The sequence below is a fragment of the Haemaphysalis longicornis genome, unplaced genomic scaffold (assembly GCF_048455015.1).
Source record: "Haemaphysalis longicornis isolate Haplotype H1 unplaced genomic scaffold, Haemaphysalis longicornis Haplotype H1 scaffold_5, whole genome shotgun sequence".
Lineage (NCBI taxonomy): Eukaryota > Metazoa > Arthropoda > Arachnida > Ixodida > Ixodidae > Haemaphysalis > Haemaphysalis longicornis.
In genome coordinates, this window is record NW_027526385.1 from 173,331,557 (window position 1) to 173,403,645 (window position 72,089).

Genomic DNA, 72,089 nt, shown 5'->3' on the forward strand with positions numbered 1-72,089 from the left:
TGCAGCCTTCTCAGAGTGTCACACTCACGCCGCTTTTTCACCAAAAGGCGAAGCACTGAAGTGAGATTCCAGAAGCTGTGGCGGCGCTCACAATGGCGGTGTATTCGTAGATAAATTAAGTACCAATACTTTCACAACTACTTCAATATAAGAAATTGCTAGGTGCTTCCGTTATTTTGAATAAACCACAAAGAAAAAATCCGTAAAACGTATTTAAAGTTCAACATTGTTATTGCGCCTCAGCAGTGGGTCCTCAGGAATTGGCGCCGTGGGTCCACAAGGAACAGCGCCCAATTCATAAGCAATACTTACTTCCGGCAAGCTTCTTTATCAAACCTTCTTTCGTACGCATATACCGCGCAACATTGTTTTAACTTGTTTAATAAAAAGTGTTTACAATTATTGGGTTATAAATTGGTCCTTTCAAGAAGTTGTTCACCTATGTTTTGACCCGCACTCTGCGGATATTCGACTTAGATTAGAAAATCAAATAGAAAACTATATATGCCTTCAACACAAGCAGCGGCGCGATGTCTGGCCAGCGCGACAGCTGCTGTCACCTAGATCTAAAATACGCAGATGCGACTGTAACTAAAATAAGCGGATTACCAAAAATCTTTTTCGTTGGATATTGCATCCAGGTGTGACATGTACCGACACCTCCAGAATCGAGAAATCTAGCTCTACTTCTTGTTCGGAACAGCTGTCATTCCTCCAGTTCGCCCAATTCAGCACTGGTAAGGATCCTGTCTTTTTTGGTGTTATTTTATTTCTCGGTATAGGTTCAGCCTACTCTCCATCTCTATGCGCATAGCTACTTTTTGCTGAGAAGCAAAAAACGTGTTACTTGTTTTGGGTGTGGTGTCTATGGCTCCGACGGAAAGCTATGACGTTCCGCAATTTCCTTTGCTGAGCTGTAAGTGTGATCCGCTTCAATATCGCTCCCGACATGCCTATTTTTAGTTGGAACGTAGTTTCCAGTGGAAATCTACAATTGCGCCTGGGGCGATTTCTGACAGCCCGGAATCCCCATGACTCAAATATCGTAAGAGCCGAGAAGATTTTCTGAAATAGGAGCACCGAAATTCTGACTTATAATCTTATACTGCTGTTTTCTTTCGCGTGTCCTACAAATTCGCAGTCAAAAGAAAGCAAATTATCACTGTTCAAACGTATCGTGTGCTTTTGGAAATTGTTTTGAGGGAAGAAAGTTAGGAAAAGTCCCAATAAAACGCTACTGATTACATCATTTCTGAATAACGTCTTGCAATTCACAAGCAGCGCTGTTTTTGTTACGCGCGTATGTTCATTTACGCAACACTATGCTTTGGAATTTTTACGTAAATTTTCAATTTCATGATTTATAGAAACCGTCACTCTGTTCTAATTTATTTTCAAACTGTGCAATCCTAGTGACATACGAAAATTGTACGAGCGTTACAGGAAACTTGCACAACTATTGCACAAGTCCAAAAAATGCAGGACACATTTCTTAATTAGGACCAACTTGTTTTTTTGTTGTTGTTGTTGTTGTTTTCTAGACATAGGTATGTTCAGAAACCAGTCGCACAAGTAATCATTTTTGAGCCGTCGCTGCAATGTTAAAAATTTTTAATTTCATTCGGAGCGTTTGAATTATTCGTAGACAATTCAGTGTCTCGCCTGTGCAGAAATTATATCTGGCGTGCAGAACCCAATATGTTCGTGAAGAACGTGGTGTGTCTCGTTCCATCGGTAAAAAAGTGCTGACTAGAACATATTTCGGCCTTCCCATATTTGACTTGCTGAGACCATTCCATGGTGATTCCTCAGTGCACGTCAGGTTTGAATTACGTAAGCAAGACAGCAGCCTAATATTACTTTTGGCGGAGTGAGACAACGGTGACAATGTTAAAATAGTTACCCCAAAGGAACTTTTGCACTTCAGTTCCGCTCATCCCCATCCAATTCATTTACTATAAAAGCAAAAGAAGGGTGCTACGGTGGCAGACCAGAAAAATATCACAACATTATATTTAAGCGTAACTGTGCAGGGATCCTTTCTGCCTCCCAATAAAGGCACAATTTTTTACGGTGGTGAGGCAGCTTCTACGTGTTGTAGGTTCGGCACGTACTGAGTCCAGTACAGTAAGCACGCAATGAACACATGCCATGTTTATATGGCTGCAACAGAAGCGCACTGGACCCATTTTTTGCGGTCGCCGGTAAGTTTGGGCGGTCGTTAAGTCGGTTTATTAGAGACTCAGTGGGTCATGCCACCGGCTCTCGGATTGGAGGGCTCAAACACACTGCCAGAACTATAGCCTGCCACAGTCGAACTCACAGATAAAACGACACGTTTACCTTTGTATTCTTAGGTGAAGTTGATAACTCTAGGTAAAAATCAGGGAGATGCCTGCCACCGTCCATCGCACCTTCAAGCAAGCGCCTAATGTTCAAGCATGTACACGTTAGGCTCTCATCGCCGACGGAAGCGCCACCGACCACGCTTTGGCCACCGACAGAACATTCTCGGCGGCGACGGCTTATGCAGTGAAAGCGCTTGGTCACTAGCTTGTTTCAAGGGGAGGGCTGAGTAGAGGGGGATAAGGACTCGTGCCATATGAAAATGACACAAGGTGTCTTAAAGCCGAGCTTTCGCAGCACAAACTTTGTTTACCGCTTTCAAGCGCCGGAGTATTTGTGACTACGATAGCACGTATATATCGTGTTCGAGGCGCAAAACTTTCTTTGGGACAACGGCCGTCCAGGCGCCAGTGAAATAAAGTTTATTGCTCATACTTTTCGAGTGAACTCTGGGCCACATTTTTGTCGTGGGCCAAAAAAGGTCTCTGGTCAACCACCTTCACAGAGTGAAATGGCTACTATATTTTATTTGTATCACCTCCCGCTGTATTTTTTCATGGGAACGTTTTATTGGCATAAATGTGAAATAAAAGTGCTTAACTAAAACGGTCGCGTCAACGTCGTGTATACGGCACGCGGTGCCTACTCACAGGGCCGGCAGGCTTGGATGCATTGGCTGGCCTGCGCGGTAGCTTGCTGAATGAGCTCCTGCCACAACCACGTATGCGAGGCCCCGAGGGGAATTCCAGCCGCGTGCGTGTCATGTGCCCCGTGCGTGCCCGTGACGAGGCCCAGTTGGCGCTAACCACGCGGAAAGCCACCGTATCTTGGTAAAAAGCGGTTGTAATAAGTGCAACCAATAGATACCGAGGATAACCTTGATAGGAGCTATAAGTAACACTCAGCCGCCACTACGGCCCTCGGCCATACAGAAAGAGCCCGAACCGGGGCCGAGAGCACACTGTAGGGTTTTGGACCACGAAACAGGACGCTGCCAAGAGTGTCGGAAAATGCGTCACATCAGTTTCTGCACGAGAGGGGCAAAGCGTTATTCACTGTTGCCTTGGTTTCAAGGCCGTAATGTATGTTTCTTTCCGTTTTTGCATGTACTATTTTTTGTCGTGGTGGTAGAAAGCGCACACCAACTACGGGAATGAGAGACTTCCGCTCTCCCATTATTTCCGGGGTCACGGAATAAACCAGTGATTTGCGGTTTCTGTGCGTGGGCGTTGTTTCGTCGGGCGTGGTACTGCGAGCGAACCTATGGTTCTTGAAGAGATTTTTCAATAGGCGCCCAGACATTCCATTTTCCTAAAGTTCGCAGGTACTTTAGGCGCTGCGCTTTTTACAGAGGTGCTTCCCCGAAGGACGCAGCAGTTTCTTTATACGCATATTCTTCATTGTCTTCAATGCGCCTTGAGAGAAATGACATATTGAGCCTGCCTTCACATTTGCAACTCTCTTCTTATTCTTTGTTGGGTGCATGCATGGTTGTGTGTTTTACAGTGGAACCGTATATGCCTAGGCGGTACGTCTTTCCGGGCCCAGGAGGAACCTTCTCTAGAGCCTTTGAACATGCAACAAAAAATAACTACGTTTGAGAGAAGTTAGTAGCGAGAGTAAACGGAATGTCTGTGTTTTTTCGCTCTCTGAGTAAAACTTGATGGCACTACACAGCGTCGGCGTGGAGTGCACACACGCCAAGTGTGAGGGAGCAAGGGGAGGGGGAACGTCGCGTCATAAGAACGGCGCCGCGAACAGCGCCAGAGTTCCACCACGTCAGCAATCACTGGTCAACAATCTCCACTGGTCATCAATCTCCACATAGCGTATTATTCAAAAATCTTTTTGTTATTCAAATCGTTTGGTTATGTCTGTTCCGCGGCCTTCATTGTATTTCTTTTATACTTCGGAACAGGAACGAGAAAGAGAATGCCCGAAAGTCAGTTGAAATGCTCCTGGAGTTACAAAAAAATAGGCGAAATATGGCCCTTGTCACAAAAACGGCACCTTTGAGTTAGACGAACGTACCACGGCAGGCTAATATGGTCTTCATCTACCAGTCAGTATTGCGTTTGTTCAACGCAAGGGAGAACGGCGATAGCGCATGGCATGTGTGCGTTTCCTAGTCACTACAGCCAGCCGTCATCTGAGCTTTCTATGGGGGTTATATCACAGCATAAACGTACCCAAACACGCAAAAACACCCGAACAGAAATAAATTTTCAGCCAAAACGAACTTACAGTGGTTAAAAACGACGGCTTTGAAAAATATTCAACAGAAATAGCCGAAACTGACCTAAAAGGGGCAAACCCACAAACGCGTACGAGAAGCAGTAGCTGAAACTAACGAAAATGCTACGAAAATAGCCGAAATCGAATTTATAATGGATAAAAATATCATAAATACATTATATGCGTGACAACAAATGTTAATATTGAAATGTGACAAACCGTTGAAAAAGAGGAGAAAAAAAGCTGTAACGGGATTTGAAACCGGGTTAGGATGTTTGCTTCGCAGGAGCGGAACTACTACACTACGAGAGCCAGCGGCTCTGAGCGGTTAAATTGAGGACAACAAGCACGTGGAATTAGCTTCGAACGTGCCCCTAGATGGTGTCATGCGTCTCTTGGCGGTGCCGACTAGGAAACGCCTATACGCCTCCCGGCGATTTCCTCACGACAACACGCATGAATTGCGTAAGCCTTGCCTTCAACAAAATCTGTCTACGACATTGTTTAGGTTCTTAGGCAGAAGTGTCTTAAGACATTGTAGAGTTCATTGTAGAGAGTTTCGTAGCTCGTTCGCGTGTGTGGTTTTCCTTACTCTGCTTTTTTTTTTGTTTTGAGGTTTGCTTTGTTATAAATGTCATTTGCAAAGCCTGCCCGTTTCCCGTTTCCTTCTTGTATGCCGGTAAGGACGCGTGACAATCAGATAGCAAAGCCGTAACGCATTGAACCGCGGCTTTGTAGACCCGGCTTCAACTCCCATCGGATCAGTCGTGTTTTGTTCATTCTTCACCAGAGGGACAATTTCCTTGAGCGACAGCAACCAGAACAACCGGAATCTCTTTTTCCGTCTTCGTTCCTGTTTTGACAGCCCTTTCAACCTCAATATTAAAAAGAACAACGACAACAACAACATACCCTTTTCGTGGAAGGAGCAGCTTAAAGGAGTACTGACACGAAATTTTTATGTTACGTTTTTTTCGCTGCTATGCGTGCCTACCAGCCCAATAATCATAGAATGACAGATTAGACGGTCGAGCGCAGCGTAAACATTCATTTACGGCGTCGTTTATTCGTGCCAGTTTCGGTTTCGACAAAAAAACGCCGAGCGGCCGCCATGACAGCATGTATGACATGGCGTCACCATTCTTGCCGTATCGCTGCCTCTCTGGAAGCGCGCGCGAGCGAGCGCACGCGCGCGCCCCATAGAGTTAATACTACTGACTCTAGAGCAAAAGCTGCCCGGCCAGCCCGTGCATTGAAACCGTGCTACACCCGGGCGCTGACATGATGCCACCCTCACAGCATTGCCCGCTGCCTTTTTGCCTACTAGAGTTGGCGGCAGTAGTCGGTATTCACCTAGTAACCAACGCATTCCATCATGGCAGCCACCACTGCTGTTAGTGCGCCGTGAAAACTTTGATGTGCAGCAACGTTGTGTGAAGTTTTTCCTGTGGTAGGTAGCGAACTTTTGTGCCATGCTGCCGCGTTAGATGCAGTTTTGCATTCTCCGCAACTGAGAAGGGTAGCGCGTAGATTAGCGGGTACTTCGTACGCTCGGAGAGGTAGCTTTTGCGGGTGCGTCAGGGGAGTTCGGTCGTCGCTTCGGAGTTGAGCGGACGTGTTTTTTCGTGCTCCTGTGCTTCGGAGGGGCTTCATTTCGGCGGCCCGTTGCAAGCGCTGGCCGTTGGACGTCGCCCGGCTTTCGCTCTGCTGGTATGGGCGGTCGAGTGCCAGCTCACTTCGCTCTTCGTCGCACCATGCTCGCCTCCGCGCTTCACTGTTCCCTTCGAAGTTTCTCCTCTCCCGGACGCAGCATTACGCCAGCCAACAGTGTTCGTGGTGTGTTGTGTGCGACGGAATCGACCACAGTGGAACTACTCTTCTCTACTCTTTCCTCACCTTTCTAATCTTTACTTTTCTTTCTCCTATCCTATTTCCCCAACTATTCCCGCTTCCGGACTGTGTTAAATGCAGGTGAGCTCCCATGAGAGCTTAATAATATCCCCAGTCCATTTATTTTCCTGCTTCCCTTAAAAAGAAATCACTTCCCCCTGATTGCTTTTTTCCCCTGATTTTTTTCCTGGTGGCTTCCCGTGTATTCGCGCATGCGCTGTTTCTGAATATATCATTTTGTGTGTGCTAAAGGAGTTCAGTTGATATGCAGCGCTAGTCCTGTGTAGTCTTTTCTTTGTTGTCCCGTCTGTACAGCGCTATTTTAACATGTTTCACACGCCTCCCCCCGCCTGTATGCGTCAGCTGATTGTTTTCGCAATCTATTGAGGTGCTCTTTACAACTGCTTGCTTTTCTAGCGAATGGAAGTTCAAACTGGACAACGCTTCCAAGAAATGCATGTAAATGGAAATCGTATTTGTGACTGCACTTTATGCTAAACAAACATGCTTTCTGTGCCTGTGCCTGTGCCTGTCTACGAGGCTCCTGCAGCACGTGTGTCAACTTTTTTCTCCAGTTGAAATGCTTTTAGGTAGTGGCCCTTGCATTAGCTAGATTCAATAACCGTGAAATACCCAAGCCTAATATTACTAAGTTATGTGCATCAAGAAACTCACTCAAGAGATTTTCTGTTTTTCTAGGTACGCTTAGAAGATTTGTCATTGATTGTATGCTTGGGGACGTCACACAAGGTACATGATTAATGTTGTCAGGTTACATTAGGTCGCAATAATTCTATTTAATAGCAGCTTAAACAAAATCTCGACAAAAGTAAACCAGAGACTAGAAGATATCATGTTGAACGCGCATTTCCATTCTGGGTTTGTGGAACTATAGCTTTCAGTACTTCCAACTACAAAGAAAGTAGTGCAAGTGTTCATTAGTCGCTGCAGGGCTCTTTACCTTTTAAAGATATCATGTTGAACGCGCATTTCCATTCTGGGTTTGTGGAACTATAGCTTTCAGTACTTCCAACTACAAAGAAAGTAGTGCAAGTGTTCATTAGTCGCTGCAGGGCTCTTTACCTTTTAAAAGTTCATGCCCCCTCTCCCAGAATAAAGAGAGATGAAAATTGTGTGAGGAACTAACTATTTCCAGCAAAGCTATGGCAGGTTTAAAGCCAATAAACAGACATGGTTAAAAGCCAAAAAACCTTTTTGAATAAAAAACAATTTCATGATAAAAAACCTAAGCACTGGAGAAGAGGAGAAGAACGAAATAAACAAATACAAGCAGAGGCAGCATAAAAGAGCAAAAAATGAACAAAGAAAATGCAATTCTACGAGGCAGTTGGTCACGAAAGCTTCCACGAAGCAGCAGACACTTCAGGAGAAATTTTAAAAAATTAGAAATTATGTACCCTATTTACATTATGTACACAGAAAATCAGACATATTTCAGTGGTTTTAGACAAGATGGAGCTGAAGTAGCCAAATCAATTCTTGCCTTGAAGAAGCAGATTGCAGTGATTAAGAGAGAAAAACAGTCACAGGTGCTGTAGGGGTGTTACCAGCATGCAGCATCCTTCGTTTGCCCATTTCGTCATTTTGCCTGCTTCTTTTATGCCTACCTTTTTTTCGCCCATATGGTGCTGTCTTTGTACTGGCCATTTCCACACCATGTTTTTTTTTCTCCCGAATTTTTTATCCTTTATTTTATGCCAGTCCTTTCCTTTCCTTTCAAGTTTCCTGTTCCCATTTCCACATGTAGCACAGCCAGCTGGACAGTTCTTCTTCTTTCCTTGGTTAACCTCCCTAGCTTTCTTCTACAGTTTCTTCCTTTCTTTGAAGTCGCACATTAGGTCATCTTAGCCTTGCTCTTACCATCACAAACTTTTCTAGAGGTCTGGTGGTATTACTGGTGGTGAAATAAAATTTGTTGGATAAGAATTGCTTGTACATATGACCCTCTTGATTTTTCTGTGTTTATTTTTGCTTCTGATACACGGACTGATGACATTGCGAGGGCCCATTATTTTTGATAAAAATAAGAATGCTGATGACCACAATCTGACCACAACTTTCATAATCAGCTACAGCATTACTGGAACCCACCTTCGGTAATGCAACTTCGTCATCATCCTTGTTGCTGTGAGCACGCTGGAATTTCTGTGAGCACGTGGAAATTCTACAAGGTCTGGTGTGGCACCTTTGTGGCCACCGGTTTGATGTTGGCATAAATGAGAAGGCTGTGCTACACATATCGAATTCCTTCGTTCTATCGCGTATCGCACTCCTTCCTTTTATCTAGAGTATACAGCTGAAGAACGTCTCCAGATGGCCCTGGGTGAACCGATACGTGCAGATTGCAAATAATAAAATTGAGAGTTCAATTTATTGTCGGCTTTCTTAATGACTGCCATATGCAATGCACATTAAGTGTCTGAATACTCTATATTAGCGATTGATAGTCTCATGCCAGGCAGTCTGATTCACCTGCTATAGTTATGTATGGCAGCTGTTTCAAAATTAACCACTATGATTGAACTAATGAGCGGCAATAACAATTTATAGGTGCACTCAAATTATTAATTTACTTTTCAAGGGAGACGTATATCCTTCGTCGACTTCGCCTTGCACAAAATACATGACGGTCCCATCGCGACCCAAGAAAGCGCATATGTGTGTTACCTCAACATGCTTCCTAGGCGGTTTCTGTTGACAGACAGATTTCCGGCCGAACCCGCAGGCATTTCAAGCAAAACTGCCTGCAGGCGGGGTGGTCCTGATAATTGGGCGTGAACAGAAGTGGCCGTTTCCGTTCATTGGCGAAGGCACCCAGGGAAGGACAGAATAATTTTTCTTAACGCCCCACCACACGGGTGCCCATGCATCTCACATGAACGAAGTTTACTCCTCCCCCACCTCTTCTGTGCAGGTATATACATGGACCATATGAGAGCAGAGGTGCAAGTATACGTAATTAAACAACGTCGCTGATCCGCCGAATTTAAGAAATGTGGCATGCAAAGCATCAAATATATTCTCGAAAATTTCAGATTGCGTGTTTCAGCAATCGAAGGAGCATGCACCAATCGCACACACCCATACAGGAGATTTCTGCACATACATTCGGGATTACCTTTCGGCTTCGCCTTGTCCTCCTCTAGAAAACCACCTTATCGTGCAAATAAAGTTACCATTATTATTATTAGTTGGCGGTTGTTTTATCTCTGACTCAAGTAACACGGTTCAGTGAATGTATAACAGCACCCGTAAACAAGAGCCTAGTTACACGCTAAGCAGTGTAAAATGGTTCGTGCATTTGTTTGTTTTTAATTTACGAATCATATACGATTAAAAGGAGCCGATCTGCCCAGACATGTTTCGCGTAACATGATATGACCGGCTGACGGCGAGTTCAAATCGGCAGCAGCCACTACGGACATGTAGAGAAGGTGTCCTTGAAGATAGGCGGCGGCGGCTTTATTCCGTATCGTCGGCAGTCTTCGCAAGCTTGTCTTCGCAAGCAACGAAGTGACACAGCAGACACTAAGGCGTGTTAGAGTGAACCTTTGTAAATTAGCCCCACACGACTGACGCTCCTCACAATATACCGAAACTGAATTTGGCGCCTCATCCCGACGTCTTCTTTTTTCTTATAATTTCATTCATTTTTGTTCGTCAAGCATGAATACTTCAAGAAAACTAATAAAAAGCATACAAACTCGTAAAGAAACTCAGTTATTGCCATAAAAGTTACCTAATTTTAGCTTAGGGCCCTAAATGTGTGCCTCATTTTTAAGAAAAATTGTTAGCCATATCTTCAACTACTGATCTGGCAACTACAGCGTGGCATCATGGCGGCATCCGTGTTTAGACACATTTCTGAGCCAGCTTTACCCGCCTGGCGCGCCCAGACCGGCCGAGGTCTTCGCCGTCCCCACAGGCCCGGGCAGCATGACGTCAGTCCCAAAACCATGACGTGTACACACGCCCGAGCAGCGCGCGCCAACCACAGCCAGCGCGTCGGCTTCGTCACGGGAGCCCCGACGTCGGCAGTTTGGGGCACGTAGCAGATGATGTCACGTCGGCCCGCTCTGGGCTTTCTCGTGCGGGCGAAGATTAAAATGGATTTTAAATATGTTTCGCTGAACGGTTGCTGTTGAAACTTGCTGGGAGATATCTCCTGATAAAAAGGAAGCGTTTTACATAGTTATCTCAGCTTTGAAATTTTGTGTCAGTACTCCTTTAAGGTTCTCTCCGTAGAACGCATAAAACGGCCGCCTACATTTATCTCATCCACCTGAACAGTTCGTTTTAAAGTGAAGCTTCAATGTATCCCACTGTTCCGTTCGTGAGCGCCAGACACGCACTGCACAAAAGCCAACTCGTTTATAATAATGAAACTTCAAAGCATTTGGAAAGTGTAATTTATGTCCCCTCAGCTTTACTTTAGGGCCTAAAGAAAAAAAACGCTTCCAATGTTCGGAATCGCACCTGGGACCATCGTGTTATGATGCTGATGTCTATCTGATTAAGCCATTCGGACCCTTCTTTTTGCCTGGATTTGATCTAATACAAGACATTACAACAAAGAAGCTTAAAACTGAAAACTGAACACGTAATAAAGGTGATTGATTGATTGATTGATTGATTGATTGATTGATTGAAGGGTTTAACGCACCGACGCAACGCAGGCCATGAGGCGCGCCGTAGTGGAGGGCTCCGGATTGACTTTGACCACCTGGGGAACTTTAACGTGCGCCTAAATCTCGTACAAACGGACGTTTCTGCTTTTCGCCTCCATCAGAAAAGCGGCCGCCGCGGCCTGGAATCGAACCCGCGACCTCGTGCTCAGCAGCGCAACGCCTTAACCATTGAGCCACCCCGGCAAGTGTAATAAAGGTGGGGCTATTAGCCGACACAAGACTTTTTTATGTATGAGCCACTTATTGTGGTCAGCTCCTTTGTTTGTGGCAGCTAATCGGGCAACGGAAATCAAAGCTTCCTTAGCCTCACCGATGGCGAGTGCCAAAACGAAAACACACTGCAGGAATGCCAACTCATTAATGATGATGAAAATTCCAAACGTTTGGAGAACGTAATTTGTGTTCACGAAGCTTCACTTTAGGGCCTCGAGAAAAATATGAAAGCCCCTTTTCAATTGAAAGATGGTTGAACGCGAAACTTTCTCCTACGGAAACTGGACCAAAGACAACAACCCCCAGGGATTCCAAGAAATGCTGAGCGAAACGATGCGATCGCTTGGTTTTATTGGGTGATTCGAGTCAGGTCACTCAGCATTCGTTGGGCTCGTTGCGGGGTCGGTGGCTGTTAAATTAGGTTTGCAAATATCCCGCATGCGTTTCCTACAGGGTGTCCCAGCTATCTTGCACCAAGATTTAAAAAAAGAGTAATGGCGTAACTCGAAGAAAACCTACTGCATAATGTTTGCTGTACTGTGGAGAAGCGCACAGTTTTTTTTTGTTGATGAGACCTAATTAAATAATTGTAATTAATTAACTCGAAAAGTACTGTCCTAATCACTAAAGTGTCAATGAGGCACTTGTAGGTACCCACGAGGGGAATCTGACTGCGGTATTTTCAGCGGCGAACGAATTGTGTACACAATTATTCTGACTGATAAAGAAAACCCGCGAAATATGAAAAATACCACGGGACGGCGCCTCCGCACGCATCGTAAAGCAACGCACTCAAACCGGCTGCCTATTGAGTAGCCAGAATGAAATAAACAAAAGAAAGAAAGAAGAAATCGCGACCGAGTCTGTGCCTTATCTGCACTCGCACCCCGCGAATCCTGCTGTTGCTGCGCCTTCCATGCCTGCCATTATCAAGGTGATGCGCTGCCTCTTTGGGCGGGTAACACGCGAAGCAGTTGCTTTCAATCAGCTTACTTGGGGACGCTGCTTTACAATGCGCGCGGAAGCACCGTCACGTGGTATTTTTCATATTTCGCGAATTTTCTTTATAAGGCAGAATAAATGAGTACGCAATTAGTTCGTCGTTGAAAAATGCTCCAGTTAAATGCCCCTCGTCGGTACCTACAAATGCCTACTGACACTTCAGTGATTAGGACAGTAATTCTAGAGTTAGATAATTCATTACAATGAATTAGTTCGGTATCATTAACAAAAAAACTACTGTCCGCTTCTTCACAGCACTGCAAACATGCACTAGGTTTTCTTCTAGTTACGCCATGGCTTTGTTCTTAAAATGTTTGTGCATGATACGTGGGACACCCTGTTTAAGAAGGGCGTGTAAAACGATACGGCTGCCAGAGGTAAGGCAAAATCATTTTGATGTTGACGCATCACTTTTTAGAAAGAAGCAAAAGCGTTTCCAGCCTTGCGAGTAATTTGTGGGGGCTTTAAACAAGCATGTTTGTTGCACTTGACCGAGCAATGTTTCATTGAAGTCTTTCATTAGGACCCAAAGAAGGACCGACAAGCACTTACTTTTAAATGCAGAGCATTTCAGTAACTCACAATGTCACCCGCGTTGACATCCGTAGTCGTAGTCCGCACCCCTCCCCCTACACTATATAAAAGAAATACTATCCGGCACCTGGTTTCGATCCCTCAACCCTGCGGGCGGAACGCAATTTACATGGTGCTCTACCCACTGCGCCACAAAGCCGACACAGAACGGGAGGCTACGAACGCGCCTTATATCCTTGACTGATTCAAACTACGTCAGGAAGCTGCTGATGCAACTCATTCACTACCACCAACTCCCCAAGCACTAAACGTTAACGCAATACACCCACCCCCTATACGACGCATTTACTGGAGTCCCCCTCGCGGGGAGATGGGCCCAATTTTCTGTCTGTCTGTCTGTCTGTCTGTCTGTCTGTCTGTCTGTCTGTCTGCGACTCGATTCGGCCACTCGTCCAAAGGGAAACAGATGCTGCGAAATAGTTTCATGTACTCGCAGCAAAATCTAAACGTCTAAGTCCGGGGTAAATGTTCATATTTCTCCACACTGTGGAACAAGAACAAGACATTACGCAAATATCAAGCAGAAAATCAATATGTCAGCGATATTTGCAATGCTACTTTACTTTAAAAATTACGAAGGCTTGGTTTTAGTGATAGCAAACGAAATACTGCATCAACTGCAGACAACCGCCGCCTGCTGTTGCCACCGCTCCTATTTAATGGGGTAAAATTTTAATCCGGGGTAATTATGGTACAGCTAGCTTAGCTGGCTTGGCACCGTGGAGCAGGACAAGAAGCTTTGTTGCGTCTCGCTCCCGCTCCTGCGGTGCAACGCTGTGAAGACCCTTCAGCAGAGTATACTTCCTGCCATCAGAGGCCAATAATGCGGCTTTTTTATCTGCGAACATGCACTAATAGCCGCCTAACTTATTATTCGCTGAACAAAGGCATCCATCCTACAGAGGTGCGGTGCAACACTCAATCACTCCCATGAATTATAATCCTGAAGTGAGAGTGATTGATTCTGGGAAAAAATTCGAGAGCACACGATCCGGGACTCGGGATGGGATAGGGGCGGCCGCAGCTGCACCCCAAAGGAGATGCCACCAAAAGGACTATCCCAAACGATGCACAGTAAACATGTCGCAGAAACGTCAAAGGAGGAGGCGGAAATGGCGCAAGCGCAATGACCCGCAGCACGTTCCCGTAGCGCTGTCACAAACCGCTTGTCTCGTTTTCGCATTGTCGGCTGTGGTGACTGCGATATCTTTACCGTGTAACGGCGGACCAACACACCTCTCTTTGCCCTATGGAATCCTGCGCATCTGACTCCACCTAGGAGCTTCAGCACAGCAGGCACGTAAAATTCTGTTTGGCAGTTCCCAGATGTCTCGATAAGGCGAGCACCGATGGGGTGAATAAAAAACAGCGAAGAGAAGGAAGACAACCATGAATTCAAGTGCGGAGCGATGTTCTGGCACAGCTCCGCGATCAACAACACCGTAGAGAGTTTGACCTGGTGCCAGAAGAAAAGGTGAACAGTGTCCATGACGGCTTTTCCTCGCGCTAGCTTACGAGCGTTACTTTTCGTCTATACACGTTCGACAAAGCTGTTGCGAATATCCCTGATTGTGTATAAATGAATGGTATTTTGATTGGTTGTTATGTCTCTTTCAGCTCAGTTATCTTGCGTGAAGATTGAGGGTGTTACCAGGTGCCCGTCCGACTCCCGATGGGGTGCTACGATGGGCAGCATGTTTAAAATACCATCCTACTGTCATTCCAAGGATTGGTCCCCATACACATCGCTGTAATTTTGTTCTATAGGAAATGCTGCCGGCCACACTAAGGAAATGCTTCATCAAAGGTGGCTCTCAAATTGGCGACTTACTCTGCCACAATGCATGACATTCAAAGTCATTTCATCGCACTTTTTGCAGCACCAAAAATCCCCGTGAATGCTTCGATGTGTCTAGGAATCTTAAGGCGAAACGTCTAGACATTCCCTTCACGAGCTGTTGAACTTTGAGTAAAACTTCGCGGCAGCGCCTGCGAATACTTGAGCGGCCCCTTGCAGCTCATTCCGCTTGGTGGCCATCGCGAGACGCGTCCTGGGGCCCAATTCTGTAAAGCGACGGGCGGTCGCTTTGAAACGACGGGGTAGCGTCATGCACATGCATGTGTTCTGGGGTTTGAGGCCGTCACTTTGACGGGCGAGAAGGCGGACGAAACGGCACTGTGGCGCAAAGCGACACGCAGTGCCCGCCGTCATTTTGCAGGACCCTTTGCGCCCTCCTGTCGGTGCGCCGCAGTGTCGTTTCGTATCCGCCTTCTCTTCCGTCAAAGCGACGGCCCCAAACCCCAGAACACAGGAATTTGCGTGGCGCTACCCCGTCGTTTGAAAGCGACCGCCCGTCGCTTGAGAGAATATGGCCCCTGTTCGCACCCTTCGGTACATCTTCACCCGTCAGTGCGAATTGTATTGAACGTACAGCATCCGCTTTCCCTCCTTTGCACTGCTGTTTCGTTTACCTTGTGCATAAATCCTGGCTTCTGCTCGCTCTCCTCGGCTCGGGCTACGTCAACAGCGGAGCTGTATAAACTTGAGTTCCATGCGTGCCTGGCGTTTCTCAAATCTCGGCGCAGCAGAGTAGATACGAAAAGAATGCTAGGCCAAGAAGTGCCAGGAAAAGTGGCGAGCAGGAAAGGAGCCTACGATCAGTTGTTGAGAGTGCGCGCATCAAAAAACAAAAGCGCTCCCCATGGTCGGAATCGAACCATGGTTCCTCAAGCTACGAAACCACCGTCTATCCGATTTTCAGTATCATCGCCTTCAGGAGGCTCACCATTTGCTTTGGGTTTGTAGCGGGAGCGTAAGCTTTGAACTCTGGCTGACGTGAAATGGACTTGGGCTTTGTACCTCGGCCGCTTGGAGTTTGGTATCTAGGAAGGGGGATTGGGGACTTTGATTTGGCTGAGTTTGCGTAAACTTTTAACCATCTTTCTCTTGAATTGAGAAAAGGGCAGGCCCAAAAGAAGCTAAACTAAAGCTTGTGAAGACAACCAGATTCGCTGTTTCTTCAGTCTTCACAGCTCAATTGCCCAGTTGCCCGTACTTTTCAATCATTTACTTTATGAGCCTCACAATGCGCATGCTTTAAACGCAGAAATTTGAGGCTTTCCCCTTAAAAAGCGGACACTTATTGCACAGCCTAGGTGCCGTTGCAAAGGAGCCTGAAATATGGTATCCCTAACCAACCACCGTAAAACATAGCAGAGCGTTTAGAACTGAAATAATCCCTTTGGAGTACAACAAGTTAGGTCGATGAAAATCACCATAACTGGGCGCTATGATATCACCTGACACTTTATATCCTCATCAGTAAATGGAGATATCGCTATTTGTTTGTGATGCTTTTTTTTACCTTAAAAGCGCTCTCGCAGTTCCGAAACCCACCACAGAGAAGGATATTGCGCAATCAGTGTTCCTAGCTTGTGAAGTCACATGGGGCCTACGCATCACTTCGTGCCCATTTGCAGTGCGTATTTAAGTTCTGCTCTTTCATTTGAGATCCCTGTATAGGCCGTGTGTAGCCAACAACAACGATTGGTTTTTTTTTTTTTTTTTTAAACTTAACCTGTTATCTGGCACGACCCTATCTTTGCAAAAATTATTAGGACCGTGGGACAATCTAAGAAGCCAGACAAAGGACCTTATTGCCCTCCGGGAGTTCTTTATAGTGACAAAGTAATGCGGGTGCTATAGTGTTGGTGTATGTGTAGTTACAATGCTGAACATAGCATACACCTCACTCAGCGCAGACATGTTCCAATAGCGATCTGTTCTAACAAAATTGATATTACCTAGTTTATTTCTAAAAAATCGCGACCCTTTCTCTAATTTGAAACTTTTAGTAGCTATATTCTGTTTTAATTGTAAATAACCTCTGCAATAAAGGTCTCTCCCTTAGTTGGGACGTCTTTAATTGTCCATCTGCCACAATGTATCGCTACTCTTTTTTGAAACAATATAAGCTGCAGCTGCGATCGTGCAAAGCCACTCAAATAGTCGCTTGATTCGGTCGGCAGAAGCAAATCGTACAAGATACGACGTATCGCTTCCGAAGTTGGGAACAGTGCGTGCTAAGCCGCCACTCCTGCCTATTATTTCTTTCTCTACATAATTTACTGAAATAAACTTCGCTTTTAAACTCGATTAGTTTTATTCCAAACAAAAATTATTTCGATTGCAGCGAAGTTGCATGTTATCTTCGCAGGCCCGCAAGTGTACGAACCTCGGAAGCGGCAGCCAGAGTAAACCACCCCTCCCTATGATAGCGATGCGCGCCCTCTTGAGACTTACACTTAGCGCCACGGCTGGTAATTGCGCTCAGGCCACTTGCTCTCCTGGGGCCGACGCCTTCGCGCTGTGTTAACGCGGCGCTACAGCAAACGTTCTGGCATGAGAAACGCCGCCCTCCCACGACCCACCTCAAAACTATCGAGAGCTAATTTGCCCTCTTGACCCAACTTACACTCTGCTACTGATGTAGGGCTTTTTAATTTAACTTTCTGAATCATACGGTAAAGCGAGAAAAAGTTCGAAGTAAACACTTTCTAGCAAAATGTACAAGACAAGAGTGTCTTGCCTTCTGGTTTTGAATATGGCAACTCTTTCTTTATACCGAAGCTTTATGTGGCTAGGCAGAAAAAGTTCGGCGGTCCACTGTACGCACAAAACTCATTCAGGGCAACTCCATACGCATGCGCGAAAAAACCGGGTTGCTGAGGAGTTAAAAGTAGGGGAACAGGAATGGGCTGGGCTTATAGAGGACGTTGCTAGTCTCGCATCTACGTATTCTGCTAAGTGGGAGCAGCGTACCGGAGAGAGCAAAAGAACACCGGCCACACGTTACAGCTTTTTTAGGTAACTAACTGTACCGATTGAGGGCATTTCTATAGTTACAGCAGATTTAGGGAAAAAACGTGGGTCCAAATACAAGTCGCTTATGACAATAAAACCCTTTACCTATTCTGCTCCTTTCGGATGTAGGTGCAATAACCTCACCCCGACCATGGTAAATCTCTCTAATTGGCGTAAGCACTGTGCACTGCCGCTGCGGAGTGAGAACGTAAGGGCCACAACTTCTACTCTTCCACAGCTAAAAAGGTGTGGGGTACAAAAACACACCTGTACCACAGTTGCTTACGAAACAAAAGATCGAGCATGTCAGAGTCAGATCGTCTGCAACCACACACAAACAGGGTGGCCTCACTTTACAAGTCCATGCTGGGAAGCGTTCATAATGTCTGTGCTGGTGGTTGCTACGTTATTTTCTAGAGTGCTTCTGCTGGTATATGCATATTCCAAGGGACAGACAACCGATTTTGTGGGGTATATGTTCTTTATCCCGAATGAAAGGGCACCGCATGAAACACCCTGAACCAAAATGGTTTTCCGGATGGCACCCTAGAACGTTTGAAAGCGAAATTTTTAGGTCTACCTGCCTTCATTTGCTGCCAAAACAAGAGGTCGAACCGAAACAGCGAGCCGCGCGGCAACATACGGGTCAGAGAGGTAAAGGTACTTAAAAACGCGTCCCAAACTAAAACAATAATAAAGTGCGGTGTTTCCTATCCTTCCCTGCGGTTTTGGAATCACGCGTTGAAACTGGAGGAGCGGTTTGTACACGCTCCGTAATGTCACGTTCAAACACTACGTGGCACCACCTTTAAGACTTCAGAAAGAAAGTGCCAAATTAAAATCATTTCCTCCAACTTGTTTAAAGCGACCCCGTAAGTTAAACTTCAAAGGTGGATCGGTCGCCGAAGCCGATGAGATGATCGCTGAAACGATGACTCGCTGGCTCGTTGGCCGACGGTACATAGCTGACGACGGTCTACTCCAAGTAAACTCAAAATGTACAATATGTACACGTTATTTACACTACGTATTTACAATTCATGGCTCGGACTCGCAAACAAGAGGTCGGGCAAGGTCCGCGTCGTGCGGGAGCTGGCCGTTCTCCACCTCTCCTCTCTCCTGTCCTCTCTCCTCCGTTCTCCTCCCTAAAATCTCAAACTCCTCGGTTTTACCACCAAAACCCCGCCCACAACGGGGACGTCACAAGTTGGGAGTGAGGATGGTTCATTGCCCACACTAGGCCACTGGTTGGCCACCGTGACAAACAAAGCTGGGTGGGTTCATAATAAGCACGTGACCTACTGTCTCAGTCTCATACAGGAACCCAAAGGTATTGCGCAAAACGCAAATATAACAGAAATGAAAACGGACCAACTAATACCCTATAGTCGGGGACAACTTTCTGTGCCAATGCAGTCAAGGCTACGGAGCCGGACCACGCCTTTTCACTGCGCACCTGGAAGTAGTTCAACAAAAATAATTGGCTGGCGGTAACCTCAGCAATTCAAGAATATTTAGTTCTTATGTTTTAGACTCGCAGTGATAATGCTACTAAATTGCTAGCCAGAGTATATGAAACAGTGAGCATTTTTTTACATTTTCGGATATTTTTGGTTGCGGCTGTCGCCGCTGGCTTCGCAATGGTCCCCTCCCGAAAAAAACAATACAAAACACGGCGTTCTTGTCGACTGCTTTCGGCAGCTCGCCACTTCATTCTCCGCATAGGGTTTGGAAAGCTTCGCTGTCTAAACAAACGAAGCGAGTGGTTTGCTAAGTGCACGCCCAAGTGAGACTGATGCAACCGGGACTCTCCGCTGTTTTCGCAATCCGTTCGGTCAGCCAGTTTCCCGGCGTAAGCGAGCGTGTGCGTAAGCATGTGTGCATGCTGCTCTTTCGGTATACCGCGACCGCGCTAGGTACGTACGCCGCACATGCCGGTCCTGCTGCCCAGTAGAAGAGTTTACAGATCGGTGCATTCAGTCAGAACTGCAGCGCTTACAAAATTCACTTCTTTTCTGAACGATACAGAGTCCACAGTCGGTCTGAGTTCTCCACTTCACGGACGCTCGGGCCGTGTCCAGTCAAAACGTTGGCCTATGTTTACAAACAAATGAAGCGTGTGGAAAGAGACGCATATATTCCTGCATGCTTGGTGTTCGTGGTTCAGCGCACTCAACTATGGAGCTTATGCGAAGAAATGAACTGTATCAAATGCGTATCGGTCACGCCGAAACTGAAACCGAAACTAGTTTATTGGGAACTACTTCGCGCAGTAACACAGAGCAGTTAGCTTCCCCCTCCGCCTCCCTCCGTAGCTTTCGCTCCATTGCCACAGAAAGTTGTCCCCGAGTATAGTTACACGGCGGAAGTAGCCGCAGGTACGTTTAACTGTGGTTACGAAACTTTAACCGCGGTTAGCCCAAACTGCGGTTTTGGCTGTTACACGCGAAATTCAAAGTGCGGTGACCACGGTCACTTGGTTGTGAGCGTCACAAAAAAAATTATGGCACTTTTAAACTGACGATAAAAAACGAAAATGAAGCAGTGTAGACAAAAACAAATATCGTTAAAGCAGTCGCTTCAGACCCCAACGCACCGCACTAGCGCGCGGCGAGGAGAGGGGCTTCCCCAACAGCTCGTAACCGGCTTGGTTTGCTCAGGTCTGCTCGGTATTGGGAACTTTACTCTTAGCATCGCGGTGGATATTTGACCGCCGATATCTCTACAACTGCGAAAAACAATCCATAACACAATTTTTCACCGCACTAACGTCCACTTTCTCGCATGGGAAGTTCTTTTCCGCGATCAGATTGATTTTCACGAGCGGCGATAAGCTGTTGCTGCCGTGATCTGGGCCGGTTTGAGCCGCTTGCAGTGCTTGCAGTGCCGTGTGGGCAGGCGCTCCAGCTTGTTTGCAGGCACGGCCGACATGCGCGCCGATCGTTTCAGAGTGCTGAATAGCTTCATAATTGCCTGTTTTATCTGATTTTTTTGGCGTACGACGCGCGGAATTTACAAATTTAGCACGGCTTTTGTCGTAATTGGTCGGGTGGATCAGGTAGCGAGCCGCTGCTGACGGGAAGTCGCGCTAATTGCGAGAGCGACGCAAAGAACGCAAGCGCCTCTTGGGGGCAGCTTTGGGTCGCCGGCTATTTGAGAACGTTCGTCTCCTCCGCGCGCCAGGTGATTTTTTTTTTGCCTCCGCTGATGCGCCGCCGCTTCCGTCCGAACGGTCTTGCGCGATTTTGAGCACTGCCGCTTTGGGAACTGCGGTTAGCGTGACCAAACTGAGGTGGACAAGCTCAGTTTGCCTTAACCATAGTTAGCGGGGTAACCACACATACGTCCGTCGTGTAGCGCAGCAAACTGCGGTTTTGTCTAACCACGGTTTGCTTAACCGTGGTGAAGTGTACCCGTGTAACTAGGCTATAACTGCAGACCTAACGCCGGGAATCGGCTCTCGGGTGGCACGTCTTAAAGTATTGTCATACCGTGCACGCCTTTGATTGTGCTTCGCGCCGCCACAATTCCTTTTCTTTGTAGACACGTGGAGCGCCTAACAAAGCCTGGTCGCCTAGCCAATGACGCATCCCAGACGCCGAGTCGCCAGGCTCAGACGCGTGACGAACTGAAATTTCGCCCAGTAACTTTGAGCCGTGCAACTGTCATAGACTGAACGTCTGGTGCCCTCTTCCTATCTTTAACCCCTTAACTGACCTCCAGCTCCCGTCCGGTTCGGGGATTCTCGTGGCGGTAATCGCGGTCGTTCAAATATCAACGGTCCCCTTCCGCCGGCTTCCCAAACGACCGCAAGGAAATTCCCCGAAAGCTTACATAGCATTCAGCTATTACGGAGTGACCGACGCGTTTGTATGCGTCGTTTCCCGGCCCGCTCGTCGGGTGTACACAAAAGCACGACGAATAACAAAGAAGCCTCCGCGGTTTCTCCTTACGCCCCTCGCGCCTAACTCCGCTCGGCCGTCGGGGAAACCAACACAATACAGGTAAACAAGCTAATCCCACCGGAAGATATCTGGTTGCCGGGCGGTTTTAATTATTAAGTGAGGGGCCCGAACTTAACACCGTATTTTCAAACATTAAAAAATAATCAGATAATGGGATAGTAGGAGATAATGGGATAAACATAACAAATACATCAGAATTTTCTTTAGAAATACCGCACGGTTTAAAACGACCGCTTTTATATCAGCTAGAGAATCAGCACGTCGCAAAAATCGGTTGTCCGTAGCTTTAAGGGGACCACAATAATGGCCAAAGTTTCTGAGTAATTATACACACGTCATAAATGCCCTAGTTTGGATCAACTTAGCTCATTTTAGTGAAGGCTAGAAAGATGCCCCGATTCCTTTTGAACATACATGAGCGATTTCTCACTCTGCCAATATAATAACCAAACACTCAATAATGTATATATTTAGGGGCAGAAGCACCCAATAGTTGCTTAATGTACAGCGCCAAAATTAGAACTTCGGACAAGCTAAAACGTTATTGCATGTCTGACAATAAGAAAGACGTGCCCAAAAAAATCACTGACCTCGCTCAGTAAACCGCAATGTTGCGGTGCCAGTGCTTCCGATCTTTATGATATTTTGCGCACCATTCAGGAGATTGTGTGTCAATGACAGAGTGAAAGCTACAAAGGCAAAAATATAAGCAAGAAAATACGTTTCGGCACAAATAAATTCATTTACAGCACGCTGAATACATGTGCATTTAGAGTGTCAGGAAGGAATAATTGTCTTCAGTGTTGCCTAAAGTTACGGACCTTGGCGAAGATTTAACATTCTGAGAATACTAAAACTTCTCAATGCAAAACTCAAGCTCACCCACGACACACGTTGCGCAAACACCATGAAATTTATTGCTTTGCATGAAATCTTGCGTTCCCGGATTCGGTCATTGTGTGAGCTTCGGGACGTCCGCTGAGTTTCGGTGTAAGCTGCGTTCGTGCACTTTACAAATGAAAGGAATGTAGAATTCAGGAAAAAAACTTTCCCCTGAGACTTTCATCAAGTACAACGCCGTGCGGCAAGCTTTTCTTTTCTTGTAATGATTGAATAGGTAATGGTTTTGGGTACGTCGCTTTCCTTATTTATGACGTCCACGACGTTGCGAATTGGAGCGTCGACTGGCTTCATTTTTGCTCATTTTCTTATATGTGACCTAATTGCAGGAGCGATGGGAATGTGTCACAGAGTGTACACAAAGATCAGGCAGTAAATTTTATTGGAGGTTTGCTTGATTGAGAGGGAAAATATAAATGTTAGTAGAATCACTATATGCAGGAATGTCTAGGAGACCGCAATGAAATGCAAAGCCTAACTTCTTCCTCGGTGCAGGGCTCTTGTTATTCAAATCCGTATACTCCGGTAACAGTAGCGGCTGAATCTACTGGGGACAATACTTTGAAGGCATGCATGTCGATAGTGTTTCTCGGACTTCAGTTCATTTCAACGTTTTATGTTGGAAAGGGTTTGAAAAAAAATAATGGACGTGGTCCGAATTCAGGTTATTTTCTCGAATATTTGGGTTAGTTTACTGTAGGTACTATCATCAAGTATACATTTTTTTCCTCGCATTTTCAAACAGATAAATCCGAGATTTTTTTTCAATTTCAATGCATTTCACCATAGAGGATACGGCCGGCCGCAGCATTAAAACTGAAAATTTAGACTTTTTAGAGGTCATGCATTTTAGATTGTTTTACCAAGCACCCCGTACAACAAATGTTTGCTCTGACACACAACTTTTAAATTTTCATGATGCAATTTTTCGCAGACAAAGTTTCATGATGGTTCTTTACACATTTCGTAGCCATACTCAACTAAAAGCCGCTTTTAACTAATTTTGTAAATTCGTTTAGTGAAATGTTTTGTGGCAGTACGGCCTCGTGGTTATAAGATCCCGCGAAAGTGGAACTTTGAGCTGGAATAATGAGTAGTTGCGAAGGAAAGTTTGACATCCATCTCAATGCACCCTAGCGGCTACAAAGGAAAGCTACAAACCTAGAAAATTAAAAACTTCGCAGAAACATACTCCACTTTGGGAATTTCTCTAAATCTGATGGATTAACACCTGCCCACCCCTTTCAGTTGTTGATCAATTCGCCTTCGCGCTACAAACGACTAGCCTCCTGGTTAGCTCAGTTGGTAAAGCGACTGCTCCGGTTAAGCAGTGGTCACGGGTTAAAATCTCTGGCCATGCTAAATTTTTCTTCAACTGCGAAGTTTCTCAGGGAGCTGTATAGCTTTCTTTTGTAGTCATACGGCTGCATTGAGGTGGATGTCAAACTTTCCCTCGCAGAAACGTACTCCACCTTTGGGTTTACCCTAATTCTGGTCTTTAATGAGTTGTTCCGGAAGGTAAATTTTCAAATTCAGTATTTATGGAATACTAGACACACTGCATGAAAGAATACAGATTATGCGGCAACCCTAATGTTTGAAGAGCTCTAGAGCGTGATAGGCATCGTACTTTTTCGCCGTTTCCAGTCGTAGTATCTTTATGCTTGAAAATCACTGTCCTATACATGCACTGCTCTCGGTCCTTCTTGGGGAATGATGGTCGAAAATCCACGCTGATATAGCACTCGACTTTCGACTTTTGGTTTTCTGTTCCTTTCGTCAAGTAGATTTCTTATAGACACAGTGAAACCGCAATAATGTGACTTTGAAGGGACCGCGAGAAAGCGTCGTATGACCGGGGTGTCGTACGATCGGGGTGCGTGTAAATGCCGGCCTAGTAGACGGTCTCACGCGAAAGGTGGTCTAAGAACTTATTTGAACTACTGTAGTTAGCGCGGTCTCTCCTGGTTTGCGAACCTTTAGCTGAAATCCCTAGTTGAAAAAAAAGCGATACCTATGTAGTGCCCCCTCCTCTCCATGGCGTCCGGCCAGTCCGCCAGCCAAGCGCCGCGCTGCGCGAAACCCGTGCCGTTCGGCGCTATTTATATCCCTCCAGCCCTGCGCTTTCCGCGTGCGAGATTAGATTGACGTGGTCGAGCAAATTGAGAAAGTGAAAGTGCGAGTGTGAAACTGCCAATGCTAAGCGAAACGATTGTACAAGGCGGAAATGAAAAAAACCCGCATTGCCGTACATGGTACAGACACCCTTTTCAACGTCCCGTGCTACGCCATTGGGTCAAAGTGTTCAATACATTGCTGTTTCCGTTTACCAGGAAACCCAGCAATGCAAAATAAATAATATTCAAACTTCGTGACCAAAACGTGTTGCAACTGAAATTATAGCGCGGTCTTGCTACAGTGACATGCTGCGGCGGCCGGGGGATGACCCAAAATGGCGGTGCTAACGTGTACGTGTCTCCCACCTTTCGGCTGGCGAGCGTGAATTGAGGCACTCTAGAAAGAAAGGGGCGAGTGACAACGCGGCTTTGAACAACACTGATAAGTGGAGAGAGCGAAAGACACTTATAAGTGCTATTGGGAGAGAAAGTAAGGAAGTCTTGAAAGGAAAAACTTCGATCGCCGTGCGGGCAAAGCGCCTCTTTTGTCATCGCCGTGGGGTTGCGCCGTATGTGTTCTCGCGTTCGTCGGCAGCTCGACAGGAGCTTCGAATTCACGGTCCGCCTGCCACCTGAACTTCGGCTTCTCGCGTTTGGCGCGTTAGCGTACTGCTACGCGTGGGGCCATCATCATCCTACCATCATCCTCCATAGGGAGAGCAGTAAAATACCTATAAGGAAGGGTGTCAGACAAGGAGACACAATCTCTCCAACGCTATTCACAGCATGTTTACAAGAAGTATTCAGAACGTTGGATTGGGAACAGGTGGGAGTAAGGGTTAATGGAGAATACCTCAGTAACCTCAGATTTGCTGATGACGTTGGCTTGCTAAGTAACTCGGGGCACGAATTGCAAAGCATGCTTTCCGCACTGGGCGAACAGAGTAGAACCGTGGGCCTGAAAATTAATATGCAGAAAACTAAAGTAGTGATCAATAACCTCGGGACAGCACAGCGGTTTGAGATAGGTGGCGAGGCAGTGGAAGTGGTAAGCGAATATATCTACTTAGGCCAAGTTGTGACCCCAGATCCCAACCATGAGGCAGAGATAATTAGAAGGATCAGAATGGGGTGGAGGGCATATGGAAGACATTCTCAGATAATGAATAGCAGCCTACCATTGTCGCTGAAGAATAAAGTGTATGACACCTGCATCTTACCGGTACTCACCTACGGGGCAGAAACTTGGAGGCTCACTAAGAGGGTTCAACTTAAATTGAGAACGACTCAGCGGGCAATGGAGCCGAAAATGATAGGTGTAACATTAAGGGACAAGAAAAGAGCGGAGTGGGTCAGGGAGCACACTGGTGTTAAAGACATATTAGTAGAAATTAAGAAGAAGAAATGGACGTGGGCAGGGCATGTAATGCGAAGGCAAGATAACCGCTGGTCATTAAGGGTAACAGAGCGGATCCTTAGAGATGGCAAGCGTTGCAGGGGGCGGCAGAAAGTTAGATGGGCAGATGAGATCAAGAAGTTTGCGGGGATAAATTGGTCACAGTTGGCACAGGACCTAGGCAATTGGAGAATAATGGGAGAGGCCTTTGCCCTGCAGTGGGCGTACATTGGCTGGTGATCATGATGATGATGATGATGACGCGTGGGGCCGTCGCAGGTTAACTTCGCTCACGACTACCCGCCTGCTTGCTTGCGTCGGTTCAGCAAGTGGTCTGGCCCGCCTGCGGACCACTGCACATCAAGCCATCTCAGATTGGAGTTAAGAATAAAGGTGAAGCAGTGAAGCGGTGTAAAATATGCGAAAAGCACCGGTTTACCCGTGCCAGGGTTGGTCGTATGAAGCGGACTGCGTGCACAGGAGCGTCATATCATCGTGGTTTTTAATGCATTGTTCCCATGAGGACTTTACCGTGACCGCGGTTATCTGTAGCAGGAAGCGGGTCGTCTAAGTCCGGGGGACGTACCAGCAAGGTTCCGCTGTAGTATGTCCCACAGCACGCACACACGCACAAGTTTACCAGGAAGTGCACATTAGTGTGCACAATGCAGGTCTCCGTTTCTACTTGCGGCCTTGCATGCGGAACGAAAAAAAAATCCTCGGAGCATTATATTCTACTTTTATTCGTTGAAAGCCATATTTTTATGGCTTACTCTGACGAATCTTGTCAAAGACATGTCTGAGTTAAATCCTGATTGCGTCTCTTGTTTTGCCATCGTTTATTCATGTTTCGACACGGGTTAATTCAACAGGCAGACTTTTGACTCCACGTGGCAGCTTCCCAGTTCCAGAGCCCTTCATGGCTGGGTTGCACATGTTCTACTTTCGCGCCGTCCCGTTCGTCTGTCACGCTATATCACGTCAGCGACACACGCAGTAGTCTAATCAGTGTTTCTACGCTCGCAACCTGCTGATAGAGCACCGTGGTAACGCATCCTGCCACTGCTGTCAACATCGTGGTTCCTGTTTCTATTCCCTTGCAAATTCAAATTTGCGTTTTTCCTCCATACAGCGGCGCCCGTTTCATGCACCGGACAAAAACAACCACAACCACGCCAGTTTACCAAACAGTGGGACACTTAACCCTATCATTGCTCTTATCTAACGATCAGTCACACTAACTTACGGCTGTGCTCACATCAGAGCCTCTGAAACGAAAGAAAGCAAGTAAAGGGGGGGGAAGGGGGGAGTTCTGCCTGCTGTAGAGCACTCGGGCAAAACATTCTGCTTTCCATTGGGGTGTCTTTGATAGCGAGGCTGTTTTTGGTTGAGGATATCATAGGAGGAAATGTGGTAACGCGGACACAGCGATGGGGAGAAGGCATATCCTAGCGAGCAGGTAGAGAATAAAACAATGCTTTACCCCACACGTTCATAAAAGGAAAGCTCTTCCCAACTGCTAAATCTGGTGACAAGGTTTATAGTTGTCAACATCGTTGAACAAAAAGAAAACTTCAGGCAAAATTGGAGGCAAGACGTCAATACCCAAGTGATATTTGCTAAGTTCTTGAAATTATAAAGTGCTCGGGACGCCACTTCGTTGCAGTGTTTCAACTTCAAATAAATAAAAGGTTCCACTAGATGGAGCGAGCTGTATAACACAGCAAAAATGAATTATTGCAAATAGGAACCGATCTGCTGGTTGTGAGATGATATATAAAGTTTAGCCTCGTGATTACGCTATTCCAGACAGGCTCGTTGGTAACGCTAGCGTTCCCGATGGTAAGTCAGTGACGCTGAGCTAATTTGTGCACAATAAGTTTTGAGCTGCTGATCTCAAGTACTGATATAGGCTCTCGATCCCGTTGGGAGTTGTCTGATGGAGACGAAAAATGAAAACAACCACTCGTTCACACTTTGGAGCATGTCAAAAAGTTCATGTGGCCAAAATTAATTAGCGGTTGTCCGTGACAACGCACCTCTCACCCCCCCCCCCTAACATGTTTGCCACGTAAAATATGAGGATATATTTGCGTCATCGCCAGTGCTCCACCTGCGGTTTCGCTGTGTGCGTCCGATATTTCACCGCCCGCTGTCCCCGTCTCCTTCATGTGCGGGCGTAGAGAATTGGCCAACGTTCCTGGTTGGAGGACATCAAAGCGGAAGACACTGAATTCTTAGCCAAGATATATCACGGCTGCACTCCCCCTTGAGTAAGACACAGTTTTAAGTGAAACAGGTTCTTCTGGAAACGTGATGCTCGGCGGAGCTGTTGCACGCATGCGATACAAGGCCAACTTATACAGATTTTCTACTTTTCTAGCGCAAAAAGAGACTGCAACTAAGCAAAAAAGCGACAAGACGTCAGCTAATTTTCTCAAACCGGTTATGTTAAATTCGTCCTGCTACACGTTGCCCGCATAGCGCATTGCACCGTAACTAATGAACGCTCTCTCACGCCGTTTTCTTGCAAATTCGTGTACACAATTAACATTTTGTTGTTTGTCAGGATTTTTATATTTAACGATTTCAAATCACCACGTCGACATTTCGCTCCTTTTGAAGGCGTGTGCTTTAGGAGGGTCTGTTGAGGCGGTTGCAAGACTCAGGCTAGGCGTAACACATCGTCATGCTTGTGTGGTGATAAAGTTACTGCAAGACACAAACATCTTACTGATTACAAAAAGGTTTCACAGAGCCAAACACGTCCCGCCAGTGTCAAAATTTCGTGGTTTACGTATGTGTACGCCTAAGATGATTCCAGCTATTTAACGAGTGGTCACCAGGCCTTGTGGAATAGGGTTGCTAGAGAGACGTCTTTCGCTTTCCGACACGGGCCGTTCGATCAGGCGACCTTGCAGAAACTTGCCCGTAGCTTTTCTACCAAAGGTTACGCCGGACCCGCGTCGTCACGAAGCATGTTCGGGTAGGATGTACCATACTGACATCGTGAAGAAAGCTTTTTTAATGTTGAGACGTAGCCAGGAACAGCTACTCCAGGCTAGTGAACACGACTGTTAAAATTGAAGCGTGGCACTACGACGGGGGGATTGAAAACGTAGCGGCTCGATAGCACGCTCACGTGCAGCCCCTCGTTTCGCAGTCGCTCCAATATAACATGTCTGTAGCTATATTCTTATTAAAAGCCGCGTGGAAGACTCGAAAATGTTTGCGGCAACCAAATGACGCCAATCTAAGAAACAGAAATCGGGTGTTATTCTTAGCTATTCATAGAGGACTTCGTATTCCGCGAATAATGTGCGCAATCCTGAGGCACAAAAGTGGGCCTTAAAAGATTGCAATAATTCTTTATAGGCAGACACAAATCCAACCAGCGGAGACCCGAACACGCGTGAGTGCGTGCCCCGAGGCGACCCCCGGCGTCGTGCAGTCTTGCGCATGGGCTTACATAACATAAGGAGTTCCCGCTTTCGTCGTCGTCATACGTGTAGCGTCCCTCGCACCACGCTCCGCCGCGCCGAAGACGATGAACAGGAATCTGTCAAGCCACCCCTTTACTATGCACACGTGGAGGTGGCCACCGGACCAGCTGACGAAGAAGTGGAAGTGTACCGAGGCGAAGACGCGCTGTAACAGGATTTACCCTACGTGGCTTAGCCATTGGAAGACGACGATGAAACATATGAGGACGCCTTCTAATGAATAAAACACTGTATATACTTAATGGACTTTGTTTTAGAGTGCCGTCCAAAACGGCTTTGAACTGCAGGGTTCCGGCTGCTCCCTCTCTCTTCTCAGTGTGGGAAGAAGCTAGGTCGGCTTCCACCTCCGCTGTTTATTCAGCCTTTCAGTACTCGTACAAGCTGCGCCAATTTTTTCACGCACTCGTTGCTGTCGTTTACACTGCTCACCCTAGTACATAATGAAAGGCCAGCATTTCCTTGTGATGACTTCCAAAAACATGAATGCACCTACGAGCCCTTGGAGTGAGAAAGCAGAGAGCCAGACGTAAGCAATTATGTGGATGTTCTGGTTATATTGGTCGTAAATTGCACACACTCAAGACTGATTTTAAGCTTGCAGAGGCCATGCCGACAAAATAAAAGTTTTTTTCATTCGAAGAATATGGAAGTGGTTAGTGACCCCAGCGCCCGCTCGGCTGCCAACGATGCTTTATTCAGTGGGCTATCAAACAATTTCAGCAAAAATTTGATATGTACTGTGGTACCGGGGTTCTTGCACCCGGCCGCGGTTCCCCAGAAGGACACTGAGCCCCCTCGATCACACCTTTACTTGGAGTCCCGCTACGCCAAGGTACACCGCTCAGCCGATCCGGCTGCACACACGTCGCCCAGCCGAGTCCGCCATATCCTATCCTATCTCATCTCGCACCACTTCTTCATACTCCGCCGGAACATGTCCATCGCGCGGGATTGTCCACCGCCGCTATTGCCGGATTACCACACTCTCCCCCCCTCCGAAGAAAAGGCCGACGCACTGTCCTCGAGCCAACCGACAGTTAAAGAGTAACTCGAAGCATCCGCATCGGAGCCCCAAGATGACGCCATAGTCCACGAAAGAGATGTCGACAGCAATCTTGGAACTCGGGACATCCTCCGGGACAGCAGCCACAGGATCAAATCAGCCCAGGAACAGCCATGGACGCCGCTGGATCGCTGGCGCCACGGGAGGAATCCCATGAACCGATGACGGTCTGTTCAACAGTACCAGAGGTAGCAGATAGGGCCTCCCGGCGAGAGGTACGCAGCGCCGGAGTGGAACCGAGAGCACCACCCAAACGTCCGGTTCAAGACCCACAGCACACACGCCAAGGTAGCACAGTGGAGAATAGAGAGCAGGCACGGCCCGGAGCAAGAGCCGTGGAGCCAAGAAGGTAGCCCCAAGGCCAGGGAGTCAGGAACTCAGGATGCCACCGGGTCATGCACCACGCACATGTGGATATGGCAGTGGGGAAAGTCCTCCACACGGGTCGGCGGTGAATGCGGGCGCAGCAGGAGCGAATGCCAAAATAAATTCTGGACGCGAAAGACGCAAAAATTAACGCCCGGAAAGAAACACAATTCTAGCAGGGGGAAAAATAAAAAATTAAAGAAGCGCATCACGTGGTACTGATCAATCATCAAATTCAGGACCAAGAATAGGTAATCCGAAACAAAAAAAATGCCTAAAAAGGATACTCTAGATACATCCCATAGAAAGTTAACATGACGGGTGCGCAGACGCCATTGAGAAACAAGAGGCGTTGCGGCCAAAAGCAGATCAGTCCACGTGGTACTGTTTAAGGTCTGTTATATTAACCGGGCCTGCAAGTTCACCTGTACTGCTGTGGCGTAAAAGATACGTTATGGAAGACAGCTTCTCGGTTACGGTAAAAGGGCCCTCCCATTTAGGGGCTAGCGACGCGGCAAACTTGCGTGAGGCATCGCTCAGTGGATGAGTGCGCCGGAGAACCATGTCGCCAACCGCAAACTGAACATCTCGACGACACCGGTTGTACTGCTCCGCCTGCTGGAGACGAGCAACGTCAAGCTGCTCCCGGGCAGCCTGTATCGCGTCGCGCAGGCGCTGGCGGACGGCCACAGCATGGGGCGACAGACCAGAACCCGCCTCCGTTTCTGGAAGTGTCCTGTCAAGAGGAAATGGCATTTCCCGACCGTAGTTCAAATAAGCCGGCGTAAGCCCGGTTGAGCGATTCACCGTGGTGCGAGTGGCAAATGCAATCTCAGGCAGCTTAGCATCCCAATCTTTGTGTTGCTTCGTATGAGCAATTAGCATCGTCTTGAGATTGCGATTCACACGCTCAGTTATGTTTGCCTGAGGGTGAGAGGTGGTCGTACGATTGTGTTTCACGCCTACAGCTCGGCAGTTGTCCTCAAACAATTTGCTCGTAAAATACGTAGCATTATCCGTTATGAGCTGTGCGGGGAACCCAAAGCGCGAAAACACTTCCATTAGGCACCTCCATACATTCGGTGTATTGACGGTACGTAGCGGGAACAGCTCTACCCACTTCGTGAAATGGTCCGTCACCACAAACAAATAACAATTCCCACGCGGGCTGCGGGGGTAAGGGCCCATGATATCGCAAGCAACGATTTGCCAGGGGCTCTTACTCTCAACAGACTGCATCAATCCGGGCGGGCAACCGACGCGGGGTTTCGCTGTCTGACACACGGGACAGCTCCTGGCGTACCGCAGCACATCCTGCCTCATTCCCGGCCACGTGACAGTCCGACATAACTTCTCATAAGTTTTGCTGCCAGAGCTGTGTCCAGCCAGAGCTGAATCATGAAAGTAACGGATGAAAGCCCTCCGAAGCTTACGCGGTACAACAGCGCGGAATGGGGAATTAGCTTCGTCATCGTCCTGCGGGATATACCGTAGCAGGAGACCGTCTTCCGCCAACACATATGTATCAAACTCACCGCTGTTGCTGGTGGGAGCTGCGCCCTGTGCCCCGACGTGCTCAATGATCTTACGGCAGAGTCCGTCGGCACGTTGCGCCGCGAGAAGATCTGCCCTGCTCACCAGCGTACCCCAGCGTGCGTCAGCATCCACTGCAGCCACCAGCGCCGGCGCTTCCGCGTCCGAAGATGGCGGCAGGGGCGCGCGCGATAGCGCGTAAGCGACTTGGTTCTGCGAACCCTTCCTGTGCTGGATAGTAAAATCGTAGCGCTGAAGCGCAAGCACCCAGCGCGCAAGACGACCAGCAGGGTTCTGCAAACGCTGCAACCACGTTAATGCCATGTGGTCTGTCTGAATGGTGAAAGAGGCACCGTCAAGATACATGTCAAATTTCTTTAGTGCAAACACAATTGCTAGACACTCACGTTCTGTGACCGTGTAATTGCGCTCAGCCGGAGTGAGCGTATGGCTAGCAAATGCGACCGGACGGAGAACGCCCTCAAACTCCTGCATCAGCACTGCGCCCAGTCCATAGTCGCCAGCATCGGTCTGCAAGACAAATTGTTTGTTAAGGTCCGGTATCCTTAACGCCGCTGTTGCCGCGATTGCGCGAGACAGTGCTTCAAAAGCTTGCTGTTCAGCCTCTTCCCATTGCCATTTCACGCCTTTGCGTAGTAGCTGGTTCAGCGGACGTGATAGCTCCGCACAATGAGGGATGAAGCTGCGGTAAAAGGCTATCATGCCCAAGAAGCGCTGCAAGCTCTTAACGTCACGCGGGCACGGATACTCTGTAATTGCTTTCAGTTTGGCATCGTTAGGACGAAGCTCTCCCTTGTCCACGACAAAGCCGAGCAAGTCAACTTTGCTTGTCGTGAGTTGGACCTTTTTAGGATTGATGGTGAGGCCGGCGCGTTTCATGCGGTCAAGCACATCTCTGAGATGCACGAGCTGCTCCTCAAAGGTGCGTGAAAAGACGACGACGTCATCCATATAGGCCATCGCGTACTTATAACGTACATCGTCAAGGACGATGTCCATTAATCTTTGAAACGAGCTCGGGGAGTTCTTCAGCCCAAACGGCATGCGCACAAACTCGAAAAGACCCCTGTAGCATGTGAAAGCTGTTTTGGGAATACCATCAGGGTGCATTTCAATTTGCAAAAAGCCGCGTGAGCAATCCAGAGTGGTAAACACGCGGGCACCACCAAGCGAGGAAATGATGGATTCTACGGCAGGAAAAGGATATGCGTCTCTTACAGTTACGTCGTTGAGACGACGGTAGTCCACGCAGAGACGCACACTGCCGTCCTTTTTTGGCGCCAACACGACTGGAGATGCATGGGCACTCTGCGACGGCCGCACAACCCCCGTGTTCAGCATCTCGTCAAGGGCGACACCAGTTTCGCCTTCTTCTGGATGCTGAGCGGCCGTGGATTGCAGCTCCAAGGAGGAGCGTCTCCCGTGTCAATGCGGTGTTGAAGGACTGTTGTCCGCCCAAGGGCCTCCGTGAACATTTCAGCAAAGGGCTCCAGCACATAGGCGAGCTGCTCCCTCTCATAGTCACTGCAAGGACACTCCTCAAGCAACTGCCTGATTCGCTCAGGCAACACGGATTTCGTTGCGACTGCGGCTGACCTTGGCACGGTACAGATATGCGTTGACGCCAGAAAAGGTATCAATTCTGCGTCATTGCCCAATCTGTAACCACCTCCCGCCAAGTCAAGCAGTAGGCCCTCGTGAATAATGAAATCCCGGCCCAAAATCATGGGTACTGCCAAGCCAGGGCAGTACGTAAGGCGCTGCCGACACCTTCTGCTTGCGTAAGAAATGTGCAAGCGCACAGCACCACGCGCTTCAACCACAGCACCATTGGCCACTTGCAACCGGGTGCTGCATTGGCGCAACTTAACACCACGTGCTCGGCAAAGTTCAAAGACAGTATCACCAATGAGCGACAAACTGCCGCCGGTATCAACCAATGCAGAAACATCCGTTCCAAGAACGTGAACAGAAAGATGTGGTGCTATGGGCTCTGTGCGTGCTTCAACACGGCAAGCAGTGGGTAATAGGAACCAGTCCTCGCCACCAGCCAATTCTGGGCCACTCAGTGATGGGTTAGTCACCATCATTGCCTCGGGCTGCATTCCTTCATCTCGATGGCTATTTGTATTTCGGCGACCAGCCATCACACGCGGACACTCACGACGGATGTGTCCTGGCTGTCCACATTGGTAACAGCCGCCAGCTTGATTTCCATTGGGCGTGTAGCCCCGCGACCCTCCCGTCTCGACGACCGGACGAGAAGGACCTCTGGAGTTCAGAGGATTTCGTTGCCGACCCCCAAGGGAGAGACTCGGGTCGGGGAGCGGTGAGCCTGCCAGTAAAGAGGGCCTGTTTTCCCAACGCAGGAACCCTGGCTCTAACCGCTGCGGGGAGTTCCCGCCGTGGGCTGCACCATCTAGTGGTCTTCCGCGCTCCAACTGCCTGTCGCCAAGGGCAGAAGGACCTCGTGCGCGGGGGGAATTCAAGCCCGCCGCTGCCGTACGCGGCTGTGGACTTCGCTGTGGCGAAGTCTCATAGGTGTCTCTCCATGCGCAAGCTGGCTCAAGTGCCTCCCCTACTGGCGGAGGGGGTATATAACTCAGCTCTGATATCAGAGCGTCCTCGATTGCTCGAGCTGATCGCGCCACCTCCTCCAAACTGGAGTAATCATGACCGTGCAGGAAAGGTCGGAAGCGCGGATGGCAACGCCGCAAGACGTGCTTTACCATTTCCGCGTCAGACGCACCCGGGATAGCTCGCTTGAAGAGCTCCTGGATAGCTCGAATGTATTCGAGCAAGCCTTCGCGCGGGTGCTGCGTACGTGCTTCCAGCTCACGGCGGATGCGGTAGTCGTAGTCGGGAGGCAAGAACTCCTCGCGGAAGCGTGCCTCGAAGTCAGCCCAGGACGCGAACGGGGTCTGGAGGCGCCACCAACGACCAGCCGATGCCTCCAGGGCAACCGGCAGGACACGGGTCAACACGAACTCGTCCGAAGCACCCGACGCCGTCTTGTAAACACTGAGCTCGCTCAGGAAGTCCGCCACAGTCTTGGGGTCATCGTAGCCCGTGAACCGTGGCACCGCAATGCTTGGCTGGAACGATGGCCCATGCTCGGACCCACCGCCTTCTAGCCCGAGACCCGCCAGCCGGTTCGTGAGGTTCTCGCAGAGGTCCATGATCGGGCGGAGCACGCCGACGAGCCCAGTGGCGTCCGCATCCCCTGCGGGCTCACGCGGAGCAACCAAGGGGCGCCGACGGGTAGAAGCTCCACGGCCAGGCATGTCCCTGGGAAGAAATGCTCTCGCGCGCCGCGAAGCGAACACGGGAAGAAAAAATGGTTATAAACAACAGAAGCCACTACAAAGGCGCCTCAAATCGCGAGGAGGGCTACCGAAAAATCCCGAGAGCCACTCAAAAACGCCAACGTAATTCGCCCCGCAAAATGCCCACCACGGAACACCAAAACAAGGAAGAAGACCACAATGCCCTTCCCAGGAACCACGGCCGGCCCCACGTTCAGGGCGCCAAATGTGGTACCGGGGTTCTTGCACCCGGCCGCGGTTCCCCAGAAGGACACTGAGCCCCCTCGATCACACCTTCACTTGGAGTCCCGCTACGCCAAGGTACACCGCTCAGCCGATCCGGCTGCACACACGTCGCCCAGCCGAGTCCGCCATGTCCTATCCTATCTCATCTCGCGCCACATCTTCATACTCCGCCGGAACATGTCCATCGCGCGGGATTGTCCACCGCCGCTATTGCCGGATTACCACAGTACCGATACATCGTGCGTTTCGTGACGTCAGCGATGACGTATCCTGAGCAGGGGTACAAGTGAGCTATATTGAGCTGTTTAGTTTGCAGCGAATTGCGAAATGCCTTTTTTACCGCTAGTCTTCTTAGATGGCGCCACCATACGGCGCAGGACCGCTGTCGGCGTTTGCTTTGTTTCTGACCGTTTTTACACATCGCTTCTTTTTGTTACGGTAGGTAGCAATCGTTTCGTGAAACGCTGGGTATGCTGGACAAACAGGGTCATGTGAGACGATGTCGCTTACGCCAATTGGCCAGTGCCGTGGGAGACAACCCCAAAGCGCCTGCCTGCTGTGCAGCAATAACAGGCATTGTATGCGGAATACTAACAGCAGTATGTGCCGGTGCTTCTGATTACTTGTATATTCGCAACTTCAGTTGTTTGCATAACGGTTGTTACTGCTATAAATGAATATGCAGTACATTTAAGCACCAAAATCTCGTTCTGCTAGCTTATAATCTCTGCCTAAATTGCGTTAGCTTTTGTCGGCCTCAGCCAATCACAGAGCTGTCCATAATACGTCATGGCTTCTAGTTGGTTTAATGCCCATTCTCTTTTTTCTACTTTTATAGACTATTTCAGTGCAGTTTGCGTTAAAAGTGCCAAACTTGCATTTTGTCTGCATGGCCGCTTTAAGACGTTGCCTTGCCACCATATCTTGAATGAGCCTTCGACAGCTGAGCGTCAAGCTTATTCCACTCAAAAATTTTCCGCGCCATTTATTTGTACCGTAGGCAACTACATTGTATGTTTCACTTTAAGAAAAAGGGAGGGAGTAAAATACCTCTAAATTTCTTTTTTTTCGTGGCGCCTCCACTGAAGTGCCGGCGAAATCTACATGTCAGAATGAATTCTTCTGCCATATACTCCACCTGATTAGGGACCACGCAACTTTTGTACAAACATCCGCACTCACAACTTTCAACCAACCATAAAGTATGATCGAATGTATTGCTGCCTGCTAGTTTTTTGTATTATTGAAAGACCTCTGTGTGGTGAGCTGTGGTGAGATCAAACCTTCCTGGCTGGTATTCTTGCAAAAGTTTCTTAATAATATTATTTTTTACTTAATGTGTTACTGCGTCTAATACAATTATCAGAAACCGGAAAGCAGTGCAAGATGGCAGAAAGAAAAAAGCAGCAAGAAGGAGGGGGTGTGAACGGATATGGTTGCTGAGGCAATGAAGAAGTTGTGCTGAGGAAGGAAGCAAGCGAGCACTGCCATGCAGGCAGAGCATTCCACCCCTCTAGTGTGCGGTGCCGGAACTATTTTGAATATAGGCGTTACGGCCAATATGTCTCAAATATTAACATTGTGGCGGCTTCTCGCCAGAGATAAGTGTCGCATAAAAGTGTGTGCGAAGACGTTTACCTTTTGCTTAAAGAAACAGACAGCCAATTATCGTGGAGCATACCTTCGGTAACCCAAATGAAAGGGCATCACTTAAAACACCTCAACTTAGAATCTGTTTTGCTGATAGCACCCTACAACTTTTGAAATCCGAATTTCTAGGTCTACCAGCCATACGTGGCCTGTTTAAAGGAATGCTGGCCCCCATAACAGTGAGCCGTGCGGTAACATACGTTTAACTGCATATGAGATTACAAGAGATATCTAAAAACTTGTCCGTGTTTAAAAAAAATATTGTGTAACCTTTCCTATTCCTTCATGCTGTTTTTCGCTTTCACATGGAAGGAGTTTTTAGTTCACGTAAGCTAGTGCCACGTTTAGACACTACATGGTGCCACCTTTCAAACTTAAAAAAGTTCACCGCCAAATCAAAATGACTTCCGTTGGTTTATTTGGAAATTTCTTGCGGCAAAACAACTATATAAACGCTGGCTTTCATACGAGCTAGAAGACATGCACTCCATAAAGTCGGTTGTCTGTCCTTTCAAATAATCATTATTACAAACTGAGCAAGCAACTTTACTATTATTGGGATATCTTAAATAGCAAGCGGGCTCTTAGACTCACAAACTTCAACTAGGTTAAAACGACGGTTAGTGTTCTGCCGACACCATATCTCCTAAATAAAGGCATAAGGGCTTCAAACAATGTTGACATACGTGATTTTGCCTAGAATCTCGTGCATAAGCTTTGATGGCGTTCGAACCAAGTGTTACTGAAACCATCTTTAGATTCAACCATTCATTCGTAGAGGAAGGTCTAGGCTTTTGCAAACTTTTTAACGTAGCGCTCTTCTTTTAAAGATTGTGTAGAATTTCTTAACAATAGCATTAGCATTGAAATGATGAAAAATCGTGGAAAATTTGGTAAACAGAAAAGAATCAAGAAAAGGCTCACGCAGATAAAACATCGCCCTTTTTTTGCGGTGATGCATGCATCTAAATGCGCTGTTTTATTAAGGTTTTATACTTTCAAAACAAAATACTGGTCATCAAGACAAATAAAAAGCTATCCCGGACCATTACTGCTGATGCTATTTGAAAACCACAATGCGTTCAAACGCCACTGGGCAGCTAGTTTGCGGAAATATATCGTTTCTTCGCGTAATAAAAGATACAGGCCTTTGTTTGTAATGCAGCAGAGGCGTTTTCAATGCAAAGAGGCTGTTTGAAATCTTGTACTGTGTCTTCCATTGAATAGAGGTGTATTAGAAAGTATAAGGCTGTACGCGTGTCTCGCGGTTAAATTTGCGATGGAACATTTCGAGGGCAATTTATAAAAGCTGTTTCTTTAACGATTTTGTCCAATCCAAAATGCCACGGATGTGTTCATTACGTTTAGCTAATGAACACCGCATCTTACGGCCTGCACGCCGATTCACTGCGTTTTTTTGCGCATGCGGTATATCGCTCTTCTTTTCAAAGCTTACTTAAAGCTTTTCCGTTTCTCTGAAACAGACAGAAGTCTTTTGTAACGCATGGTTGATTGTTAAAATTCTTTCGCCTTGCTTGAATGTTGTGTGCCTGAATGAATGCAGCAAGAACTATCTTGAATTCCGTGTCCTTCTCTTAAACCAACGAAACTATTTGTCATTCAGAAGTTAGGTGTAATGCATTCGGGAATTTCGCACGTAAGCGAAACTCTGCTCACAGGCTGGTTTCTTACCATGGCTAATTTAGATGGTACTTCTAAAGCGACGCGGCTAATATTCCGCCGGAACAAAGACCTATTTGTTTAGTCTCATAATTTGTTTCCTTACATTTATTTCTAGAAACAAAAGCGCCACGGAAATTTGAGAATTCTCTCACAAAAGAAGTCTACTAGCTCTAATACACGTTGTCACGATTCGATGAACTTGCACATCTGATTCATTTATGTTATTGAGGAATCTGTTTCGATGTTTTATTCCGTCAGAGCAATGTGTTTACTCTTAAGATAAGTCCAAATTTTGGGCGTGGTGCCTTAATTAGAGAAATGAACTAGGTAATCTAAGGTAGGTAAATTTCTTCTTGCGGTAATAAAAATGCTTAGGTGCGACATGCCGCTGTTCCTCCAACACTGCTGCACCTGTGCAGCTCGTTCTGGATATTTACATGATGCCTAATCGGCCTCCTTGCACGTCTTGCTTGAACCTGGGCCCCCTTCGAGGGTGGAAGTACCACCTCCAGGTCTACGGGATTCATGGGCGCTACCTTACCCTATCCCTCACTATCCACCACGGTACACCACCCGGGGTTGGAAAGATGGTTAAGGGCACTCAACGTTGTCACTTAACTACCACAGAGTACACCCACGATGCCTCTCGTTTAAACTGCTAACCGTTTCCTTCGTCAGCTTGTCTTTGACCCCTGGTCTATCGCTCGCACTGCACCGCCACACCCACTTGCCAAGAGGAGTTGGAGAGGCCGTCCAGTCTCATCCGGCCTCACGTGACAACAACGCAAGAAAGCTATCTCTCTCAGTTATCTACCGATCTATCAAAGGGATAACAGGTATCTATCTCAGATATCTATCACAGGGACAACACCCAATTCTTCTAATGAGGATCGTGAAGAAACGTGCCCACCTAACTACTGTTTTCTATCACGGGCAAAAACAAGGCCCTTGTGAAGACAACGGCGAAATTTTTAAACTTGCGTTTCGTATGTGCGCAGCCTTCGATCAACATGCGAATCAACCAACGATCAAAGGCTTCGATCAACGGCTTCTGAACCCGAAACACACTGTGATCATGAGGCCGAGCATCCAACTCGCGAGGGACAGTGTCGAGATGCTCAGATATTTACAAACAACCACCTATATGTACTGAAATGTTTTTGGTAGATATTGGTTAACGATGTTCATCAGTCGCGCCTGTTTATTCTGCAATAAACAGCGAATTTCGTCGCGGTTGTTTGACAACATAACGTAAAATGAGCATACGCTGAGGCGCCTGAGTGGCAGCTTCTGCTGTTATTGTAACAAAGTGGGGCATGCCCACGAAATAACCCATACTCATGCTGTTTTAATGACCAAGCCTCATAAGAAAGCATGCTCACCGTTCTCGCACCATATTCCTTGATGAATCAGCTAAACAGTGTGTAATTTCACTGCATTTAGGGGCGTCCCCGTTGCATGTTCTTGAGGATCTAAGCATAACCACAATCAGCTATGAGAACAAAAGTAAATTTTAAGCCCTACCAAATTGAATCGAATGAAGACTGTGCGAACTTGGGCTTTCACCTGTCAAATGCGTCATAAACAGCGTTTTCGCTTTCGCAGCACCCATTGCTTCCACCCGTCTTCCCGCATAAAGAACTCTCACTTTTCCCGTTCCAATAAATGAGTGCTCGACGGCAAATTTACTACGAATCCTGCGGCTTAACGCTATCTATCTCTGATATATCTAGCTAACGGTATTTATCTAACGCTCTCTATCTCGGATATTACATATCAGATGTAATCCACACTCTTTGCGAAACGTAATCATTGACAATGTCGACAACGCTTCAGGAAGCAAAGTCAACAGTCAACGGGCGCAAACACGAAATTATTTACACCGCCATATCCAATAAAAAAAACATGGTTTTCAGTATAACGTCCGCCTGCAAGTGGGAAAGCGAGAGAAGGGGCAATCAATGATACCGCAATAATAAAGCAAGAGACCTAATCCTGACTTTGAGCATTTACAACACTTTACGAGGTGAACAGTTTGCACGTGGCCTTGCTGGGTGGATTTTCAAAATACTCAGAAAGTCACCTCAGTATTGAAACTGCTCCTTGTGCTAGTTGCCATCTTTGAAAGAGAACTTCTATCTCCGCTGTCTTTTTCCGACGTAACGATCGGCCTGTTTGCTAACTTACTAGGGAAGTAAAAAAATGAAGGTGGGTTTGCGTTCCTTAGTGCGGCTTTGCAATAAACGGTGCTCTAGCGTACCTACATCACTAAAGTCAGAAACAAAAAACACACCCGTCGGCGTGCCTATGGTAGCAAACTAACTCGTGCCTTCTATGTATAAAAATGGGCAGATCCCCCGCAAGCGAGGACCAATCAAGTCATAAAAATTGGCCGCGTGTCTGTTTCCATTATGGCAAATGTCATTACTTTATTTATTTATTTATTTATTTATTTATTTATTTATTTATTTATTTATTTATTTATTTATTTATTTATTTATTTATTTATTTATTTATTTATTTATTTATTTATTTATTTTGTGGGGATGTCCACCAGCAGAACTACGCCTTGTTTGGGAGGTGCGCTAGAAGTACAGGGTGACACACTGAAGAAACAATGAAGTACGGATACCGGTAGAGAAGTGCAGTGAATCAGGCAGTACAGTTTAACGCCACACACGCAAACACACACACACACACACACACGCACACGCACACTCCCACTCCCACTCACGCTCACGCTCGCACACACACACTCACAGTCAGACTCACACGCACAAGCACACTCACACAAACACGCACACACACGCACACGCACGCACACACGCAATCACACACACACGCGTGCGCACGCACACGTAGACTCATTCACACGCACACGCACACAGGCACACGCACACTCATACTCGCTCACGCACACACACACATGCAGACGCACACTCACACTCACACTGACACACACATAAACACACAGGCGCACAAATTACACAAGTAAGATATGAATATTGCAGTCGGGTACATTAGCATGCATGAAGACAGGTTTCATGAAAAAGTACATGCATCTGAACGCACTCATGTTACAAACATTCGAATAGTAGTATCATACTGGGCAAAACAGATGCTCCCAAATAGATCAGAAACACGCCGAAATGTATGGACAACACATACGCGCGCATGAACACACGCACACACATATAAACAAAAACGGGAACACGGTGTTCCTATATACCACACTGTGGGGGCGGGGTTTCGTGAAGAGCTTCAGATACCTGCAGTTTTAAGGGCACGTTTGAAAGACCTAATATTTTCTAAAAGGACGTCTTAGGATACACAAAAATTATGATTCTACACGCATTGCACACGGCGTACAGGGGAAATCATCTCTGTGATCGATACATCAAAGCACAAGTCGGGACAGAATGCTTGCATTGGCGCCCTTAGCCGAACAGTTTCTTAGTCGAACAGCTGAACTAGTTTCGGGCTGTCGAATTTGGAGGAGATACACTTGAACAAAAAAAAACTAAATTGCGCTTTCTGCATCCACATTGTAAATCTTCCAGGTTACGCCTTTTGGGGACGTTGTTGCAAGCGTATTTTACATACGGGGTGTAGCGCCGAGAGAAGATGCGAGCGAACCTTTTTTGGACCCTCTCAAGCGCAAAGATTAGGACGCCCTCATACAGTTTCATACTGCAGATTCAAACTCCACCTTGAGGATAGCAACGTCTTTATACAGGGCTAGAAAACACGCTCTACTTGAGAAATTTTTTGTTGCACGAGAGATCGCGTCCAAAATCCGAAGAGATGTGCGTGCTAAACGGTTAACATGCTGTGTGATCCGAAGTTTGGAATCCACCAAAACAGCCAAATCACGTGCTGCGTTTGTTCTTTTTATCATCTGAGAGTCAAGGTGGTAGAATGAAGTTCAATGAGAGTTCTTTCGAGTGTGCCTAATAGGAAGGCTCTTCAGAGGATGCAGGTCTAGTCCGCAGCCACCGCAGCCCCTCAGTACGCAGCCGCCGCAGGGCCCCTGGACTAAGGGCTTCTCCCGCTTTCAAGCGCGAACTTCTCTCACTTGAATAAATGTTTCACCCCCCACCCACTGTTACACCCTACCCTCTCCCCTCTCCACCATCTCTTACACTGTTGTTCTCTTATTGCCCGCTCACCTTTAATCCAAAAAATAAAGTTCGCGAAATACGATTTAATTTTCCTGTGTTCGCAATCGACGAGACATCATTGTTTTATTTTGACGTTCAGGATTCGTGTTAGCATTGATGTTTATTTCTCTTGTCCATAACACCGCTTTTACTTCGTCTCACTTAAACAGAGTACGATTTTCCTTTTATATTTGAAAAGCATCGCAACTATCCGTAACGTATTTATGTTTTTATTCAAGTATACCTGACGCATGCTGATTAATCCACAATTTTAGTATGAATGAGCCATGCCACCTATACCATGTGCTTAGAAAAGTTCTACGTATTTGTTCATACGCCCTGGTAAATTGTCCTGTTAACTTTTGGTCCGGCGGCATAATGGAGTGACAGACATTTAATCCTGTTGTTGCGCGTTCGTAGAATGGCCATAAAGCACCTGCAGCATTAGCTGGTGGATGAATATTTTCTCCTCGTTTGCCGACTAGCTTCATCAAGGCCGCCAATAACACTGTGCGATGGTGCATAGTGTCTTATTAACGTACGACTCCATTCCCTAGACAACACTTGCGTGTTGTCTAGGGTATGGAATCGTACGTTCAGAGGCCAAGGCGCAGTTTTGGCAGCCTGGCTGAGCATGCCTCCATGTACGGACATAGACATGAGTACAGAGTACAAGTGATGTGCGTGAACTGTTGTAGCCTTTATGTTGACTCCAACGCTTGAACTCTGGTGTCTGTACCTTGTGCCGTCGACATTAATGTAAAGAGCCTTTGTTGCGGTGAACCTGCTTTTTTTTTAACTTGTGTGGTGTTCACTTCGTTTCCTCTGTAGCACGTTGCGCATATCCTGGGCCCTGTCAACCCGTCTAGTAGCTAACTACAGCGGATACTAGCTGTAACTATTTTTACTAAACTCGGTTTTCTACAGACAGACAGGCAGACCAGAAATAGCCGCGCATTTGCTCAATTTGCTGCGAATATCGTAGAAAGACGAAAGTATTGCGCCACCTCTGCCGCAACAATGCCCTCTCTTCACTCCCCACCCACCTCGCATGCTTTTTCTCTCACGTCTTGCTTCCTTAATGATAAACACGGTGGACATTTGCTAAATTCAACTCAATTTCCCCGCGTTACACTGCTCACGCCATCTACTGGGACCTTCCGTTACTACTGGTTGTTTGGAATGCTTCAGGAGGGCTAGTGTCACGCCCGGCCGTTTGAGATGCCAAGCATCTCAAGCTTGGGGCTGTGTCCCTCTCTCCCTCGTTGTCGTCGTCCACAGTCAGCAATCTACTGCGCATGCGCGTCTCTTCAGACCCGTCAGCATTTGGGATGACGTCAGCGTAGTCCACTTTAAAAACAAATAGTTAGGCGGCGCCCGGTTTCGATCCCACGACTCTCAGGCCGCAACGGGAGGTCGTGGCGCTCTTCCCACTGCGCTACAAACCGAGACGGGAGCATGCGCTACGAACGCGCCTTATGTCATTCACTCATTCAAACTACGTCAAGAAGCTACTGATACAACGAAAGCACGCGAAGCTGAACGTTAACGGAAACGACGAACTGAAAACTAATGGGAAGTTCAGTCGACCCCATGGCTGCATCCCATACTACTCAGGGTTCCCCTACGGGCAGATAGTGCAATCCGTTTCAATTTTTGGGTGCATCATTTTTTTTCAAGGCGTATTTTATTCATTCAATATCCAAAACATAACGCAGCCATGTGTTTACAATTAAAAAACACTGCAAATATTAGCTATGTATTGATGTTTTGCCTCAAATATGCCCAAACATTTCGTATTACTCAACACTCTTGACTAGGCAGAACACTGCCGCGTTATCTAGTAGTATGGAGATGCTTTACTATATCAAGGCATCGTTTAGGACTTCTTTGAACTTTTGTTCGGAGGGCTGCATTAAGAACAGAGACAGACAGACAGACAGACAGACAGACAGACAGACAGACAGACAGACAGACATGAGTAAGTGGAGCCTTCAATAGCTCCCCGGCACCACACGAAGTATAACCGGTTATACCCAATTGCAACAGTAAAAAAATAGGGCCAACCGGCAGAGAATTTTGTCCACACGAAGTAGAGAGAAATCAACGGGAAAGCCTTTCTTGCGACCCACCGCCAGGGGAACGAGCCCGGGGGGACCCCTCTTGTCCCCCCTAGGAAAAAGCCGGATGGGGTGGGTTGCTGGGAACGGGAACTTGGACGTAGGAATGGGTTGTGGGAAAAAGGGCGGGAATGAGGGAAGCAATTTTGCTCCAATCCTTTCGTCCGACTCTCTTCCAAGACTGATTGCTCAGCGAGGGCATCAGACAGTGCCAATTGCCAAATGTGCGGTCCCTGCCACGGGTTACCGCTCACCCATAGGGTCCGATAACTGGGCCTCAACTGTCGGAGACAGGAAGTACCCCACTTAGTGGCGACGGCCAGGTACCTCCCCGACCCCCAGCTCTGCGACCGATGCGTACTAACGTCCTCGATCAACTGTCCCGCACAAGGTACTCATGAATCACCAGTGAAGCTTTCCACTATACACGGGTACTTACAACACCTGCTTTTCACGGTCTCCGGACACCGGAAGTTTGTATGCGAACGTGAACTGAAACCCATGTTGGCAAGCCAACACACGTTCGCAAGGGTCCCACTGGGTCTGCGGGCCCTTTTCTTATGTCCTCCTCTGTGCCTACTCTTTCGCTCAATGGAACAAGAGTCTTTTGGCATTGCCGTGGTGTAGCGGCTCTGCAGAGGAGATCGGTCCGGGCCTACTAGCCGTTACTAAGCCAGGAGAGTTTCCCCGGTCGGTGTACTAACCGCACCTTTCCTCGTTTTCCCCGTGCGGAACACCCAGTAGCTCGTGGTAGCACGTCCCGTGGCAGCCAGAGAAGATCAATCTATAGGCCCCTCACAGCAAGGTTACAGGGGGGCGCGACCCCCCCCCCCGGGCTCATACGGATTGTACAACATCTGGCCCCATGACATTTGATTACAGGGGTATGTCACTCCCCCCGACTTATAGCGATCAGGTCGCTGGCCCCGCCAAAGCTTGCGGTTACAAGGGTCGCCAGTCCCCCGGCCTGCAAGGTTTCCCGAATTTACTCGGTATTCCCAATGCAACGACTGTACGCTTGCAGCACTTGCTACTTTCGCAACTTGACTCCCCGGCCTCCTCCCACGCTGGATTACAGGGGTTCGCCATTTTCCCCCAGCCAAAGGAAGTCATAGTTGATCGATCTCGGTCCGCTTTCCTACTTCAATCGCATCACCAAGTGCCGGGTTGACACCCGACCGCCCGACCTCCGCGTAGGACCTGATTCCAGTTGTACCAGGAACCTCCGCAGTGGCGGCCGTTTTGCACGCTCCCAGGGCAGGGATTGTGCGGCCCCCCTGATTCCTCGAGGAGGTCTGCTGGAATTACCGTACTTCCACGCCCTGGCCCCTATGACATTAGGCTACAAGGGTTTGTCACAACCCCCGGCCTGCAGACCAGTTCGCAAGTTCCAAAGAACGAGCCCCAAGCTATTGTTACAGGGGTGTGCACGCCCCCGGCTCGGTAGTGGTCTACCCATTGCTTCAGCAATGGTACGCCAACACTACGTGCGAACTGTACCGCTTGAGCGCAGTAATTAGGTCGCAACATTGACCCGCTGGCTTCCTCTCACGCTGGATTACAGGGGCGCGTTACCACCCCCAGCCTTTGGCCTCCTCCCACACTGGATTACAGGGGCTCGCTACTTCCCCTAGCCAAGAGAGTCATAGTTGCTCCACAAAACCATCTTTCGGGATACAAGGGATCCTCTGAGGAACTCCCCGTGGCTCTGCACTCTCGCCCCCAAGACTGAAGGTTACAAGGGCTCATTAAGTTCCCTCGGTCAGCAGACCAGCTCGCATTAAAGGCCCCTTCCATGCTCCGGTTACAGAGGTTCGCTACACCCCGGCCTCATTGTGTGTACCCATTCTTCAGCATGGCACGATAAAACGAACTGTACCGCATGTTCCCCTATGACTTGTGTTACAAGGGCTCGTCACCTCCCTCGGCGAGCAGATCGGTTCGTGTTTATAGGCCCCTTCCTAGCTGCGGTTACAGGGGCTCGCCAGTCCCCCGGCCTCATAGTAGCGCTCACATTGCTTCAGCAACCGTGCGCCACTATAACACAAACTGTACCGCTTGGTGCAGTTGCACTTCGCAACATTGACCCCCCGGCCTCCACCACACTGGATTACAGGGGCGCGTTACCGCCCCCGGCCAAAGAGAATCATAGTTGATCCACAGAAATTTGCGACCGCAAATTTTGTTCGAATTACCATTCCAAGCACCAACCTCGGTAGCCACCCAGGCTGTCCGGGCCTGCGTCCGCATCACGCATCGGTGTTCTTGGAAGGCACTTGCCCTCAGAGTACCTGGGAGTTGCTCAAGCTCCCTTGGGCGTTGAATACCCAGACAGACAGACAGACAGACAGACAGACCGACAAAGTCGTCAAAGGGAGACTTTCGTCTTTTAAAACGCGGATACTGCCGAATGAGCACTACTGTAGACCTGGCCACTTGGACCCCGCCACTTGCTTCCCTCTCCCACCCTTCCGACGTTAGAAAAGCTGCTTCCCCACGTTTTACTGCATTAGGCTGTTTAATGTCCCCTCGTTCGATAGGGCCAAGGCTTACTTGATATAATTTTGAGCTTGCGTGCTAACACGCACAGGCTAGGCATTATATCGAGGCTTTTTTTATGAAATAATAATGGAATAGATAACCTTATTGTAGCAACAAGGCTGAGAGGCCCTGTCATGGAATTTGGGAAGGACAGTAGGAGAAGATGGTCGAAATAAAGCCTATTATAAAATGTATGGCTGATATCGCGCAGGGGCACGAATTGACTTAACGCAAAGGTCAATATATAAGGGCGGGGCATATAAGGTTGAATCGAACTGTCCTCTGGCACCTATGAACAGTAATAGGACTGGGGTTGGCGTCGTTGTTGATTTTTAGAACAGCGGGCACGGGCTATTGCGTGAAGAAAACAACACTTACCCGCAAACGTGCAATGTGTCAACCTTCCCAGCAAAGGCACTGTCAGCATGAAGAGTAGATAACATGATAAGAGCGCAAAGAGGAGTTTCACAGGGTGCTACGCCGCCAGTCGCTTCCCTGGCCTTGATGTGACTCCTTGGAGTAACTTGGTGTAACTTGCCAGCGGCTTTCTGGGGCCCGCACGATCAATACCACGACCCCATCGTTTTCTGCTGTTTGAAAAAACCCACCGCCGCAGCTTGTATGAATGAAACAGCAGCAGGCAGGAAAAAATTGGGAAAATAAAGACAAGAAACTTTTCGTTAAAAGAACCTTGATAACAACTGTGTTTCACCGATTAATGTTTACTTTATTAAGAGCGAAGCTCTTTAGCAAATGTAATTTTTCGTCTTCGCAATTTAAAAAACCAAAAAATTGGCTTACACGCACGTGAGCGCGAGCCTCGCGGCGCCCTCCCGGCAGCTAACAAAATCAAGAAAATGCCTAGCGCTCGTGTATGCCTGCATCGCGACGACCGCCGAGCGTACCTTGCGCATGTTTGCCCCTTATGAAAATGAATTTTTCCTTTCAGTTTACTTTGTGTCTCCTGCATGTTGACTGTGTGGCCTTTCTTTTGACTTTTTCTTTGTGTTACCTCTAAGACATAAGCAGGCTGCATACGCTTTATAGACTGCCGGACAAACAGCCATGATGTTTTACCGTTATATGTACTATGGTAAAAACAAAGTTTAAATTTCTATACGAAGATTTCGGACGAGAAGTATAATTCTTTTTCTGAAGAGCCGTAAACTAAACAATCCTGCTGTGATTCCTAAAGTAAACATGAAGTCGAGCATGTAAGCCTTAATTATACTAGAAAGGTTAAGTTTTTTGCCTTGGCTAGAGATGGTAAGAAACAAGGCCGATGATTTGTGGAAATTCTGCAGCACTTTACAGTCAAACCCGTTTATAGCGAACTGCAATATGCACTTCGATTAGTTCGATATATCCAATAGTTCGATATAGCCGAACCCGCCTATAACGAGGTGATTGTTACGAGTTCGCAATCCGCGGGAGCCCTCCCCCCTGCCCAACTCCACCATCCCCGCATGCAGAAACGAACACAGTAAAGTAGCCATTACAACACCCAAAGTAATCCATCTATTGGAATTAATAAAGCTACTTTCTGCCCCAATTGCCTACTTTGTAAAAAAAGCGGTTATTTTTGTTTTCACTCTATCGTTTTGGCGGCTTCAACTAGCATAGCATTCTCTACACGAAACATTGTTTGCACCAGTTCGAGTCCGCGTCCTCCAAAATCGAAGAAGCATTGGCGGAGCACATCGACTGGCGAAATAGTTTCATTAGAAGCGTCGGACGGCTCTCACTCGCGACATCAGCGGGAACATTGGCGAGCTCTTCCCACAGTTCACCAATGCTGCTGTCCTAGCCCGGACTCGCTGACTGGGCGGGTTCCGTCGTGAGTCCCGCGCGTCGGAAACAGTTACGGAAAGTGTCGGGCGTCACGTCGCTCCGTGTGATGCGCAATATCTCAGGGGGCTCTTGCTCCGTGGTCGCGGCCAATCCACATCTCAATCGCCGCTTCAAGATCATGCATTTCGGCGGCCATTCTAGGCGCACAGAGTTCGATATATCCGATGTGAACTTCCTTAAAAGAAATATGTCTCCCATGTATTTCCGTAACTGAAATATTTTTGTTCGATATATAGCATAATTCACTCTATCCGGTTTCGTTATAGCCGGGTTTGACTATACGTTATTTCGTGCTAGTGAGGTGTGATAAATTCGCACAATTAATATTACGAACTGGTACGTTTGTATGAAACAGTGGCGTAAGAAGGATACATATTGAACGAGGCTGTTCGAAGTGCCTCCTCCTTCCCGTTACGAAAAAAAAGTAGGAAGGAGAAGCATATACAGACCAGAAAAAGTAAAATAAAACAAAAAGCCGAATAGAAAACAAAGCAATCAAAAAACAAAAACAACCTAAAAAGTGGCTTCCGATCGTCCTATACTCGGTTACAACTTAAGAACGGCCCCGATGATGATGATGATGATTCCTATTGGTTTCCCCTCTGAAGCGGGGTGATGACATGTCATCTTACCAAAAAGGACTAATAACCATGTTTTACACTCTTGGTTTAATACTAGCGCTGCTTAGGGCAGGCACTAAAGCTTATTATGCCCGAAATACCTTTCTTTTGCCTGTTACAGGTAGTAACTGTCCTAGGCAATATTCCCCTCTCTGCTTTTCGTCCACCAGCATTCTAATCTTCTTTTCGTCCTCTCGACAGCCTTGAAGTTAGCTTCCTCTCTGATACCCTTAAATCCTAGGGCTTCTGAAAGGCGAATATTCCCTTCATGTAGATTTGGATGGATACCCTCACATTCTAACACTATGTGCCGCATAGTTTCTGTTTCTTTTCCGCAGACCACACATACCCCATCATTTTGTGAATACTTCCTCCCAAAACTCTTATTTCGCAGGCAACCTGGTCAAGCCTCAAAAAGCAAAGCACTGCCCTGGGAATTATCGCAGAAATTTTCCTTTCTGATGTTCATCTTCTCAGCCCTGTACATCTCTAACGACGTTTTAGCTTCCATTTTTTCCCGCCATTTATTCGTTTCAATCTGCCTTGCCTCTTTTTTGGTTACCTAGGCTGTTTTGGATTCCCCACTGTTCTTTCCGTATTTCATCGTTAGCCTTCTAGTCTTTCTTAACTACTGCGTGTCCACGCTTTTCAAGTATAGATGCCTAAAAACCTTAGCTGCCCACCTTGGTTGATCCATTGCCCTCAACCTTATCTCAAAGCATATTTTACTCGGAGCTTCTCTAACTTCAAACGACGCTCAGCCCATATCTCCCTGAACTGCTTCGTTAGTTGTTTTTCCATGCGCGCCTAAGGCCAAACGTCCTACCGTTCTCTGGTTTACTACAAGGCCTGATAGAACGTCTGATTTTACGCAGAGTACAGCATTCGCAAACGTGAGACCCGGAACCATTACTCCTTTCCAGATTCCTCTTACTACTTCATACTTGTTATACCCCCATAGAGCCATATGCTTCATTATAGCTGCGTTTCGCTTTCCCTTAACCTTAATTGGCTCCTCGTGAGTACTTAAGTAGTTATCCCCTTCGTTATTCCACACTCCCAAATATTTATATTCCTTCACTCTAGGTAATTCGCCTTGCTGGATAGACACTACGTCGGTGGTAGCGTCATTGAAAACCATTATTCCTGATTTTTCTGCACTGAAATTTAACCCGAGGTCAGTGGCTTCCTGGCCGCAAATATTTATTAGCCGCTGCATATCGGTTTGTTTATCAGCTAAAAGAACAATGTCGTCTGCGTATAACATTCCCGGAATATGCTGTTGTACCACTTCGCCTTGCAGCATATAGGTTAGGCTAAACCCTACTTGACTTTCTTCCAGTTTCTTTTCTAACCCTGCCATGTAAAGCATGAACAGTATTGGGCTCAAAGGGCATCCCTGTTTCAGTCCCCGATGGATGTTGACCTACTGGGCGCATTTCTGTCCTTCCCAAGTAAGGTGCACGCTATTGTCTTTATAGATTGCTATGAGGAACTGTACTAACTCGTCATCTAATCCCTGGAGTTTCAGCATTCTCCACAGCCGTTCTCTGTTTACGTTGTCATATGCCCCTTTAATGTCCAAGAACGTAATTCATAGTGGTCTATTCTGTGCTTCCGCAATTTCAATGCATTGCGTTATCACGAACAGATTGTCATCCAGTCGCCTGTCTTGTCTAAATCCATTCTGCAGTTCCCCAAGTATTTCATTTTCTTCCATCCATGCTTGAATGTCTGATTTTATCGCCTGCATTACGAATCTATACACCAGTGACGTTACTGTGAGTGGTCTGTATGAATCACTACTAGCTTTGTCTCCTCTGCCTTTATATATTAAATTCATCCTACTTTCAAACCAGTCCTCTGGTATTTGTTTGGTTTTTATCACCTTATATATTGCCCTCATAAACGATTCCTTACTTTTAGGTCCAAGTAGGTTTAACAGTTGCATTGGTATTCCGTCCGGGCCCACTGCTGTCTGGGGGGAAACCTTTTGCTCTGCCTTTTTCCAATCAAGGTTGCTCAAACTGATTTCCCTTTCCGCAGTCTTTTGTGGCGCTGATGTTATCGGTGCAGGTTTCCCTACCACTATTGTCCTATACTTCTCACTAATCACTCGATGAATATGCGCCAACGCGTGCTCTCCTTCTAAATGTTCCCCCTCCTCATCAATCAGGAATTTTTGATGGTTATCGTTTTTTGAGCTTAGTGATTTTACATGGTTCCAAATCGTCTTGGATGCGCTTTTGTCCTTCTTCCGTATTTCTGCCATCCATTGTTCGCTTTTCTGCTTGATCTTTGCTTGCACCATTTTCTGCACTTCTAGTTTTTTCCCACGGTAGACACCCCACTTTTCCTTCACTACCTCCGGTTCCATGCCAGTTCGTTTTGCTTCTCTATGTTCTCTCGACGCCTTTCTTCGCTGGTCAATAGCCTCTTTTATTTCCTTATTCCACCAGCTTCTCGGCTTTCTCTTTCCTTTCCATCGGTTTCGTTCCTTTGCTTCATTCATCTTACCCTTTATGAACGCAATCATTTCGTCGTAATCCCAATTTCTGCCTGGGTATTTATTGATTTCATCCTCCAATGTATCAGCGATGATCTTTAACTGCTCAATTTTCAAATTATTTCCTCCTATTGTACTTATTTCTGCATTTTTCCGGGTTGCGCCTCCAAAGTGCAAGCTAAACCGCTTGTGGTCGCTTCCTAAGCTGTCTGTTCCATTTTCATCTATCCTCATTTTCCGCAGCCTTCCGTATACTGTCTCGGATACTAAACTGAAGTCTATGCTTGACTGTCTGTTACCGCTTTCACACGTTATTTGTCCGTCACACTTGCTTTCCGTGTTTACTATTACAAGCCGGTTTTCCTGACATAGATCTATCACTAGAGAACCGTTGTGGTCTGTGTATCAATCCAAACCTTCTATATGGGCATTCATATCTCCAACTATGATTATTTCGCCCGAATCTTTGAACTCGTTTATATCTCTTCTCAAACAGTTTACCATTTCCTCATGTTCCTCCCTACTACTACTTCCGGTCCACCGAAGTTGCTGCTGTGCGTCGTCACCGCAGCCGGATGTCACTCCGCGCAGCACAAGTAGCGCGTTACTGGGACTATTTTGAACATGGCACGAGCCGTTTTTGTATCTTGTTGGACCTAATATGCTTATAAACTACTGCAGCGATGACAAACAAACTACGTGAGAAAAGGCAAACGACATCACGCATTCATGGCAACCTCCTTTCAAAACGCGTGCGCCCGTTGACATCCGGGTCCGTCGCTTAGGCAGAGTAATACCGTACATGAGCTGGTGCCGTTCTTAACTTGTTCCCGAGTATAGTCTATGTTTTCCTTCAGGGTCGTTGTAAAATGGCTTATCCTTGTAACTAAATGCTGAAGCCGTGTACTGTTTATTGGGGTAGAGCTTGCGGTAGAAATATATTGCGACAGAAAAAAAAATGGACACAGCCAGAGGAGAGCTACAAGAGCAACAACAGTGTCAAAATATAACCTAAGGCAGAAAAACTTCAATTAACGCACAGTTTAAAAAAAAATAAGATCACCAGGGCGGCTTCAAACCTCCGCCCTTTGGATCAGTGGGCGAGTACTTAACCTCCAAGCCACCAAAACAGAATGTGACGGTTGTCTAAACGTAGGTATAAATATTTGAGCTTGAATAGCATGTAAGCCTCCTATTGCGTGAACTATTTTCCTGCGTGAATTTGACGCACGGTGGTTTTGTGTGCGTGCGTGCGTGCGTGCGTGCGTGCGTGCGTGCGTGTATTTGTGTATGTCTGCGGAGAATAATTTTTTTCTCCGCCCGTTCTGTTTGTGAAAAGTAAAGAAGTGGATGCTTGGACGCTGAACAAAACACAAAACAGTCAATGATGATGTAGATGACGATGATAATAACTTTGTTTGTTAATCCATTTTCATTTGCTTTTGAGTAGCAACAACTTACGACAACGAAAGACGTTGCCCGAATCAAGAAAATATACTGCAATTATATATATATATTTGCTATTATCAACTTTAACAAAATACAATAATGGCGTCTGCCTAGTTTGCATCAGGGGTGATCATGAAGTAACCAAGTAACTGCTAAAACTCTATGACTGCTATATAGCCAACTGTAGTAATGAGTCTAGTCTAGGCTAGCATATATGCAGTCATTGTTATAGGTTCGCTGTGCAAGAAAAGACGTGGCTGGTTTGTTGTGTGTGGTTTTTGGTGGTTTGTTTTCGATTTACTGGTGTTACGTGAATTACTACGTGCTCCTCCTGCAGCAATACTACGTGCTAGTGCTCTTGTGCCACCTGAAACATCGTGAGTGCTGCAAAGCGCCTGTGTCGTCGCCGTACTGCGCTGCTGCACGAAGGAGTAGCCAACTTTATTCCATGATATAAACTAAAAAAATGAGGAGAGGCGACGAAGTACTAATGCACCGCACCACACGCGAACGTGCCTGCAAAGGCGTCTTTCCTGTTTTAGTTTACATCCTGGAATAAATTTGGTGTTCCTGCGTACAGAAGTTTCTTTTATTCTGATGAGCGTGACTGTGCATTACATGAACACTACGGTGCCGCATCGGAAGGGCACGCCTGACAAGAGCGCGCGCTCACTATGTCGCGAAATCAGCTGCGCGCACAGCCGTGCTACAACCATCGGGGCACAAAGACGTCCCAGCGCTCCAGGCTCGCAGAGCCCTGCTTTCGCTGCGGGGAACCACAGTCCCGCGCATTGGAAACCGGAAGCAGTAAGCCTACGGTCAACACGCTCTCATCCTCGCAGTATACCACAATGCAACACCTAGCTTCCACGGGCGTCCATGGACGGCTCTGAATGTATTGGCGGCCACGCGCTCGCAGTGTCGCGTTTTAATCAGTGAGCACTGTACTTATTTTTTAGCTGAAAAGAACTGAAGGTGCCTTTCTTGCACCTACGAAAAAGAAATTCTGTCATGTCCTGTCAGAGCGAGTATTTCACGGCATTATACCACATATTTGCGGCTTGTTCACTACTTGAACTTCCATTTTTTTACAGGGACAGGTGTTTGACATGGAGGATGTACGTTCTGAGCTACCAGAAGAACTGGCTGCCTACTGTTTCTATCTATCCTGCACGACCTGCAAGTGGAGTTCATTACGGCTGTTAAATGCATGAAAATCTCGGTTTTGAAGGCTGAGAGAACATGAAAACATAGAAAACCATTGTGGCGTCATTGTGGTACCTTAGTGATATTAAGACATAAGAACACTGCAGAGATGTGACGAAAAATAAGGAACCAATGAGGGTGAGAAACTTCCTGATGCCTTTCTTATTTTTTTGTCGCATCAGGGCTGCGTCCTTGCTCTATGAATTAATTAATAACGACTTTGTCACCCTTGTTCACTGTGGTAGTTGTGTGGTGGCCGCAGACAGTGTGTGGGGATTTTTCTTCTACCGCCTATTACAGATGAACCAGATCTTTGGACTTCTACTCAAAAGTCGTAGTATGGATTTCATTACATGAGTGAAACAATTCCATGCACCCAGAAATAAAATTTAGGTGAATTTACTTCAATGCCCTAGATGCAACTTGTGCATAGCAGTGAAAAGGGTGTATTGCGTGTCTTTTTATCACTTTGTTTCTTGTAGTGTAAAGGATCTCGCTTGCCATCGTACCCCCCCCCCCCCCCCTTCCCGTACAGCTATGTACTCTAGCAAATATAATGATGGTCCTAATTGTAGAAGGGTATCCGGCAATTGAAGAAAGAGCTGTGGGGGGTCCTGGTTTGTGTATCAGACATTGTTTGGAATATTGTTATAGAGCCACGGATAATGCTGGGTTTTTGTAAAAATATACATCATCGGAGCAAACTTGTCCTCTGCAGTAAACATAAAAAAACACAAACCTCGAAGGACTCAGCAAAGGGACGTGCATGGATGAGCGTTGGCGAATTGAATGCGCAGGGTTTCTTTTGCACTCATTCATTTAGATCGAGAACATTTAAAAAAACAGAAAAATCTAGGGCAGGGATTGCAAAGCAACACCCTTTCCATATCAAACAAGACTGCTGGTGCTGCATACAAAGGAAAAAGGGGAAAAAGACGGTTCTCTTAAAAAAAGGATAAAATTGCAGGGTGTGGCCAGGTGCTTGTAACAAAACATTTTGTAAACAAATCAAATGGCGTGGTTGGGGGTATTATTATGATGTTTATAGTAGGAAAAACATGCATTATTAACCGAACAGTATGAATGCTCTGTGTGCAAACATATGCAAAAACGCTTGTGTGTTTTTAGCATTTCAGTGCATGTTACAGAGTAGTCAGCTCAAGTTACCGCGGTAGCTTTCCCCATTGCTGACAGGCATAAACCCTGAAATTAAATTTGCTGTATTCGATCGCTTTAACCCTTTCACTGTCACTGATGTACTAGTTCGTCTTGGAATTTCTTCTCCACAGTGTCACTGAGATACTGTTGCGTTTTCTGTCGTGCGTTGAAAAATTCGTGCCATAATGCAAAGTTGGCGCTGCTGCACTGTTTGTGCTATCTGTCAAATCTTTCTGGTAGCTTGTATTTTCGCAAAGTACAGAGCGACCACGCCCAGCTTTCGTTGCTTGGGGGGTCACTCCGCGCACTGTACATCTGTTGGGATGAGTGACCACGTGGCATGCGTGCAATTATGGGTGCAAGTGTGCCATCCACCACGGTTTTCTAGGGTTGTTTTTCATTTCTGTTCCTGTGTCTGCTACGTTGCTCCAGGTTACCCCAGCACACACCTCGTGTCAGTAACAACCTCATGTTTCAGCAGCACATGAGGTTCTTGTATTAATGTTGTATACCTTTTTATCTCTATCTGCCATCATATTTTCAGAAGTCACCATTTCTGTGCGTTGTGGGGCTGCTGAAAGTGTTCCCTCTATGCGTGTTGTTACTTTTGGATGGCTGAATGGGCGGGGCCTTCGACAGCGGATAGGAGCGATGGTTCTTCGATTCCAATTCGAATATGAGCTCAGTTCGAATTTGCACTCTAAGAGTTTCTCGTCTGAGGAAGGGGTGTGAGTACTAATGTTGAAATGATAGGTCATCCTCCCGGAAGTGTGCACGGCAAACTGAAAATATCTGGAAAGGCGATTTCTCACCCACGCTCTTTCCTTTCGACGCGTTACGTTCCAGGCGCTATCATAGTCAAATAAATCACTATGCTCCTTCCTTGATATTCCGGAAACAAATCCGACACTAGGGGTGCATCATGGCCAGAAACCCCCAACAGTGAAAGGGTTGATACCGCTGAAAATTATTGAAGAGCCCCCCACTCGCCATTCACAGATCTCTGGTATACATGTGCACCTTCTTAACGCCCAAAACATAAATTTATTTTTCTATCTAGCAATAATTATGGAATTCACATGGGGGGTGTACACTTCCTTCTGCTTTATTTACCCATGTTCTGGTAGACCCATCGACACAAGGGAATATAAAAAGTGAGAAGCCAACCTAGAGGTTTGTCAGTTCATGGTGATGTACATTTTGCTTTTTGACAGCAAGCACAGACAAACTAGACAATGCAAGTGCTGTCTCGTAAACGAAATGCACAATAAAACTGCTGCCTTTATAGGTTCAAAAGAACGCGTAGACACAAGCAACTACTCATGATGACGACTGATCAATGCCTGTCTTGGCATGTTGATGCAATTTTATGTTGCTTTCTCTGCCCACCCCCATATTGCTTTGTTCCCACAGTGCCGCTGCAATAATCTCATCCCTCAAATGTTCTAGCGAGGCTGTATGAATGCCCGTCATGAGGATGCCATGAATATAAACAGTACTTAGTTCTGGGTTGTGTTGCCTATGTAACAGTATGTCGCATTTGATGTTCGTAAGCTCATTAGTTAATTTATTTGGTCTACATTTTGTGGCTAATTTCGCAACCTAGAACTTGTATCTTCTCTTTCAGGATACTTGGTTCAGTTTTGTATGGGAACACTCCTTTAAATTTATAAGCATAACCAGCAAATGTTCGAGACGTGTTTGTTTGAACCCCTTCATATGCGATCAATGCGTTTGTCATTTCAGCTTCAAGTGTGGCAGTGGCTATCCCGTCCTGTGAGGGGTAAAGATGAGGAGACACCTGGTGTGATAGGCGGCAGTAGCACGTATGGATCCAACCTGAATAAAATAGTCCAGTTTGCAAGAGTCATATGTGATTCATGTGATTTTCGTCAGCTTGCTCTTACAAAAACTACAGCATGAAACAGTGACTGTGGAGCTGGCTTACTTTTTCCACATGCATCTGGCTGTTGGGCACTCTTATTTGACAGCATGCAAAGGGCACTCAAAAGGTGGAAGCTTGTGGGACACGTAGAGGATGGAAACATAAAGGATTCTTGAAGGACGCAGAAAGTCGGTGGCGAAATTTCAATACAGGGAACACACAAGGGATGAATGCGGTCTGTTGCCTTCGAGACATAGAGGGGACACACAAAGGCCGTATGGTGTCGCCTTTGGGAGATAGACTGGACGCATGGAGGGCGGAAACACACAGGACACTTGGAGGACGCAGAAAGTCGGTGGCGAAATTCCAACACAGAGGAAACACACAGGACGCACACAGTCTGTTTCCTTCGGGACGTAGACTGTCTTTTGACTGGACATAGAAATTTTCATAAGGAGCCAAACCGAGCTTATCGATTTGGGAGGTTCGGCAAGATTGGCCATGAAAAAAACTCCCCCGTTCGCCGTTATCTTGTTAACACTTGCTCGGAACGAGGACAGGTCATAGCATACACCCCGTCAAGGGGATATCCAGAGATTACAACTTCCGAAAAGTGAAGGATCCTCACACTTTCACCCTTATAGCAACAATTATGGAGTTAAGGTCGTTGCGACAGCACTGAAAAAGCAAATCGGCTGCAATCTTGGACTTAAACCGCCGTGATGTTCGTGAAGTTTGCGTACCGCTTCGCTAACTTGAAGTCTTACGCGTTAGTGTGAGCCTTTTCTGTATGCCTTATATTCCCTGAGAAACACTTCGAACGACATTTCACATGATTTTTTGACTGCAGGAAAAAACAGATAACAACAGCAATAGAGGTCAGAATTTCAACTCAATGCCCATTGCTTTGAAAAACGACTGGTTGTCCGGGCAAACAGGGCTCCGGGAAATTAAAAAGAGCATACCGTGACGGTGCCCAATGTACCTTGTAAAGCAGAGCTTTCGACCTCTACCGGTCGATGGTTCCTTCGTTGCGCTTGGGATAAGAAACTCCCCATGCAGTCGGGCAGGAGGGCAGCGGTTTTTACTCATGGAGGACACGGTAGATGACACGGCGAAAGTTTACCCAGCATTCCCCGCGCTCTGCTCACACCGGCGGGCGCGTCAAGTATGGCATTGGGGTCTACATTAGCCACGGTGGTTTTGGGCCTATGTAGGCGCAGCATCACGTGCATAGCGCGCTTCCTTCGCATGGCTCGATTAATTTGTTTGACACCCCCTTATGAAAATTTCTTTGTCTAGTCAAAAGACAGCCTACGTCCCGAAGGAAATAGACTGTGTGGGTCCTGTGTGTTTCCACTGTGTTGGAACTTCGCCACCGACTTTCTGCGTCCTCCAAGTGCCCTGTGTGTTTCCGTCCTCTGCGTCCAGTCTATCTCCCAAAAGCAACAGACACCATACGGCTTTTGTATGTCCCCTGTATGTCTCGATGGCAACAGACCGCATTCGTACCTTGTGTGTACGCTGTATTGAAATTTCACCACCGACTTTCTGCGTCCTCCAAGAATCCTTTGTTTCCATGCTCTACGTGTCGTACAAAATTCCACCTTTTTGCGAGTGTCATTTGCATGCTGTCAAATAACAGCGCCCAACAGCCAGGTGCGTGTGGAAAATGTCAGGCAGCTACACAGTCACTGGTTCGAGCCGCAGTTGTTTCTGTAAGAGCAAGCTGAGGAAAATCACATGAATCACACATTACTCTTACAAACCTCACTAATTTTTTCAGGTTGGATCCATAAGTGCTACTGCCGCCTGCCACACCAGGTGTCTCCTCATCTTTACCCCTCACAGGACGGGAAAGCCACTGCCACACTTGAACCTGAAATGACAAACGTATCGATCACATATGAAGGGGTTTAAACAAACATGTCTCTGGAACATTTGCTAGTTGTGCTTATAAATATAAAGGAGTGTTTCCATACAAAATTGAACCAAGTATCCTGAAAGAGAAGGTACAACATCTAGTTTGCGAAATTAGCCACAATATTTAGACCAAATAAATTAACTAATGAGCTTACGAACATCACATATGACATACTGTTACATAGGCAACATAACCCAGAACTAAGTACTGTTTAGATTCATGGCCTCCTCATGACGGGCATTCATACAGCCTCGCAAGAACATTTGCGAGATGAAATTATTGCAGCGGCACTGTGGGAACAAAGCGATACGGGGAGGGTGCGCGAACAAGGCCGCATAAAATTGCATCAACATTCCAAGACAGCCATTGATCAGTCGTTTGCATGAGTAGTTGCTTGTCTCTACGCGTTCTTTGGAACCTATAAAGGCAACAGTTTTAGTGTGCATTTCGTTTACGAGACAGCACTTGCATTGTCTAGTTTGTTTGCCTGTTCTTTCTGTCAAAAAGCAAAATGTTCACACCTGAGGAAACGCACATCACCATCAACTGACCCTCTAGGTTTTCTCCTCACTTTTTATATTTCCTTGTGTCGATGGGTCGATCAGAACATGGGTAAATAAAGCATAAGGAAGTGTACACCCCCTTGTGAATTCCATAATTATTGCTAGATACAAATATAAATTCATCATTTGGGCGTTAAGAAGGTGCACATGTATACCCGAGATCTGTGACTTTGGGGTGGGAGTCTCTTCAATAATTATGCCAGTGGTATTAACCCTTTCACTGTTGGGGGTTTCTGGCCATGATGCACCCCTGGTGTCGGATTGGTTTCCGGAATATCAGGGAAAGAACATAGTGGTTTATTTGACTACGATAGCGTCTGGAACGTAACGCGTCAAAAGGAAAGAGCGTTGGTGAGAAATCGCCTTTCCAGATATTTTCAGTTTGCCGTGCACACTTCCGGGAGGATGACCCATCATTTCAACATTAGTACTCACACCCCTTCCTCAGACGAGAAACTCTTAGAGTGCAAATTCGAACTGAGCTCATATTCGAATTGGAACAGAAGAACCATCGCTCCTATTCACAGTCGAAGGCCCCGCACCGCCAGCCATCCGAAAGTAACGGCGTGCATAGAGGGAGCACTTTCAGAAGCCCCACAATGCATAAAAATGGTGCCTTCTGAAATCCTGATGTGCAGATAGAGATGAAAAGCAGATACAACCTTAATACAACCTCATGTGAGGCTGAAACACGAGGTTGTTGCTGACACGAGTTGTGCTCTGGGCTAACCTGGCGCGCCGTAGCAGACACAGGAACAGAATTTAGAAACAACCCTAGAAAACCGTGGTGGATGGCACAACACCTGCGCCTATAATTGCACGCGTGCCACGTGGTCACTCATCCCGACAGATGTACACCGCACGGAGTGACCATGCCCCCCAAGAAACGAAAGCTGGGCGCGGTCGCTCTGTACTTTGCGAAAATACAAGTTACTAGAAAGATTCGACAGATAGCACAAACAGTGCAGGTGCGCCAACTTTGCATTATGGCACGAATGTTTCAACGCACAACAGAAAACGCAACGGTATGTCAGTGACACTGTGGAGGGGAAACGTGAAAACAAACCAGCACGTCAGTGACAGTGAAAGGGTTAAAGCGATCGAATAGAGCAAATTTAATTTCAGGTTTGCGCTTGTCGGCAATGAGGAAAGCTACCGCGGTGAGTAACTTGAGCTGACTCCTCTGTAACGTGCACTCGAATGCTAAAAACACACAAGCGTTTTCGCAAATGTTTGCGCACAGAACATTCATACTGTTGGGTAATAATGATGAATAATAATAAGCTGCAAAGTCATTATAAATTATTTCATAGAGCAAGGACGCAGCCCTGATGCGACAAAAAAATAAGAAAGGCATCAGGAAGTTTCTTACCCTCATCGGTTCCTTATTTTTTGTCCCATCACTGCAATGTTCTTATGTTTTCATATCACTAAGGTACCACAGGGATGCCACAATGGTTTTATATGTTTTCATGTTCTCTCAGCCTTAAAATTAAGATTTTCATGCATTTAACAGCCGTAATGAACTCCACTTACAGTTCGTGCAGGATAGATAGAAACAGTAGGCAGCCAGTTCTTCTGGTAGCTCACAACGTACATCCTCCGTGTAAAACACCTGTCCCTCTAAAAAATGGAAATTCAAGCAGCAAACAAGCCGCAAAAATGCTGTATAACGCCGTGAAATACTCGCTCTGATAGGACATGTCGAATTTTCTTTTTTGGTAAGGTGCAGGAAAGGCAACTTCAGTTCTTTCAGGCTAAAAAATAAGTACATGCACGACAATCCTTACAAGGCTTTTAGCCATACTTTATAGGAACAGAAGTAACCTTACTCTGAATTAATGTTAAAATAAGCCTATTAAATATCTCTAGGTCGTAGAAATCTCTGGCCCCAGATTTCCGCTGTGCAAGCATATTCTCTGGTCCAGAGGGTGCGAAACGTGGTTAAGGCTTTTAGAGGAGCCATGAAGAGAAAACACAAGTTTGGTTCATTCAAAAGATTGCGTTGCTAGAATCATACTGACAACAATTTTAACGTAAACTCCACTCAAATAAGCTACAAATTAGGAAGAAAGCGAGTGGCCATGCGACCCACTAACTCATTTCCCGCAACAGAACCTATGTCATACCAGCCAGATCTGCAGTTGGCGAAGGGCGTCAAAAGCAAACGTGAATTAGGAAGAGCGTATAAGCTTGCCGAACGAGCTATTTGCACTTAAATTTAGGGCACATTCTTTTTAAAGCATTGTGAATGGTGGGACCAACAGTAGAAGTTAGGAAAGCACACGTGAACGTAGAAGTACCGATGCGTAGTGCTGTTGGTACTGCGTGCACTATGCTTGGTTTAACTGCACATGACTGCGGGGCTTTGGGGTTGTCTCAGACAACAGTGGCCGATTGACGCAATCAACGGTGTCTTACGTGACCATATTTGTAGAGTGAGCACTATGTTTCATGAAACGAATATTTTTTCCCTTAACAAAAACAAGCCAGATTTAAATACGGTCAAAAACAAACCAAAATCAGAAAGTAGCTTGCCACGGTATGGTGGCACCGTCCAGGTTCACTAATGATAAACAAGGCTACCCAATCGGCTGCAGAGCGGTCGGTTCTTGCGATGTCATTGCAGACCACGAAAACGCACGATTTAGTTTGAAATCGAAATTTTAATTTTAATTTTAATTAATTATTTTCTCATTAAATAAAGCATCGTTTGCATTCGGACCAGTGCTGGGGGCACTATAACAGATAAAATCTTTCGAATAACACAAACTTGTATTTTGTCTTCATGGCTCCATCAAAATTCTCTCAGAGGCACATGGTGAACATCTCAGTGTGCCAATACCTCCAAGGGGTATACAAGTTGAAATGCTGACGAAACGAAAAAACGGGATGGCGAAGGAGCACGGTGGCAAGCCCACACCTTGTTTGATCTTTTTCGCACCGTGATTGTACCCCCATCACATGCATATTTGTAAAACTCAACACGTTGAACCCACGCTCTACAGGTTACGGTCAACACAGTCTATGGAAGCCAGCTACAAATAACGTCACACCACACACGCATTGCGGTCTGATCATGACGATGCTGGATGAGCTTAGGAAGGTGGAAAAATTTCTTGCATTCAAACAGTGAAAGCTGCCCTCTGGCTGCACAAGCAATGCAGGCTGGAACAGCATGTTTTCAAGCTGCGACGTCTACTCAAGCATCAGGTCAAATGTTCACTGCCTAAAGAACTTTGCATGTGGTACTACTTATAAAGTTGCTAGCAATGCTTAAATGTTAAAAATTCAACGTACATGCAACTCTCATGTATTATAACAACAAATGTAATGCAGCCTCCTTCTATTTTTTTGCCCGTAAACAAAAACTACCTGTTATAACAATGCTAAGCTGCCTATGTCTTGTAAAAAATATACTGTGGGTCAACTGGCTCCTCAAAAAAACATCGGGGAGTGGGCGCCTTGTTTAATACCCATAAACGCAGTTTTCTTTTTTCTCGTGCAACAAGGTTAGCGGTCGAATCCACCCAAGCCAAGCGGCTGCCGCTGGGCCGTCAGCATGATAACACTTTCATTGCCGGCAATAGCAATGGGGTCGATCACTCACACAGCATACTGGCCGCCGCTCCTGGAAACCCATTCATGTGACCGCGCCGACGCAGCCGGTAATTCACCATAAAAGAAGCGCGGCGACCAGAACACCAAAAACGGCGCTGCGGCAACGCTGACGAAAATTTTAACACGCACCACGATAAATAATCACTTACGGCAGAACACGCAGCATTTTTCACACGTCGCGCCGGCAGCCTGGAACTTGCAGTAGAAACTCTTGATGCAGGTAGGCACGCACAACTTGTCAGGTGTTTTGTCAAATGGCGACCTCGATGTGCGTTTGCTACAGCAGCGCAGTACGGCGCCGACACAGGTGTTTTGCCAGCATTCACGACGTTTCAGGTGCCACAAGAGCACGAACAGGTAATATTACGGCAGGAGGAGCATGGAGTAATTCACGTAACACCAGCAAATCAATATCAAACCACCGAAACCACGTACAACCAACAACGAACCAGCCACGTTTTTTTTTTTTTGCACCCCGCAACACCGCACCCCCGCACCTATATTCTAGTTCACTATAGCCGCACCTATGACAGTGACTGCATATATGCTAGCCTCGACTAGACTTATGACTACAGTTTTTCATTATCACCCCTGAAGCGAACTAGGCAGACGCCATTAGAGTATTTTGTTAAAATTGATAATAGCAAATATATATATAATGGCAGTATATTTTCTTGATGCGAGCAACGTATTTTGTTGTCGTAAGTTGTTGCTACTCAAATGTAAATAAACATGGATTAACAAACGAAGTTAATATCATCTTCATCTACATCATGATTGAATGTTTTGTGTTTTGTTCAGCGTCCAAGCATTCACTTCTTTACTTTTCATAAACAGAACGGGCGGATAAAACAATGATTTCCCGCAAGCACACACACAAACACTCAAACTCACACACACACACACATACAAACACACGCACACACACACGCACGCACGCACACAAAAATACCGTGCATCAAGTTATTCACGCAGGCAAATAGTTCACCGGAATGGAGGCTTAGCAAGGCTGGGCAAGCTGAAATATTTAGGCCTACGTTTATAAAGCTTCCACATTCTGCTTCCGTGGCTTCTAGGTTAAGTACTCGTTTACTGATCCAAAGGGTTGAGGTTCGAAACCAGCCCGGTGACCTCCTCTACATTTTTTAACACTGTGTTTCAATTGACGTTTTCTTGCCTTAGGTTATATTTTGACGCTGTTGTTGCTCTTGTTTCTCTGCTTTGGCTGTGTCCCTTGTTTTTTTGTAATGTCACAATATCTGTCTACCGCAAGCTCTACCCCAATAAACAGTACACGGCTTCAGCATTTAGTGGCAAGGATAAGCCATTTTACAACGACCCTGAAGGAAAACACAGCCTAGGACAATCGGAAGCCACTTTTTAGGTTGTTTTGTTTTCATTGCTTGTTTTCTATTTGGCTTTTTGTTTGTTTTTACTTTTTCTGGTCTTTATAATATCCTCCCTCCATTTTTTTTCGTAAGTGGAGGGAGGAGGCACTCCGAATAGCCTCGTTCAATATGTATCCTTCTTACGCCACTGTTTCATACAAACGTACCAGTTTGTAATATTAATTCTACGAATTTATCAGACCTCACTAGCACGAAATGATGAACGGTTAGTCCCCCACCCGGATGGTCCGTTTCGATACTCCCCAAGGACGAACTGCTGAGTCGCACAAAAAGGAAAAAACGTTGACAGCAGCAGGGATCGAACCAGCGACGTCCGGAAATACAAGCGAGGAACCCAACGCGCTACCGCTGAACCACGCTGCCTTTTTTTTTCCTTTATTGCCAATCCAGGACAGCAACACCACGCTGCCGGTTCGAAGCAATGGTAGATAATATTCAACGCGACAGATCCATTGCAACTGGTGTTCTAATTGCTATCCGTGCAAGCGAATGTGACCGTGAATTGCGCGTTGCGCTTCGCGCTTTGATAACTTTAGGGACTATTGCTCAGTTTGATTTTAATTACAGCCTCACAGCCATAGTTTTTTCTCGTAAATAACAATCCACTTGTCGTCGCCTGTAGTTGGGTGATCGGACAACTCATTTGTTTTCGTACAAATTAGCGCAAACTTGGAGTATTGTTAGTGTTCTATACATATGTTAAGTGCTCTATGTAACGTATGTGAAAGGTGTCGTCTCTGTGAGTGTCGCAATAGGAAAACAGATCATCTTTTATTGCATCGGTGAAACCAAACTCGGTGTTGCTTAGCCTGAATCCTTCAAGTTCGCGTCGCTACACGATTGCGACTGGGAAATTCAAGCGGGTTTTACAGCAGTTGCAGCATTGTCATAGCTTTGGTGCACAAGGTAAATATGTACAGAGTGCAAAAATAACTTCGATAAGCTTACTGTAGCGAGCATTTTTATTTTGCAGTTGTCATCAGTAACTACTGCGTTTTTTCTCGTTTGTTAAACATTACATATTCATTACGCTTAGGAATCCACGTTTTCTATTGTCACTAATTTTGTGTTACTGTTGACGCGCCTGAAAGCTTTCATTGGACGTTATTACCTTGCACGAATCGTATGCATAACCTCACCGAGAAGCTTTTGGCCATCGCGCTTCGCCGATCCTTGCCATTACCCGGCGCCCTATTAACCCTAGGCGATTTTCTTATAATTAATTCGATATTTTCTCCCGTGGCACCATCTAAAGAACCCACTGACTGCAATGACTTGTGTTTTGGAAATCTAAAATTTTTCACAGACATGCGCAAAAGGGCAACGACGACGCCATTACAGGGGATTAATGACGCAGCAAAGAGACTAACTGCATGCGTTTCGTCTTCCCGTTACCCCTTATCGATGCGGGGAAGAACAGTCAGTCCGCATTTGTGCACACGGCACATACACTGCCGCAGATACTCCCCTTGAAGATGAACGGTTGCCTCTGAAAACCAAAGGCTATATTTTAGTCCCTATTCTCGTCCTTTTTGCCTAAGAGTGTAGAAGTAGTGAAGGGGTGCTGTTTTTGCCAATCTAGGGCTGCAGTCTTCTTTTGTGATAATGCAAATCAGCTGCAATCACACACATGAATCAAATAGGAGTGCAGCAGAACAGCAGCGAGCTTCAAATATCCTAAACCTGCTTTCGCTACGGAACCGTTTTTACTTTTTTCGTTACAATAGCCGCTCATTCACATGCAGTAATGTTTGTAGCAAATATTTGTGCCTTTTTTGTAGTTAATAAACCTGGTCTGCGTGTGGACGCTGGACACCTTCTTTTTCGTCGTTTTTCGACGCCAAAAAATTAATCGAAAATAGTCACCGTAACGTGCAGTTTCCAGGCAGGCAATCCTGGTTAGCTTAAAGTCTTGTACAGTAGGCAACTTGCCAAAGTTAATCCTAGTGTCAGTCGGTACCGCGTAAAGAGCGAGTGAACCTTCCAGTGCAGGGTATTTGCATTAACTCCGTCGGCATTCTCTTTTTTGATTGGCACGAGTACACACACATGGCTGTTGGAAAATGGCGCTTTTTTACTGTTGGAATAAGTGGGTGCTTTAGTCATTTAAAGTGAGGTAGATGTACAAAAACACCTCAGCGGCGCCTGTCATTGGGAATGTTATGAACGCGCCGATACTTGTTACCCTAGAAACTCCTATTTCCCGGATATCTATGTTGCCCAATTTTAAGCGGTCCTTACTTTCTTCGTCAAATTTGGCATCAAGTGTTTTTTTATAAAAGGAACCAGTTTCGTAACAAAAAAGTAACGATATTACATGAACAATATAACCGCCCTGATGGCACCCAGCACCGTTTTTTTTATATCTAAACTACGACACACCCGCCAGTACCAGCTTCAGCTGAACCTGCTTTTATTGCCGATCGATCGGAACTACCATTTCGCCATATGGTCCCATGAGTTTCGTAAAGGTTGTTTTGCTACAGAACCCAGCTTTTATACAGACTGGAATATTCGTGTCTTCCTGCTTCATTTTTTCGTTATTGTGTGTTTCCGCTATGAGTGCACATTCTTTGGCAGCTTGCTCGAGTCACTCATTCACTGACCTAAATAGATAGAGTGCACAGCAATCACGCCTTGATTTTCCAGGAGGCGCATGCTGTGGCTGACGTCTGATTCCATCGATCTGCCTTTTTTGTAGGTTTCTGCGCGCCACCAATGATGGCCGCACGTTTCATATCCCGCTCTTAACAGAAGTGCGCTATTTCAGGCTCATTCACTTTTCTTACTGACCTTATATTTCTTTGGAAAAACATACACAATAGAAGAACGTCGCACCATTTGGTATACTCTCACCCCATGTTCACCTTTGTGGTCGGTGGAGGATGGTTGTTTTACTCAAATTGTGATAGTTCATACTGTTTAGGACATTTCATGAAAGGTCCAGCGTTGAAACCGGCAGAATTAGGCGCTGAGTTTTATTTTCTTTACTTTTGTCTTTTAGTGTTGAAGACTTCTCACTAAATTCTCCAAATTAAGAATCTCAGAGCGCACCCTCGACCACCTCGCCGGAGAATACATTTCGTACAATTACTCGAATCAACATCTCAGCGTGCATGTGTCATGCGCTTAAGCATTCAACAGTATGGTATTCTACATTCAGATAAAGCGCATAATATCCAATTGAGTGAAAAAAAGTATGCTTGCGGCGTCGTCTTTCCCAGCGAAACGACTCCTCAACCCCCCATGGCCTGACTGCACCACATACAATAATTCCGCTGTAGTGTATATATCTAGTCCCTCACCCGCAGTCACGCGTGGAGGTGTGTTGTTTTTTGCTTGTGAAGGCGTTAGGTGCTGCAGTTAGCAAAAATTAGGCGTCCAGCGTCATACGTCTGTAGGATGACAAGCATTGTACAAGGCAATTTGCTGATGCCCCACAGACGAAAATGCCACGGCGCGACAAGAATTTACCACCTCTTTTTATAAAAATTCGGGAGAAGTGTGAAAGCTTCCTGGCATGAAAATGGCGTGAAATTTGCCTCCTAACCTTCGCTGAAATTACGTCCAACCTTAGATAAAAGTGCGTCCAATCGATCTCCAAACCTCCAAAGACCCAAGTCGCAAACAAAAAAGTAACCCAAACAACCTATTTTTCTCGCACTAAGGGAACGGGTCTACGAACGATATAAATGTATACCAATACGTGGTTTATGAGATGACGGAATATTATTGTACTGCTCCTTCATGATCGCTGTGTGTATTGTCTTATCTAGAACCGTTGCTTTTTAGATACAGAGCATCTGATTCACTCGCCTTGTCCCTCCGGCGTCGTCGTCGTCGTCGTCGTCGGCGGCGGCGGCGGCGTTGTCTGCCTCTCCCCCATTCTCCTCGCCGCGCCAGCTGCGCTCTCCGACGCTCACCCCCTCTCCTCTCCGATAGCGAACACACTCTCGCGAGGGGCATTGGATTGGATTCGATTGGATTGGCTTGGCTTGGCTTGGATTGGATTCGGATTGGATTGGATTAAAGTGAATTGTGTTGGATTGTGTTGCGTCATAGCCACGGCACGTTGCGTCATAGCCGCGGCAGACGCGCTGGGGTCGGCGCATGTGCAGTACTCTCTCTTCCGCGGTTTCCTCTCCTTCGGGCGCTGCGCATATAACCGGTGTGCCGTTCTCCGGCGAAGCAACATCCACGCTTGGCTCAAACACCTAGAGTCCACGCCGCTTTACAAGTACTCCAACGTCGTCATCGACTGGGACCGGCTTACGCAGTCCCCTCAACGTTATGCGCGCTATAAAACGCGGTCTCTTCGCCGCTCCGCCTATGCGTCGCATCTACACAGGGGTTCCCGCGAGGGGAGGTGGGAGTTTTTTTCAAGTAGCCGCAAAACAACAAGCAATTCTTAGGGGGCTGTCGAAAGAGGCGAAGGAGGCTATCGGGAAGAAGTACTGATCGCCGCGCCGCTTGAAGGGCTACGTAAAAAAGGATTCGCTTCGTCCCGTCACTATTTGGTAGCGTGAGCTACACTGTCCGAGGTTGAGCAATTTCGTATGGCTCCTCGAGAGCCGTGCTGCGCATGCGCGAGGAGCAGTGACGTCACACGGCGCACGGAACGTTCATTTCTGCCCGGCGTCTCTCACACACCCCACGCGCCCAGCGTCTTTGCCGACCTCCGTTCCTCACGTGGCGGCCCGGTCCACTTGATGACCATGCGAGAGGTGGCCGGGTGTGGCACCGATGGCTCGTGCGTCGCAGCAACACCTGCGTGCACCTGTGGAACCAGCTAGCTCTGGGGAGATTTGTGTCGCTGCGCCGGAGCCGCATGATAAACATACGTGTGTCACATAATGTCTGTACCGTGTGTGTGTGTCATTAAAGCAGCAGTAGGTATGATAATCAAGCTAACTATAGACAACCAGGAAAGTTAAGAATAACCAGCTGAACCTTAGCTCACGCTGCGTATATCCTGGCATAGCCAAGCTAAGCCATTCGTGATTTTCTGCAAGTTTTCCGCGGCACTGTTGTAGCTGCGGTGTAGTTTGTTGACAACAGTGAAGAAGTACGGGGCTTAACGTTAATATTTTGTGTGCTCCTCAGAATATGGACTATCTTCTTACATTCCTTGCACTTGTATTGCATTCACTAGGGCGCGCAGTGAAGTAAACATGGGTGAATGTTTCCGGGAAAAAAATTGAGGACCTTTTTGGTCCTCAATTGAGGACCAATTGAGGACGATGGTCTTTCCATATCTGGGTTACACATGAACTCTCGTAACTTATTCGCACCGCGCATACGTGGCTTGTCGCCAGAATGCTCGGCATATACTGAAAGCCACGCGCTTCGTTGTTCGTATTTCAATTTATCAGGATAGCACATATAGTTCAGCTTAGTTCTGGCTTACTGCAGCACCATTTTCCGCACCACGGTACAGAAAAGGACGGGCAACTGCAGCAAGCTTCCCTATTTGAT

The 72,089-nt window shown here is 46.7% G+C and overlaps 1 protein-coding gene across 1 annotated transcript; it reads right to left on the minus strand.

The window, feature by feature from the left end:
- Positions 1–31,611: 31,611 nt before the first annotated feature.
- LOC144140004 (uncharacterized) lies at positions 31,612–40,364 on the minus strand. The gene is made up of 3 exons (XM_077672219.1): positions 40,329–40,364; positions 32,699–32,948; positions 31,612–31,899 (listed from the first exon to the last, which is right to left on the minus strand). Exons 1-3 carry the CDS (start codon positions 40,362–40,364, stop codon positions 31,700–31,702), a joined length of 486 nt encoding a protein of 161 aa, XP_077528345.1. The 3' UTR covers positions 31,612–31,699.
- Between the last annotated feature and the right edge of the window lie 31,725 nt (positions 40,365–72,089).

What these genes read in the sequence shown, in the direction of transcription:
- LOC144140004 (XM_077672219.1), bottom strand. Translation starts at nt 40,364, where the DNA reads ATGAGACTGGACGGCCTCTCCAACTCCTCTTGGCAA. An exon ending in TCTCCAACTCCTCTTGGCAA is followed by an intron (nt 32,949 to 40,328) that starts GTGGGTGTGGCG and finishes CTTGCGCTTCAG; the next exon opens with CGCTACGATTTTACTATCCA. An exon ending in AGCTCCCACCAGCAACAGCG is followed by an intron (nt 31,900 to 32,698) that starts GTGAGTTTGATA and finishes TCCTCTTGACAG; the next exon opens with GACACTTCCAGAAACGGAGG.